This window comes from Acanthopagrus latus, chromosome 19 (assembly GCF_904848185.1).
Source record: "Acanthopagrus latus isolate v.2019 chromosome 19, fAcaLat1.1, whole genome shotgun sequence".
NCBI lineage: Eukaryota > Metazoa > Chordata > Actinopteri > Spariformes > Sparidae > Acanthopagrus > Acanthopagrus latus.
In genome coordinates, this window is record NC_051057.1 from 9,106,282 (window position 1) to 9,177,967 (window position 71,686).

The 71,686-nt window shown below is 42.3% G+C and overlaps 3 protein-coding genes, 1 long non-coding RNA gene and 1 other non-coding gene across 10 annotated transcripts; 2 read left to right on the forward strand and 3 right to left on the reverse strand.

Annotated features, from left to right (window-relative positions):
• Window positions 1-10,759: 10,759 nt before the first annotated feature.
• LOC119009006 (proteasome maturation protein) lies at window positions 10,760-13,211 on the reverse strand. The gene is made up of 6 exons (XM_037079850.1): window positions 13,064-13,211; window positions 12,652-12,749; window positions 11,699-11,759; window positions 11,432-11,533; window positions 11,204-11,297; window positions 10,760-11,103 (listed from the first exon to the last, which is right to left on the reverse strand). Exons 1-6 carry the CDS (start codon window positions 13,139-13,141, stop codon window positions 11,036-11,038), a joined length of 501 nt encoding a protein of 166 aa, XP_036935745.1. The 5' UTR covers window positions 13,142-13,211; the 3' UTR covers window positions 10,760-11,035.
• Window positions 12,757-14,337, forward strand: LOC119009008. The gene is made up of 2 exons (XR_005071603.1): window positions 12,757-12,958; window positions 14,170-14,337. It is a non-coding gene; the product is annotated as an uncharacterized LOC119009008 (long non-coding RNA).
• trnac-gca lies at window positions 13,339-13,410 on the forward strand. The gene has a single exon. It is a non-coding gene; the product is annotated as a tRNA-Cys (tRNA).
• On the reverse strand, window positions 14,006-15,729 carry LOC119009007 (cytidine deaminase-like). The gene is made up of 5 exons (XM_037079851.1): window positions 15,245-15,729; window positions 14,952-15,120; window positions 14,622-14,733; window positions 14,385-14,442; window positions 14,006-14,265 (listed from the first exon to the last, which is right to left on the reverse strand). Exons 2-5 carry the CDS (start codon window positions 15,097-15,099, stop codon window positions 14,131-14,133), a joined length of 453 nt encoding a protein of 150 aa, XP_036935746.1. The 5' UTR covers window positions 15,100-15,120; window positions 15,245-15,729; the 3' UTR covers window positions 14,006-14,130.
• Window positions 15,730-15,849: 120 nt separating this feature from the next.
• c19h11orf65 (chromosome 19 C11orf65 homolog) lies at window positions 15,850-19,830 on the reverse strand. Of its 6 annotated transcripts, none has more exons than XM_037079844.1 (9): window positions 19,769-19,830; window positions 18,643-18,703; window positions 18,462-18,554; window positions 18,310-18,363; window positions 17,998-18,207; window positions 17,689-17,819; window positions 16,570-16,743; window positions 16,401-16,456; window positions 15,850-16,199 (listed from the first exon to the last, which is right to left on the reverse strand). In XM_037079844.1, exons 1-9 carry the CDS (start codon window positions 19,813-19,815, stop codon window positions 16,075-16,077), a joined length of 951 nt encoding a protein of 316 aa, XP_036935739.1. In that variant the 5' UTR covers window positions 19,816-19,830; the 3' UTR covers window positions 15,850-16,074. The 6 variants fall into 6 exon arrangements, with proteins under 6 accessions (XP_036935739.1, XP_036935741.1, XP_036935740.1 ...); XM_037079846.1 differs by lacking the exon at window positions 19,769-19,830 and adding an exon at window positions 19,548-19,629; XM_037079845.1 differs by lacking the exon at window positions 19,769-19,830 and adding an exon at window positions 19,377-19,534.
• Window positions 19,831-71,686: the final 51,856 nt, after the last annotated feature.

The window sequence follows — 71,686 nt, forward strand, 5'->3', positions numbered from 1 at the left end:
ATTGAAACGCAGCATCTCGGGTGATGCATACGAGACTAGCGGCTAAAACACTGACAGTTCTGAAAGGGAAATCACATCATAATACCAGCTTTGTTCAGTGCAGACGCAGCAGGTTTCTCTCCGTTTTGATGCACAACAGAAAACTGCATTCTGCGGTATACACCCTACATTTTACACCAAGTAATTATCTGTAATAAGGACAAATTATCCTCCATGTTTGAGCTCTGTAATAATGCTGCTTCAGCTCTCAAACTGGATCAGACCTGTACCTGTAAAGCCATTTAATCCAAGTTGGAAAATGGAACTAGCATTGATGAATTTTACACAGCGGAGGCGAGTTACCCGACCTGAACCTGTTGGGACCCGACAGCTGAAACTTAAGAAACGATGTTGGAATGGGTCACGTCATAGATATAAAATATATGTACGTATTTTTTAAATGTTACATCTATGTGCATAGAACAATGCATTTTCATGGTAATCTGCTCACTTCATGTCTGTAATCAAGGTAAACAGGCAAGCTGTATCCATGACAACAGCTGAGTGCTTGAGCTTAAATTAACCACGTCAGAGTCAGACGAGAAAAACACTGCCTGTCGAGTTCAGGATGGGCTCATTACCAGTCTCGCCCCAACTGGACTCTAAAGCCAGAGGCAATTACTTGGAACTTAAAAACTTCATTACCCGGAAAACAAATGTTGATAAACCAGACAGCGTTTCTTTTAGGAAAGTGGGGTGTCACCTCCTATCTTGACATAAATAAAGATGTTTTCATACTGTACGAATGCATTCATATATTTTAAGTGTCATCATATGTGTCGAGGCATGATCTTGAAATGTGACTGTGATAAAAGTTCTTCCTTGTGAGCCGCCGCCATGTGGACTCCAGCTCTATCTGAAGGACAGAAAGCAGGGTGGGGGTCCAGGACGGCCCACCGCCATCTAAAACTGTAGATCCTGTTCAAGTCACAAGCTCTTCTTTCAGGAACCCCCGATTTCAGAAACATAGTCTGATTGCTTAAGGTAAGTCACTGGGAAAACCTACAACAAACCAGAGATTAACCTCTGTTTTAGCCTGAGCTAGACTTGTACTACAGCCTGTATATGTTGGAATAACCAAAGCAGCAGTGTAGGTCTTGACTTTGAGATGAGGTCTAACTAATATGTAGTTTTGTGATGTCCTGTTTTTTATTCTAGTGTTACAAAAGTCAAATCTGCATTAACGACTTGTGAGCAATGCCAGAGAGGCTTTACCACTGAGACGACACGTTCGAAGACTTTACCAGCCTTCGAAAATCCATAGACACCAGAGTAACGCTGCCTTGAATTTTAAAACGTAAAGACATTAGAGCCGACAAACGCTCCCCAGTGAGCCTTTTAACTCCCTCAGAATCGAATACACCTCCGACACAGCGCCATACATCAAGGACCCGTGTCTTTCCTACATATTTTTTCTCCGCCTCTCTGTTTGAGTTATCGCGTCGCCTCATTGTGATTCGCTGAGCCACGCGTCTACGGCGAGGTGGGTAGTATAGAGAATCGAGTCGAAAAGTTTTCTCCGAACAAGTGCTGTGCCTCGGGGGGAATTCTCCTTGTGTCCTTGAGAGGCATCATGGAGTGTGACTTAAAGACTTTTTGTTCCTCCTCCGCTCCCTCGTTTCACCCCTCCGCCTCCCCTCCGCGCTTCTGCTCCCTCTCCCTTTCTCTCCTCCTGTCTTCTCTCGTCCTCCCACCATCCCCCGGTCGCCGGAGGGGGGTCTCTCTCCACGCTCTGATTGGCTTTATTGGCAGCAGTTCAGTTGTGGAGGACGCCGCCGTGGCTCTCGATGTCGTGCTTGATAAAGACGGATCAGCACATAACATTAGGCAAAGCAGTTCTCTTTTCCATCTCATTAAAAAGACAACATTCGACGGGAATAGGAACATCCTCCGGTGTCAGGCAGATTCATGTCGGGTTATTCATCTCCTGACTGTGTCTCCGATGGGCTCGCAGCCGGGCGACTTGTTTTTTTTTAAAAAAAAGACGCTGGAGTCGCTTCTGCCCCGAAGGAATTTCTGTGTGTGTGTGTGTGTGTGTGTGTGTGTGTCTTGTTAAAAGGACACCTCTGCATGTGGCCCACATCCACATGTCTCCATTTTCTGGTGTTGAGAGAGTAAACACAGCAGAGCAACAACCGTCATGATGAATAAACAAGCACTTACAGCGCGACTGACGATGGTTTGTATGCCGTCTGACACAAAAAAAACATTACTCTTAAAAAAATAATTAATTAATTTAAAAAAAAAGAGCCGAACTTCATGTGAAAAGATGAGGGATGGCAGACTGCGCTGGTTGAGTCTGGTCTTAGAGGATCACAGACGAACAAGCCAGGCTTTAAGTGTACATTTTGAAATAAAGAGCTATTTGCTGTTGCCTCGCAAAATGCATAGACACACCACAGAGGCAGTAAAGACTTGTATTTTACCACGTGGAACCTAAATAATGCAGATACTACACTGCCTTTTCAAGAGCTTCAAGGAATTCAAGCATGAAACACAGTATAATGCTCTTTAGTTTGTACCAATTAGCCTGCTTGAGTTTCCACGTCCCTGCTGTCGTTATTGTTGCCTCTCTTATGCATTGTCCGCTATTAATAGGACAGCAAGGCCGCCCAGAACATCACGGGTACCCGTCTCCAGAGCATCAGTGACATCCCTGAGGTGAGATGTTTGCACAGATCCCAGAAGGTACCAAAATGTGACACCCAGCCCAGCCACAGTCTGTCCACCCTGCTGCCGTCTAACATAACATACGGCAGTACCTGCTGCTGTACCACCAGACTACAGAGCACCATCATGCCTCCTCCTGAACTCACAACACCCCAGGAAGAGACCACCCCATTATAATTCTATGATTCTAATGATGATATATAATGATATAATAATGGTTATTTATAAATCTTGGTATAAATCAGGGAGAAGCCTAATTTAACTTTAGCTTTAGCTCAGGCTAGCTGTGGGTATCCTGCCCAGGGATGCTACATTAAAAGCTTAACACAGACTTGGAGACGGGGCCCACTTCATCAGCGCTGCAGGAAGCCAGAATGGCTCGACGCTCCTGGCGATAAAAATACCCGGATCCTCCTTGTTGTGGGGCCCACAGAGCGTAAAGCACTCGGGACTTCCGTCAGATATGGCAGCTGACTTCTGCTTATGTGCCTGTCTAACTTCAATGGGGATGAAATCATTTTTTTGTGGGCTCTTCTCAACTTTCACTGGGGTTGTGATGCTCCAAGCTATGTATTTATCCTCCATTTCAGAGGTCCTGCGTGGCACAGTGTAGCAGCTTGTTCTACTTCTCTTGGAGGTGTTAACAGCTGATCAGTCGTGTGAGTTAGATTTGTAAAACCAGTTCTGTTTTCAGCATGAGTTCACTTTTTTTTTGTTTTTAAATGTCGCTGTCATCATCATCTTTTCCAATGTGATACTTCAAAAAGCACGTAAAGATCTGTTGATGGATCCCAGCCATTGTGGCGGCTGCTCATTTATTCCAGATGCCAGAAAGTCAGTGATGTAAAATGTAGTTTCGTTGTAGAACAGCATGGTCAATAATGCTTTGATCCGATCCTGACCCACTGATGGCCACGTCCAGGCCGGGCCTGTCTGAGTTGAACTTCCATGGATTCAACGAGGTAAGGGAACAAAGTAAAAAAAAAAAAAGAAGCAGGTGAGAGACAGATAGCATGACATTTTCTCCGTCTCTCAGATGTGGCTAAAGTGTTTTCCAGCGGCAGATGGAAGCAGCGTGGAAGCCAAGGCGAGGCTGCGAAGGTGTCTGGCATTTGATGATGGAGTGGGCGGGGGGCCTGTCCTTTACAAGGTGTGGGACGCGGGTTCAAATTGTGTTACCGCGCCGTGATTGATGGAGACACGTCCACCACCTACTAAGGGGGAGAGATGAAGAGAGAGAAGGAGTGAGAGTTTACCGCCCACCAACAAATTGATGTGAGGCCGCGCACCGTCAGTCAAAACCCGGAGAGAAGACGACAGGCAGTTGTCTGTTTTGTCTGTGTGCATCGCTCGCGACTGGACGCGGCATTCTCATTACCAGGCACTGCACTATGACTCGTGCTTCTCTGCTTATCGACGCCTCGATTTTGAGAGTTTCAGAAGAGTAGAAAGACTCGAGCAGCTTTTATATCATCAAATTGCCCTGAAGGGGGAGGAAAGAAAAGCCTCCAGTTTTCCTGTCAGTGGGTGCTGCTGAGGCGCAGGCCGTCAATAAAGAGGCTGACAGAGCCAGCGAGGAGAATAGCATCTACCACCCACTGAGGCTCCGCGGGAACGCAGCTATTTGAGTGCAACAGCTCCAATCAGCATCTATTTAAAGACTGCGGCACGCAGCAAGTGTGGGTTCAAGTCCACAAGAAATCCTCTGCACGGGAACCTGTGAAACCAGACGGCGCTCGATCGTCGGACTGAGCGCTCGCGTCGCGGCGAATAAAGGGGAGGGTGACGCGCGGTCGCAAGGGAGGGCGTCCGCGTGCGCCGCGAGGGAGAGCGCGCGTTCGTCTGGCTGCGATCGTTAGCATTAATTAAGACTCAATCTCATCCTGGGCAGGTTGAAGTGGATCCGTGGCCATGGCAACCCACTCCCCAATGGTGAGCGGCGGCGAAGGCCTGCTGTCTCTCCACTTCCCCCCGGCAGTCATTGTGATTTGTGGAGCAATTACCACACAGCTAGAGGAGGAAGGAGCACTTCAGCGAGACAAGTCGGTGTCCCGTCTAATGCGTGACATCCTGGCGGTGTCTGCCAGCGCGCACACACTCACTCACGGTGGCAAGGACCCGAGTCTGGAGTGGAAATTAAACCACATGTTATGTCAGTCAGCGCGAGACAGGAGGTGGAGGGAGCTTGCTTGGGTCACGGGGCATTGTTTCGCAGGTTTTCGTCGAGAGACACCTGTGAAACAGCGTGCTGAGAAAATTAAATGAGGGTGAAGCCGGGAAATGTGTTGGTTTACTAACTGAGGATTTAAAAATAGCAGTGCGGCTCAGCTAACGGTGCCCCTGGAACAATAGCTAAATCAGAGTGGCAGCGTGTGGGAAATCTCTCAACAAGAGACAACAAAGCGAGGTTTGTTTTTTTTTCCGCCTCTGAGACAAACTCGCTTGGATCTAAATCACTCCTAATGGACGCGTCTCTCTAACGTCGTCGAAGCCGTGTCTTATCTGTGTCAGCGGCAGCCCTGTTGTGGGATGAGATGAGATGGATTAGCGGTTCTTATACCACCAGTAACACACTCACAGTGGGTTTTGGATCCCGCGCTCATGATCCATCCTGAGATTGACGAGTTGGTGGGTGAAAACTTACCAGCACTGTCTGCAAGTCACAGTCGTAGGCAGATATCATGTAAACTGCTGGTGTTGTGTTTTCGGTCCCGTCTGCCTTTTTCCTCTGGGCTGGTGACTATTTACTTCAAATGCATAATCTGAGGTCCAATATTATGCTCATGTTCAAGTTCATACTTTTATTTTGGGTGTCTACCAGACCGTGTTTACAGGGTTTGAATCTTTAAAAACGTGTAACCTTTCTCGCGCTGTCCATTGCTGCAGCTCCTCTGTTCACCCTGCGTCTGAACGCTGCCTTTTAATGCCTGTCTCTTTGAGGCCATCCTCCTGAAAAGCCCAGTCTGCTCTAATTGGTCAGCTCTCACAGGCCCGAGCAGACACCGCTCCCATGGTGTATCCGCAGCAGCTCTGTTGGTGTTTTTGTGACAACAACGGCAAAGAATGGTGACGAAGGTTCTTCTCAATGAAAAGGATGTTTTTGTCCCTCAAATTGCTTCAGAGAGAGTTTAATTTTATTCCACCTGGTTACGCTGGTGATAGTCCTCTCCTTCTGCTGAGGTGGTGGGTTGAAGTTAACCTTTACTTCCCTAAACATGACCAAATTGACAGAAAGCTGTAAAAATTTGGAAAATAGTAAGTGAATTCATTTATTTGATGATGTTCTAGGAACAACACCAATATAGCGCTGCTGGAGCAAGGATTTCTAATTAGTAGTAAGCTGAAATCAAAGTGAAGCCTAATAAGAATGCCATTAGTTTGGCAGATATTTGGTCAAACCATTGGAACAAACAGAATCTCTGACCTGATGATGGCGCTACATGCAACAGTCATCAAGACATTTTTTTAGCCACAGAAAAAGTGGCGAGCAGAATTTGAATCACGTTCATCCGCAGTTTCAGTGCATGGCAGTCTTACAGTAAATAATTCCAGGATCTGTTGGGCTCGCTCCAAATGCTGCTGAATAACAAAGTGTGGCACGGCTGTACTCTGCTGACTACGCTAGTACACCACAGCACATTAAAAGGGTAAAGTTAACTCCGCAGAGATACAAAGGAGCCCTGTACACAATCAGTCTGTGACTTATGAATTCCTTGATGAATTCCTTCTTCGACCCGCAGTTAGGAACAGATGCCCTCGTGAGGTGAGGTCGGACGGGGGGAGGGAGTTATGTACACTCCTGCGATACGGATATCACCATCTCAGCAAATAAAGTGTGATTTAAAAGAAAAAGTCATTTTCAGGATTTATATAATGCCAACACTAATGAAGGTTAAATTGCTCTTTGATGGTCCCCGTGAGGATATTTACTGTGAAAGCTCTATGTACATATCCTGTAGGTGTGGAGAAAAACACACGGGTGGTAAAGATCGTTGCACAAACAACAATCGATCAAATCCACATTCTTTACTTTAATGTCTTCGTGCATTTAGCAGAGAAACAACAACATATGAATCATTCAGAGGAACTGCCTCAGCTGACATCCTCCCCCACATGCTCTCAACTACTTCTAATTACTCAGTGGAAGTCTGCAAACTGTTTTCATTAACACGCCGGCGCTAGTTTGTAAAACATCCCGGTGTTAACGGCTTCAAAGTTTTCTGTTTTGTATAAGATGTTAAACATTATTTTCTCATTTGGATTTCTTGAAGACTGAAGTCAGAAGCAGATCTGAGGTGTAACAGTACACGTGGTGTCAACCAGCTGCCCTAAGCTGACCCACAGGGAGTGTTATCTGTTGTCAAAGACAGCATCGCGATGCTGTAACAGCCTCGGGCCAAGCTGCTCTCCAGCTACATATGAACTGTGACATCAGCCGAGTCCCCTCAGGCACCGGAACAAACTAGCCAGAGCGGAGCCGGTACCAACACAGGACCTGGTTAAGCAGTGCGCTGGATCAGAAACAGGATGAGCAATGAACAGGAGGAGCGTAGTGTGGATTAATACTGCCATCTTGTGGTTGGAGGGGAGGCAAGAGAAGAATGGAATGAAACTTGTTGGTCTGGTCATTAACTAAACAACTAGTAATAGGAGAGTTTTATCCACCAAGGAGACCTCTCACCTATTTTAACAATACCCCGATCTTAAGGGATGCTTGGAGGACGTTAGAATGATAACAACATTTTTTCCTGGATATGAATGTTAACATTTATCTGAAGTGATTCATCAGAGGAATAAGTATTGTAAGTAATTAATAAAGGGAGCTATCTGTGGATGGCAAAAAAAGAAAAAGAAATCCCACACATAAAACAAAGGCAACAAAAGGTGAGCATTATGGAAAAGGTCACGGCTAAAATACAGCTTAAAACCGAGGTTTCTATAGATATATGGTCACCATGGATATAAGCAAAGTCAAAAACAAAGCAGCTTTGACTAATGTGTCATTGGTAAAATATGTTATATATATCAGATATTTTATGATATGGGTTTTTTTTTTTCAGGTTAAATTAAGCTTTGCTGTTCTTGTTGTTTATTTGGTCTTTTTTTCTTTTCCATACGTCTCCATTCAAATAGATTCATATGTGCTGCTGTATAAAAGAATGCCAAGATGTTTATTAAGTAAATGATGAAATATATGAGTTGAATGTACAAAATATGATAATATACATGGAGTTTAGTTTACTCTTTATAACCAGTTTTGTGAAAACGGTTGAATTTCTTCTGTGTCTGTAGAGAAAATGTAAGACATTCCAAAAAAATAACCCAGATGATGTCATAGTGATGTCACCGGGGTTGTCTCGGCTTAGGCTCAGACAGAACGAAAATGTCAAAAGAATTCCCTTGCCACCAGCAGGAGGGATGAAGTTTTGACACACAGAAAGAAGACGATTTAATGAAATATGTGAATGGGTTGCATTGTGGGAAATTTACGATGCAGCATTTTTTGGTGTCTGACTCAAATTAAAAGCTAAGTCTGGATATCACAGCCTCTGCTGCTTTGATTTGGACTATTATTTCATGGTTTCTGTAAGTAGACAACTAAACTGATAGAGTTTTTTGCAATGGTCAGCTCAGTTTACCACAAAGGAGGCTAGCCCAACACATCTAACAAGTTGGGAACTCAAAAATCTACTTACAAATTTGACTTTTAAAAGACTCATCAATGTCAAAAACATGTTCAGAATGTGCATGTGATTAAATACCTCATGTTGAGTTATACAAGCCTGCATCGAGAGTCCTTATTCAAAAACAACAATGTTATTTTTGCCACAATAGACCAGGCTTACCTGTAATTGCTGAAGTCACATCATGGCGCAACACAACAGAGCCTGTTAAGAAAATACAATCTCAGGAACCCCTGACACTTTACACCCGTCACATAGTGTATGTATCTCCTCCAGGCTGTCGACTGACGTGATCAAAGTAGCTTTCAAGTGTAAGTTGTTTATGTTGATACACACTGATTCAACGTTTCCCAGAGTGTATTGTATGAATTTTGAATCACTGGGGGAAGCTTCACACATACTCCCCCGAAATCAAAAGCAAAACAAATCTTATCGCAGGGGCTGAAGCTCCCTTATAGACGTGCTATTTCATCAGATGTGGCAGAGCTGCATCAGAGTACACTCTGTCCTGAAATACATCCGCTACTGCTTCATCATTAAAACCAACCACTGGAGCCAAACTGTATCCGCTCTCTGTTGTTGTATTTCCGTCTTACATTTTCTCTCTTCATTTTGGCATTTCTTTAACTTTGAGTTGCCTCCCTCTCTGAAATATGATATATCCAAACTACTGACCCATAGCAGCAGGATAGTAGGCTACATAATCATGATCTGTGGGGTTGCCAGCTGTATTAAATGAATACAAATAAGACACAATCGTCTCAATGAAGATAGTTATTGTGATATTTTGTGTGAGAGAAAAAAATCATAATTCATAAAAACAACATTTGATTTTATGTCTCATTAAATGCTTCATGTAACATCTAAAAATGCAGAGAATTATAGAGTTGCCATTTATACATGTAGCCTTAGAGTTCTTGCTTTATGTGTTTGTAGTAGCAGTAAATTATTTGAGACAAAACAAGTTCCGGTATAAACTCAGTCCGTCGCGCATGCGTAAAATAGCTCGCCATGGTTTATAACCGACGTGTGTTAGACGGATTTCTCTCTCGACACTTCAATCCTCTTTGGTCGCCACGGTCAGCCGCCAGAGTCGGAATTGTTTTGTTTTCGTCAAGCAGAGGCTGCTCCTCGTATTTTTTACATTTTGACTACAGTTTCGATATGAGTGTGTTCGTTTAATTGTGTTCTAAATACCAATACTTGCTGCAAATAAGTAGATAAGCTTTGTTTAAACGTAACTACTTCCGCGTAACGTGTTTCCCATCATGCTCTGCAGCGGAGGATATGTTTTAAATGTGACGAATTCAGGCTTATATCTAGCACCAGATCTGTTTTGTTGCTAAACACATTACTTATAAATGTTTGCATAATTCACATTTGTTAGTAAGAAGATATGAATTAAAATGCCACCATGTGCTAGAGAGAGTTAAGGGTGCACTGGTATAAATATGAGAAGAAAGGCCTTGCTCCTTCGGTTGGTCCGATGGCGGTGAGATTTCAATTGATTGCTACAGTGAGTTACAGAACCTCTACGTTTCTTCTCTCCCCTCCCTCACCGCCGACCTTGACCAGCCTTTTGGCTATTTTTATCTTCGGCATTTAATGCTTTTACCCGAAATTATGGTGAAAATAACGCATGAAAACTATTATTTTAGCTTTGAATCCAAATGGCATTACAGCCAGTGTAAATCTTGGAAACCATCAGATTTCCACTGATGCTGTTGTATCTGTTGAGATCAATGTAACATACTAACCAGCTCTTTGTAGCCAATGTGTGATGCAGTGTAGATTTATTCTCTGTGCAACTAAAATTTGATCACAGTAGCATGATTTTAGATACACTTATCAAACAATGTAGGTGTTGATTTACCAAGTTTATCACTCATAACAAATGATTGATTGACTTAATGATCGTAGGCAGAAAACTCCATTCTTGCCATTTTCTTTGCTTTCTAGCAGCTCCTTATTGCAGTTGTGCAAAAACTTAGTCACTTTTACTTCATCGCTTTCATGGAAGTAACTTGTTAAAGCATGATAATCTATTACTGTGTGGTATAGATCTTAGTGGTATAACACATTCCTATTATGTTAGTCTTGGAATGTTGCAGTGAGGCATTAGTGGCATCAAATAGCAGAAGAGCTAAATAACAAAAAAACACCAAACAGTGAAATGTATCAAGACATTACACCGAATTCTGTGACCTTATGAATTATTGCACTTTAATGCCACATAATTACTTATTATTCAACTCAGCTACATAAAGACAGCTATTCTTGATGCCATTTAACATGTTTTCTAATGCTGAACACATGAGGATAGAAGCAGCAGTACAATTAAATAATGCACCAAATGAACACACATCACGAGGAAGGTTATGAAGTTTATTAGAAATACCGACCAGACTGGAATCATACCAAAGCAGCACTGATGCTTGTCTGAATGTCCATTTACCTCTCCAGATCTACATCATTTACAGGGTAACCCCACCCCACACGACCCTATCACTCCTGTCTTTCCCAAAACAAGTCTGACTTCCAATTTGATTTGATGATTTATGTTTAGCCAATAAACAAATGTAATTCAGACAAATAACAATTCTAAATCTGTGAGTAGATGTGCATGTGTGTCCCATCTTCTTTCACAACAGTCCCAGTTTGTACTCCACCATCATGTGTGGCTCGCCCATCATTTCACTCTGGGCTGGATCTGCAAGGTAACAGGACACAGACAGTGTGTGGCGGTTAGGTATTACATTCAGACAGTCGTGTCTGTGACTGTGTAAAATTTGAGGGGATTAAAGTCTCACCGTTGAGGATGTCGTCAAAGCCGATAGCCTCGTCGTTGCCTCGCAGAGTGTCCAGAGCCAGGTTTGAACTCTGTAGGAACGGCAGACGCTGGATCTGGAAGGAGGAGGGACAGACATCAGGAGTTACAACAGAGAAAACGACTTCAAAATGAAGATGTTGAACACAAGTGAAAAGGGTGAGAATGGTTCTTAGGTGTGGGGATTTGGCTTAGAAAGACATGCAGTTACCTGTCTAGCTGCCCTGTACTCCATCTGCAGTTTGAGGGGAGCATGAAGACCCTGAATGTTTCTGAGAGTAGAGAAATTCATCTTGTCCTTGTTCAGCTGGAACTGCAAACCACAGAAACAGTAACAGGGACAAAAAAGGGATTATTTCCACGTATCCACATGCTGTCCACTCTGATTTAGGTGGGGTTAAGCGGAGTCTCGGCTAATGATCTGCTTCAACCAAATATGTTTGAACTTAGCTCATCTCTTACAATTCAGATTACTCACATTTTTTTCTGACAGCTCCAGCGAGTGGCTCGGTAGGAGCTCATTCTTTACACTGGAAAAGCTGGTTGGGGAGAGAAGAAATGCAACAAGCAGGTGAAAAGGAGCATCATTTACATCTGTAAAAATCTATGACAGGGGTTGTCCAAAGTTTTCATGACTGAGGGCCAATTTAGAGAGCAAGTAGGCGCTAAATATGATGCATGCCTGTCTGAGGTCAACAATTAGACAAACTCGGACTTAAAAACACCCAACTGTTACGGCAGCTGTCACACACCAACTACACCAAGTCATTACAAGTAAATGTTCAGGCTAATTGGTTGTGTCTGTAAAAATACTTTCTACATGTTGCTCTCTCTTATGCAGATAGTCACTCTCAAACCAAATATCTAGCAGTTTTATTAATTTGTAACATTGCACAGTATATACTGTATGTAGTGTATATGTTTATAACATTGCCTGAACAATTAATTTTCAGGCAAATAATGATGATTTGTGAATTACCTTAAACATATTTATTTTTCTTTTTGTCCTGGAATTTCTTTGGAAGCAGTGGTATATATTTTCTACATGGATTGATTAGTCTATGTTTGTTAAGAAGGAGCACTATATAGTTTGGGAGAAAGAATGAACAAACTATTTTAGTGACTAAATAAACCAACTGGCCTTGAAAGACAACAGAGTTTCATACTGTTTGACTGTGTTTATAAGTGGCGGACCCTGCCACCTTTCTAGCTCCAAGGAGTGTTCTGGTGACCTTATTTTCCTTTGAGACGAGATTGTTGTAAATAATTAATACCTCTTTAATAATGTAAATATTAAAAGTCTCAGTTTGAATTTCTACTGAGAAACTCCATAGTTCCCCCTTAAAAGTAAGACAATTAACACTGAAACAGACATTGAGAAATCTCATTGGTTACATATATAGTAAATTCAGATTATTGATTGTGTCTTACCCGCTACGCAGAGAGTCCTGCACTCCGTAAGCCCCGTGTGGACATAAGCCTGCCACAGGGACACTGTCTTTGAGCTGAGAGCGGAGTCCTCGAGTGTCCTGTGACAAACACAAACCACACACGTCCACCGTTTACAATTGCTGACATTTCGTTTACAGACGCAGAGAGCTCAAACCACCTCTTCAACCCTCTGCGAGCAAGTTAAGGAGCATCATGGCTAAGCGCTAACTAGCATTAGCTCGAGTGACTAATCAAATTCGCGACTAATGGATTTCCGAGGACACAAAGGCAAAAGACAAATGTACAGGTACGTGAAATGAATATGCGTTTAAATGCAGGCAACGATGTCGCACTAACTACTGTGGTTTGGGCACGATAAATTATAATAAATGGGAAAAGACCGCTTCCATACCATATTGATTCCGTTTTTTCCACTTTCCTTTCGATACACTGCAACATCCGGTTGAGACGCGTTTTCATGACGACACATCCGGCGTAAGCCGGTAACGTTTATAATTTGGTTTTTAAAAACAGGACACAGTGGCACAGATCCTATCACTGTGTGTGTGGTTGGGTTGATTTTAACCACTTCGGACGTCACGACACCGACTGGCTTTTCACACTTCTCAACATTAACACAGGTCATAGTTAGCTTTGTAGATTGGACCTGCTGACTGACTGTTGTACGGGGGTATAGCTCAGTGGTAGAGCATTTGACTGCAGATCAAGAGGTCCCCGGTTCAAATCCGGGTGCCCCCTCTTTTTAAGAATGATACGTAGAAGGTAGTTTATTTGATATTTACAAAAATGCAAATGCTTTAACGTCCAAATTTCCACGAATTTGGTATATTGTCTCATACAGATTGCACCCTTGACAGGAGTTCTACATAGTTTTAAAACACAGAATTATGACCATCAATCATGCTGTGAACATTTGTTTAAATGGTGAAATTTTAATGTATAGAAATAAAAATGACTCTCTCTCTCTCTCTCTCTCTCTCTATATATATATATATATATATATATATATATATATGTATATATATATATATATATATATATATATATATATATATATATATATATATACATATATATATATATATGTATGTATGTATGTATGTATGTATGTATGTATGTATGTATGTATATACACATACATATGTGTAAAACCTCTTTTTTGAAAGAATGGTTTCTTACTGGTTTAAATGATCTGGCAATTCAGTTGTACTAGAGTCTAGTCTATGATCCCCCCACATTATTTGTCAGCATGCAAATGTTATTTCTTTTCTTTCTTGATAAGAAATGAGAAAGGTTACACTATCATCAGGTTTAGAATATATTTATTTTATGAGTATAATAATCCAACATAGTGTCTGATACAACTTTTGAAGACACAATGCTTAAAAAACAGGATTGAGAGAAAACACAACGCTGAAGTTATGAGTGAAATCAATCAATCAGATCCTTGAATCCTGTTCAGTTTCTCTTCAGGGAGTCTGTCTCCTGTTTCTTCAGGTACTCAGCGCCCCATGAGAGAGGAAGCAGCTCCTCCAGTGTCATCATGGTGTAGGATCCATCCACCTTGGTCATGAAGACGGGGATGTCTCCAAACTATGAGGAGAGCGATGAGATTTTAAAGATTGAAAAATAAATTGCTCTGCTATAAAACAAAAATAAGACCGGTTTTATGATTGCTTTTAAATGCTGGATAATGTGCGGAACTGCAATACCTCCCTGATGACCTGTCGGCAGGCTCCACAAGGAGGGATCACCCGGTCCTCAAGATCACTGCAGGGAGAAATCAGATGAATTAAAGTCTGGTCTCTCTCTCAGCAGCAAATGTCACACGCATGCCGCTTTATTAAAGACATCTCTGTGAAAGTAGAATTCAAATCCGAAGTGTGAATCTTCACAATCACCAAACACATTAAGCCCAAATTAAAAACACGTATATATACATATGGTACCTGGAAACAGCAATAGCCTTAAATTTCCTGTGACCCTCAGAAACAGCCTTGTTTATAGCAGTCCTCTCTGCACACAGGCCGAGGTAGAAGCACGCATTCTCAACATTGCAACCTGTCAAGAAACAAAGAAACGAGGTGTTTCACCTTTGACAGATTTCGACAGTCAACAGTTTGTTTTGCTGGAATGCACAGAAAAAGACAATCTGTCCACAAAAGCGACAACCTACACACATAAGTGACATTTCTTACTTCTAAACATAACAGATACCTGCTGTGAATGTCGCTATCACTCATGCGACCTTTTCAAAATGGCCAAAGGTGATGTTGTACCTGAGAAGATCTGCCCATCTTCTGTTAGCAGGGCTGATCCCACCCTGAGCTCACTGTAAGGGCAGTAAGAGAACTCTTTGGCCTTGTGGGACTCCTGAATGAGAGATCTGATCCAGTCGTCTGCGGCTCCGGTCTTCAGGTTTGCCATTTCAGCTGCTTAGATTCAGTCCTGTAAAAACCCACAACTCACTGCATAGTATGCTCAGGCAAAAAACATTGACTTCAAATCAAGTTCCTGTAGAAAATGTTATCTAGAGACAAAGACAGGTGTAATTTAGTAATCTTACTCTGACCTGTGCGGCTGTGAGAGGAGGGATGTAAGCTGTCGTGTCTCTGTGCTTTATGTTGAGATCCCTCTTCTTTAAGTAGCTCCTTTCCTCAGAATTTCAACCCATTTGCATGAGGGATTTGGCTAACAGTCGTGCAAAAGATTCAAATTTCCCCTGAAGCAAATTCATCTTTTTCTTTATTTTGCTTTTCGAGTACAATGACCCCGCCCCCCCGAAGCAGGTCAAACTAACGCATAAACACACTTTAAACTGAACAAATTGAAATTGAAGTGTCGTCTGAGAGATGGGTGAACTGTTCCAGATGATGACATGGCCATTAAGTGTAATTTAGTCTGTAGACATTCGGCACACACTGTGACGGACGTCTGAGGCATTTACATCTAGTTTACCTACCACATTTAAGGACACAGGCCCTTTTTGAAAATCCATTTTGAATGCACACACTGTTGCCTCTGCTCCAGTCTATGTATTTGGCTGGCAAATGGGCAGAACATTCAAATGACACCCTCTGATATTCACAGGAACTGTTTGAAATGTAAATCAGTTCAGTGGGTGCAGCCTGTTGTCTCCAGATATAACCAGCGCGATCTGGTTCAATGCCACATTGATTCATTAGTTAGATTATAGATTTTATTTGACTTTGGGTCACAGAAATTATCTCACACAAAGAAGAGATAAGACATATACACACACACACACACACGCACACACACACACACATGCACACACACACACACATATATAAACATCAGAGAGTAAGTGAACAATGTTTCCACTTGTTTGGAAGCGCACACAGCACATTTGATTTTGACATAAATTGTTTTATTCTGCTCTTAATAACTGTCTCCATCAGCAGCAGCATCATCACAGTCATCATCGTCATCATCATCGTCATCATCAGCAACAGCAGCAGCAGCAGGCTCATGTGGATCTAACACGGATGGATGTGGATGAACATCTGGAAGAGGAAGAGAAAGACAAGAGAAAGTGAGGAAGAGAGGGACAAAGGGACAGAGACAAAAACAGAGCTGTCATCAACATTTGGTATCACACCAGATGAGAAATAAGCCGATGGGAACAGAGCACTGTTAGTCCCAAAGCTGAACAGCAGATGGCAACACAGCACACACTATGAAGCAATGAAGAGGAGTATTCACACCTATGCTCCTCTCAGAGGAGTGGCTGCACGCCAGACATCTCCACTCCTCCATGTAACTGCACGGGCAAAGGAGCAAAGAACAAACAAAACCCAAATTACACACATTCAATTATTTTCTCCCACGTTACAGCTTTGAAGCAACAGAATGTCTTGACTTTATGGATCTTACTCCTCAAAGTTGAGAGTGTTGGTCCAGGCCAGCAGCTCTTCCAGCTCCCAGTCCTTCGGTGTCTCATCGTCTCCCTTCTCCTCAGTGACGCCCATCCCTTTCTGGGCTGAGTTCTCCTCCATCGTCGCCATGCATCCGTGCTCTGGGTCAGTCTGCAGACGTCCCCGGTTATACCTGAATGTAAGGGATGGAGGGTGTTTGGCCATGTCACAGAAGAGTATTTTCCACATTTTTTGATAGAAAAGGGCAGAAAGGGACTTTAATGTCCATGTGACGGTTGGCAGACCTGCAGTGTGTTAACAATTAAGCCTCTGTTTTTTCTGACAGTCTGCAGCGTCCACACTATTCCATTCAAAGACGTGGCACCACACTAGGCATGACTCATATAATCAGCTGCTGTCAGGCTGTTTCAGTGGCGTGTTCCTGAAAACCTGCGGCCACACAACCCTTAATGGGATAGTTTAGACAAGCCTGGGAGGCAAACTGGTGCTCTGAGTTACACCCTATGTTAGTGCTAACACGCTAATGGTGTTGGCAGGGAAGTCAGGGGATTGCCAAAGTCCGTGGCAGCCGTCCTTGTGATGTTCCATCCAGTAGCTGCTGATATGACGGCCTGTCCAACATCCCTACAATCTAAAAACAACATTCACTGCATGATAAATGTGTTTTCAACCCGTTCCCCAAGCTGTGAGTTCTATTTCAAAAGATTGAGTTCAAAAGATTAGAATCCTAAATGAAACATGCCCTTGGTCATTTATGTGTATTAATCATAGACCATTATTAGATATCTCCGTACAAAAGACACAAGTTTCTGAATTTCAGAGCTACGTCCCCTCGGGCCACAGGGACTAAAGACCTTTAATACACAATCAAAAGAGTAGCATTTTTGTCAATCAACCTGCCATTTTCTAAAGGTCAACAGGACGCTTCCTTTAAGGGAGGCTGGCGTTTTTTCGCTCTGTGAACGGAGTTAAATAACAATACACACTTGATTAGACACAAACCAAGGCTACAATTTGCTGTTGCCCTCCAATGCCAATTTTAGGCCACAAGTCGTCCAGCAGGAGACTAGTTTACAGGGTCGGCGACAAACACATGGTGCTCAATCTGGGGCCTCACATCTGCATCAGCCATTTTATTTTCCTCCTCTTCCTCCACTCGTCTACATCCCGTCGCCGCTGCAACTTGGAATAGTGGAAGTCTTTCTTCTTGTTGGCGCCGACCTCCGCGGGGTCAGCTGTGGGCACCACCTGTCAGAGAGGAGAAGAAGAAGAAGAAGCATATGAGCAAAGACTTCGTAACATCTGTGTGTCATCTGAAATGAATAAAGTGTCAGAGAGCATTACGTTTCAAAACAATGTGTTTAACATGGCTGTTCTATCTGTTTAACACAGGGGCATCAGACTCTTTGGTAACAGGCTTCTTCACCTTGCAGCAGAAGAGCCTCCAGCTGTTGTTCTCCATCCGCTGGTACCATCCTGATCGATCCTCCTGCCCAACAGGCAGGCCCCTCTTAGACTGCGGGGCCGCAGGCTGCTTCAGGCCTTGTCGGGCGTAATTCCTTGGGCTGCTGGCACACACGTCTGTGATGGGCCGATGGGTGAAGATCTTGTAGTAAATGCTGGGTGGAAAAGTCATCTGAAGGGAAGGTTAAAGTTAAGATGTTCAGCGTTACGTCTGCACTATCATACTCGCACAGCTGCTGGGTAAATTAGTGACGTTCCTCAGTTTGGCTCTCACCCCTCCAAGTCGAAATCTGATGAAAACTCCTGCAGCAGCATCCAGCAACTCTGCCTGCGGTGGGAAAATCAAATTCGACCATTTATTCACCATTCTACGGCATATGTACATATATATATTTCCTTTTTCAGTGAGAGCATGGTTTCTGTCACCTCTCGGGGATTGACAGTTTTGAGCATCCTCCGTGGATCCTGCTGGTTCCAGTGGCTGATGCGATATTTGAAATACTTGAAGACCTCTCTGTACTGCAGTTTGGGTAGAAAAATGAGTTTGTAGTCGATGCCTGTTTACTTTTTGAGTTGTGTGTGTTTGTACAAGGGCTGCAGCGCTCACCACATATCTTATCCAGGCCCTCTGAATCCTTCTGGCTGCTATCTGCTGGTCGTCCTGCAGACTGGAGGTGTGTGAGGAAACCAGAGGAGGTGAGAAGGCAACACTTTACTTGAGATAATAACACACATTAATAATGCACCAATAGAACAATATGTCATTGCTTATCTATAGAGGTGCAATATGTAAGAATTTTAGTAAGAACACTCAAAAATGACCTGACACTGTCAACAGAATGTGTCAAAGTTTTGAAGTTACGTCAAAGGCCGTGAATTTTGTTGAGGAGATACCTGCTGAAGTTAGCATGCTAACCAGCTCGAGCACCTCTTTCCCCGCAGTAATGGCTGCTGCCACATTCTCAAATGATGCACGTTTCGGTGTGTGCACTCTGGCTGACTTCAGTTCAGTGTATTGGTCTTACCGCAGTGGGACATCATTTAACAGGTCAGTGCAAACTGGTCGTTCAGCTGGCTAACGCAGCGCACCAGGGTCCACTAGGGGCCCGTGTGTGTGTGGGTGCACTCTCAAACTGATTCAGGTTCAGTGTCTTCATCTTCATCGCAGGGCAGCATCACCTGACATATCACACCGCCCTCGGGGCTACAGCTCGCTGCACGCTGATGTAGAATTGTAAAGGTGTATTTAACGGGCCGCCATCTATACCTCGTCTCGCTCAAGGTGCCAAACGGCGGTGCTGAATTTGGCAAATGCTGCCCTCCCAACCCACACTCACTCACCAGGCGGGCTCCACATTGGAAATCATTCGCTCTGCTTTTCAAGTTACTGGCCTCCATTTCTCCGACATAGCCTTCTCATAATATATCCATAGAAAATGCATTTGTAAATTCAAACTTTCATCTGGCTCTGCCTTCAGCTCTGAGTCTGTGTGTCCATAACCTACACCTTACCTCATAACGTCCTCTGTCTGTTAATGTAAGTGTAATCTAACGCTAGCTGTCAGATTTTTATTTTTTCCTCGGTAACCTGGCAACAGAGCACACCTTACTGTTACTTTCAAAACAAAGCTGATCACCGACAACGGTGGTCAAGTTCATAAAGTGCTTGTACATTTCAGTGTGAAAAGTGAACTAAATAAACAAGAAAGAAACAAAGACAATTATTTACTCACCTTGTGATATTCATGCCAATATCTGCATGTCTCAGCAGGCTGTACATAATGGTAGGTCCAAAAGTGTGCTTTTATTTTGAAGACAAAACTAGTAGTAGATTCAGACGTTAGACACTCAAATCTGCTGGTACAAATGCAATGCAAATCAATAAAATTAATCATATTATGCAGTTGTTAAATAAGACAAAGAGAAGCATGCCTGCTTTATAGTCAGTGCAGGTCCGGATGAATGTGAAGACATTTTACCTGTCGGCCTTCAGGTGGCGCTCTTTCACAAGTAAACACAGCTTTTGTTTTGGCTTGCCACCACTCACACTTACACTACTCCTGAGCATGCTCATGCATGCACCACACACCCCAAATCTCTAAGGATCTTTGTAAATCTGTAATGGATAATGTTCTTCCCTTTTAACATCCTGAGTTGAGCAGCAGGAGTAAAAAAAAAAAAACTTAAAGGTGCATGATAACATATGTACACAGGTACAGGTGACCTGAAGCCTGTCATTACAAACATGAGCAACAGTCATGGTTTGGTATTAAATTTCAGCATTCACAATTACTTTTTTTTTTAATGTAGTGAAAATGAACTAATTGCACAGTCATTTAAGCATACAATGGCTCATATAGTAGATGAAATAAAGACCAGCCTATGCCACACCTGCAGTGTTTCTTGGCATTGTTAAGCCTACACTTTTTTTTTTTAAGGCCAGTCATGAACTTGTCACCATTTAAGAATGAGCCCCAAACCCAACAGAGTCAATCCGGCTCCAGCTGAATCCAGTCACGCTAAAAAACAAAACATTCCCTTCCAATTTCTGCCCTCTGAGCTGTGACAGTTTCAGACTGAACATTTAATTCAAAGGCAGACTGAACTTAAGAGTTAAGCAAACTCTCTGTATTTCTTAAGCCGCTAAATACAAAAACATACATCGATGTGGCCCACAGGTAGCCAGGCCCATCATCCTGTTTGCTCTCCAGGCAAGCCGTGCTCGTAATCGTGGACGGAAACAGTTGCTGATATGACTTGCTAACAAGACAGATGTCCATTATGCAAATATCCGCAGAATGCATTTCCTCTCTAAAGCCTACGGGCATCTAACAGAAATCAATTCCCATTTATTCAAAGCTGAAATCTCCTCCTCTTCCAGTCTGTTTATTTTTCTCCGAGGGGAGTGCTCTGTCGTCTTGACTCCTAACAAGGACAGCCTGGTTTCCACACTTCTAACACAAAGAGAAAAATATCTATTGGTTTGCACTCCTGATACACAGCTTTTGGACATTACTGTAAATGTGTGTAGATTTCTGAATATTTTGCAGATTATTTGGCTACACCATCTGATTTAAGGTGCATTATGTAGGAATTTCAATTAATTTAATCTTTTATCCAATATCATAACAATTCGACAATAACTTATTATTGTCATTATATTAAAGATGTTGTTAAAGATGTTGTTGCATTGTGTTTGTAAAACTATCATATTAGATAGATAGATATTTACTGACCCAGTCCCAGGTCTGTTAACCTCTTTCTCCCAGCAGCGATCCAAAGCTCCTGTGCTAGCAGTGTGTACACAACCAACACTCATCTGGTTTTCTGGTTAGTGGCATAGCTAACTGAGCCAACAAGCTAAAAGCAGCTTAAATCATGTATGTATAAATAGAATATGGTTTGCAGCAGTTAGCAGTTACTCTGGTGAACTGTGCCCAGGTTTGTTGGGAGCATGAATTCAACAGGTGACCAATTCTCATCTATTGTATCCTTTTAAAACAGGGTTTGACTGATGATTTCTGAAGTGAAGAGCCCACAAAATAGTCCTTTTTCCAAATGTGTGATTTGAGTCAGTTTCATTAAATGGGTCTGGGAGCCTGGTTTGGCATCACAGCTTTCCTGTTGATACAGCTGACATTTCTGTGCGAATTGCCTGAGCGATTATCACAAAACTAATTTGCTGATGGCTTTGTATTTTCATCAGTTTGGAGTTTGGCTTCTGAAAAAGGCGACAGCGAGCCAGACGACAAACATCCAGCACTGAAAGAGCACATGGGTGCGAGTCACAGATCCCCGTCGCAAGGAAAAAGATTATATCCGAGCGTAATGGGAGAGGAAGTGTCTTATGGTCTGCACACACTGAATCCAAAGGGCTGCTTGATCCATCTCAGTGCCTCATTGTTGGTTCGCGGGATGAGAATGTATGCGAGGAATGAAAAAAATCAAAGATTCGTATGGATTTGCAGCTGAGACTGACCTGTCACACTTGCTAATGAGAAGACAGGAAAATGTGTGGCGTCCTTGTGCAACAAGACACGAGGGCGTGTTATATATTCACACCATTAGTATGGATGTTCCCATTGTCACATCGACCCAGCATTTTAACTAGGTGTGTCCAACTTAGACCTGCCTGCGTGTCAGCGAATGAATTCTCTCCTTCTCGCTCCTCATCAGCCACATACCAGAGCTGTGTTATTTCCTCCATTAGTTTCTGATTGTCATGAGCAATTATGTGCAGGTGTAAATGGCTTCTACCGCAGGGGCCGGGGGGGGGAGAAGGCAGCCGTGTTGATGTTCTCCTTCAAACGGAAATGATTTGTCTTTCCAGACACTCATCAGTATGGGAGCAACAAAAAGGAAACACACCAATCAACATCTCTCTCGGTACACAGCGCGCACAGTCAACAGAGAGCTGAATTCTTTCACAGACATCGCAGAGCGTGCTTCAGCAGGATACCTCTTCCAGGGGCAGTCCTCAGGGCAGACTGTTCCTCCTGCAGGGCAACATGGGAATGTTCCATTCACAAAGAGGGGGTGAACCACCTTGAACTGTAGGAGGCAGTAAAAGACTGATGCAACGCAAAGCCAGAGTCTGAAAACATCTGGGGAAAGGCAACTGTATTACAGTGTGATTTCAAATCATATAAACTGAAAGCACTGGTTAATGAGGGTACAGTGTGTGGATAATAATGCCACGATGCACCCATTTAATCCGGCAGCACCCATTTTCTTTCATTTTTATGTTACCGGTGATCTACATGGACAGCAACACCAAAAGGCAAAGGCAGAGAGACAGTGATAGTGAAATGAATGAGGCGGTCGTATCAAAGGAAATGCAGCTTTTATTGTAACATGAAATGGATCAGTCCCTCCCAACCAGCAGTATGTGCAGCCTACCCAGGAGGTTGTGGTTGTCAGGGGTTGTGTGGAAATCTCATGGAAATCAAACATCAAAATTGTGATTTGGGTAAAACTGTACAACATCCATAATCATAATCAGTTGTGTGAGGCTGATATTTAGCGTACTTATCATTTAAAAAAAAAAGAACCATTAAATTGGGAGGGTGGCGTGCAGATCATGAAGCTACTTGAGGAGATAGTGCGAGTGCAGGCTTGGGCAAACCATCATCGAAACAATAAAAGAAAAACAGAGACTAACCCTGAAGGCCCAGACACACCAAACATTTGCCAAAGAACTGGTGGCGACATCGACAATTCCAGGATGACTACGGCCTTGGTCGAACTTCCTGCCCGACTCCGTTTCTTTGGCATGCCCGGCAGCGATGGGAATTCCAGCTCTTTCGAGGGAGCCAGATCATTTGGCTCGAGCTCAGCAATATATAACCAGCTCTCTCAGCTCCCCAACGGCCCTTCATTTGATTTCCTTTCATAATTCAGCCAAATGCTTTGACCTGTGATTGTGAATGTGTGCACATATTGTGGTACCACCACAATATGTGCACACATTCACAATCCCAAGCTACATACAAATATAAACATGTAGATCTAGAGGGGACGCCCAGTGTCAGCTGCTTGGACAATAAATAAATGCCTCTTCAGAGAAAATCACAAAAATGCCTCTGCAGGGGATACTCAAACTGAAATGTGCCTCTGCAAGCTCTCAGGTCCCCAGTGAAATAAAATCAAAATGACTTAAGTTATTCAGTTAAATCAGACTGAACCTTCTCATTTTCATGGCGCAAATAATGATGTAAAAACAGCAACACATATGTGCTGGAAGTGTTATTTATATTGAACATGTTCTATATGTTTGTGATAGGAGCAAATAATAAATGAAAATAAGAAGCAATTTAGCAAAGACATTTCCAAAGTTAGACATTTTCTGGATCATATTTGATGAATAAGTTATGGGATGTTACGATCTCGTATCCTGACTTCCTGGAAAAAATGGAAGGATCCGGCTCATATTGATATTGATTTGATTGACATGTCACTAATATCCAGATTGATTTCACATTGTCTGGACAGCAACAAAACAAATGAAATGTGAACACAAGTCACATTTTGTAGGTGGCTTGAAATGTGATTGATTTCCACAGCTCCTTCTCAGTCCAGACTATGTGGTGCTCAAATCTGAAAAGTGTCTTTAAAGTGTCCTTTAGAGTTGCTCGCAATGCAACATGAAAAAGGAAAGCCGCGTCATCAGCGTAAGTAGCTACTGATGCATACTGATACCACAGCAAACCGTGTGGATAGGCTGGTGATATCTGGTCACACAAGTCCAACTCCATCACTTGAAGGTAACAGTGAGGACAGTCTGTCTTACAGATCTGATTTGAGACACAAACCTGTTCTGCCTGCAGTCTTCACAAAGCCTATAACTTCTATGAAAAAGTCTTGAAACAATATCCAGTTTATATCCAATAACATCAAGCTTGAAACCCATTCAAAATGCGTATATTTGGGACTTGACAGTGGTGTGTGAGCTCATCTGATAGGATCGGGTTACATCAGGCATAAAAGTTTGGAGTGGACCCTCGAAGTAAATCAATAAAGACACTGAAATATCACCCTTCTTACATCTTGTTATTCACTCTGTGTCATATGTTATCGATTATTCTAGAGTGGCCACAGGACTGATCTGATCATCCAGATCTGCTTACTTTCTTCATTCGTGCAGACAAATACGCAAAGGACGCTCAGAAATGGAAGACATGAGGGCCTTGAACGTTCAACTGAGCATCTCGAGTTCCACAGGCGGGATCCAAAGTCAAGATCGTGAGCAGCGCACTCACTGTGGGTACAAGCACTGTGTCAATACAGCCGAGCGCTCTGACTCAGTGCCCCGCACAGCTGGTGATGGAGCTGTTGACGTACAGTGTGAGTAATTCTGCTGCTGTTTCATCAGCCCCGAAGTGTAAGAGAAATCCACAATGGCTGCGCTGGTATCGAACCTTGACGCTTCACGGGGCTCATACATGGGAATATATCTGCGAGGCATACCCCATACAAACACACCTCACACAAACAGACACGAGATACCGTTGGTCCACTGCTCCCAACACCACTAACAAGTCTGAACAAGATCATGGAGGCTGGCAGGTTCATTTATTATTGAAGTGTTCTGCGTGAAGCCTGCAGTCAGCTCTGAATTACATACCGGCCAGAGAGAGCAGTTCCTCTCCAGTTTAATGCTTCAGAACGCAGAATCAAAAATCAGCCCCATGGACAAAAATTCATACTTCCTGCAGGTCTGTCGTACAAGTCGGGTACAGACAGTCTGCCTTCTTCACAGGGGAAAAAGCATTAATATGTCTCAAAATCGTAACGTCTTAATCTGATAATCTGATTATCTTAATCTGATTTATTTCAGCACGGCAACAGCATTTTGAAAAAGTTATCCATCAACTGCCTCGGGGTTTGTTTATCAGTATCATCTCTGCACTTTTTCTTCTTTTTCTGGAAAGCCCCCAAAACCCCCATATGTATCAATCATTAACAATGCCAGAGGGATTACAGAGAAACACTGTTGGCAGTGTACCTGAGAACAAGAAGATCACTACTGATGCATTAAGGATAAATACTGCAGCAACACATGTGACTGGGATGAAGTGTGCACAGGTATGTTCAGATGGCAAGTTCATGAATTTACAGTGGCCATTTTGAATATGTATTATGAATATGTGTGTGTGTGTGTGTGTGTGTGTGTGGCTGTACAGTGCATGTATGCTCATACTGTACATAAGCATAACACAGCCAGCTTGTTCCAAACGTACTGTATCCCCCTGTTTGTAAAGCTGATTATGTCTGCTTTTGCACGTATATGCAGTAAATAGATGTTTAAAGGGTAACCTGCATTACACTGGCACAACAGACATGCTTTGGGCTGAGCAGCCATTTTATTCAGTCTAATGCGTTAATGTTAATGTGTAATGTCATGCTGTAACCAACAGTCTTATAGTGCTTTTCATAATGGTCAAAACGAAGACACTTGGCTCAGGGGTAGAGCCAGCGTCATGTTATCAGAAGGTCGCTGGTTCAGTTCCCCTTGTCTGCATGTTGAAGTGTCCTTGGGCAAGATACTGAACCCCAACTTGCCTCTGATGTGCTGGTCGGCACCTCGCATGGCAGCCATCAGTATATGAATGTACATATGAATTACTGTAAGTGGTTTTGGAAAAAAAGCGTCCGCTAAATGCCCTAAAAAATATTGAAATAAAAATAAATTGTGCTCATTGGCTCCAGGGAAGTGCAAGAGAGTTTGGTTTAAATGTGGTATATCCAGCCAAAAAAAAAAGGAAAAAAAAAAGGAAAGTGCAGTCAATGATCCGCGGCCTGTCAAGGACCGCTCATCTTGTGCCAGTCCAAACCCTGAAGCCCGGTCCGGCTTTACGCTCTGTATTACACTTTGCTGCATGCCATCCCCTCTCTCTCTTCGGCTGCACTTTCAAATGGAGACTAAATGTGTTTTTGAAAACAAATCTCAAACTTGTCTCGTTAATATGTCTGTCTATATTTTATTCATTTATCCAATCATCATCTGATCTCCAAGTCCCTGCTGCGCTGCAACAACAACAGACTCTATGTCGGATGCCTAATCAGAAAACAAAGACTGCACTTCAAATCAAAAAGTACTGCTGGAGAAATGGAGAGATTTTTGAATGAGACACTTGGCACAAATCTTCAAATGCTTATGACATGAATTTATTTGATGACCAGCATAGATCAGATGATCTTTGCTGAGGACATTATTGCACCGGTGCAGAACGATTAATGGAATGAATTACAGGACGTGACTACGGTCTGAAATCACTGACGTAATCACTCCGCTATCGCTCAGCCGTCTTCCAAAAGGTGAGATCTTAGATAATTACCACACATCCCACAGGAGAACACACAAATGAGGTTCATTCATTACTTTCACAAATTCGCAATTTGGTATTCCAAACACGCGATCTCTCATACTAAACTGACTCCAAAAAGAGCGTATGCCAATCACATTCTGGACTAGGTGACCAAGATCCCACTTAATGATCTGGTTCAGAGTTTAAAATCACATTCTAGAAAGTGTATTTACAGTCACAGGTAAGATTGAATTACAATAATACAATCAAAATGATTTACCCTTCCAATTAATACTTAATTAAATACTAATTACATACTATAATTGGCTGAATAATTCCAAAGACATGCACATGAATCACTAATGACCCCAAGTTTGATACCCATTGTAATATATTCCAGAGGTTGGGTGGAAGTCCCCAGTCCTTCCTGATGAAGCATCCATATTACTATCCATACCAAGTAGGTCATTTAAATCACCAATATTTCTGAGAAATAAATGTTTTTCCCTTGTGTCTTTCAGATTGTCTGCATGGACTGCAGAGACACATACAGGGATTTCTGAAGGTCCGAGTCACAGGTCATCAGAGGCTATTGGGTGCACCTGTGCTGTTCTCCCTCAGCTGGCTGCAGTCAGTCAGCTGGGAGGCTATATAAGGGGGCTGCAGTCCCCCTGCTCAGACGGTGCTGTGTTTTCAGAGAGTCAACACCATCAGTTGGCTTGCTGTGTGTTCTTTTTGGATGAAGATCTGGGTTGAGTGTATTTGACATTTCTTTCTTTTGGCCAGTTTCTATACATTTAGTTTCCCCCCTGATCAGTGACTCCCACTTCACCTTTGGGTTTTGGGTCCAATGTTTTTTGGGTCCAATGTTTTTTGTTCATCCACCATTTTGATAGAATCAGCGGGAGGCTGTGGGTTTTATTCCCACCGCCACCTTTTATATACCAAAGGGACCAGTTTGCCGCATGAAGTGCCACTCCAATGCATGAGGCTGACTTGGACTTTTACAGAGTATTTTAAGACACAAAAGGACAACGCTTATGCCGTTGCTGACAGCTGTAACAAAAACCGACATGGAAAACAGGAAGACAGCGATGGCACAGACAACGATCCATCAGATACCTCAGAATAAGAGGAACAAAGATAGTGAGTAGGCTTCGGATAAGAGTTGAAAGAAGAGCACAGGAGGCAGGAAGAAACTTGCCCTTCAGAAAGTGCTGAGGGGCATTCCAAGGAAAAAGAAAGTCCGAGGTAATTGAAGAAGTCCGATAAAGATGAGAATGTACAGTCACGAGGAGGATAAAAACAGTCCTTTTAACAGGGGTTCCTCAGAGGATGACACGCAATAGCAAAAAGCGACACGGGAAAAGAGACAAAGAGAGCGACGGAAAGGCGGAAATGTCAAGATGAAGGCAAAAGTGATGCAAGATAGTAAGATGAGGAGACAGAAGGGCGACAAAAAAAAATGGGAAAGAAGAGAAGGCAGAAAGAAAGTAGGAAGAAGTCCAAAGTCAGGACAGTTTTCTTTTTGGTTGGTTAGTAAGTTAGTTGGTCCTGGGAAAGTAATGGAGAGTGAAGAAGAGATGGGAGACATTCAATATGACCTGTGCATTACATGCTAAATTTGTTGGCATGCAGTCGCCTGTTTAGCATCCAGTCGACAGTTAGAGTCATGTCTGTGTCCACCAGGCATCATTTTCTTTTAGCACTTTCTCTGGTCGCAACCAAATCCTGGGGGAAATCCACTGAAACTGTCCTCACTGATAAATGCTCAGCTATGTTCATCAGCTGGTTGCTAACTTTTGAATATTGATTCTGAGCAGCTGCGAGCCGCTGCTGAAAAACAACGCTGATCAGACTGCTGGGAGCAAACAGAAGCAGTGAAGTTGCAGGCCCGGAAACCAAAACAACAGGATGAGAGACGCTCTAAAGCTCTGTAGAGCTGCAGACTCAGGCAGTAATTCTGTGTTTGTCACTATGAACAACATCTTTCACATGCAAGTAAAGAGACATCATGGGCCCCTATTTCAAGCGATCTATGGCTTATGGAATAAAGTGCAAGGTGCTAATGTGTTTAGGGGGTGTCAAACTCACTTTTACTAGTTATACAGCAAATCTGGGTGCAAAGTTGTATTTAGACCTTTCATTAGTCGTGGGTCATGGCATGTTTTGGGCATTACACAATTCCATGTGATCTGTTATTTAGTTAGTTTTTTCATACAAGTAATACTTTACTGGGAAAACTTTGCTGTCTTGCTGCCACAAAAATTAGAATAAAATCCCTGAAGCATTTCAACTGTTTCTGTTTATCTCCTGCTGCTCAGCAGGTGGCTGCACGCCAAAAGAATTAAGATCAACAGTCGTGTTAGTGCGCATGTGTAGTTAGCCTACTCAGTGTAACGAGATAGCAGACAGGACAGCGCTAACCACGTGGAAATATTCCCATTATTTTGTGTGCCTGGTGGAAATTAGTATCTGTCAGTGAGCGCTCTAAGAGCCTGTGTTCTGTTTTCATTGAAACAGCTGTATGCCTGACATTAACTGCTTCGATCCTCTGGCAGCAGAAACAATACCTTCATAATATTGTCACAACACACTCTGATTTCAAGATTATATGATCAGAGTGTGTGCGTGTTGTCCACCTTATTTGTTGGTCTACGGTGCAGTCGCTTTCTGCTGCCCTCAAAATAGCAGTGCACCATCAATGTGCCTGACCACCCCTTATTTTGAGACCGCCAGGCCCAGGGGGGCACAGGTTTCCTGCTAAAACCATTTTGTATGCCTTCATAAATGTGTGGATAGGCTCTTTTGATGAGTAATACTGCTGTATTACAGGAGCTTTAAGGAAATCCATTTACATTCCAGGCGCAGTACATATACTCAACATTTTCATATTTATGTGCTTTCCTGTTCCAGTGGCACATGTCCAGTGAATCCTGCCAGGAGCAGCTGGTACAAGGTGTTTGTGGGATAAGCGCAGTTATTTTTTTTGCATGGAGAAGTAATGCATGCATTAAATATAGGACTGTGACAATTTCAGCGAAGCAATAGGCTGACATTTTCTTTAAGAAGAGAGGTTTACATGTTTAATGACATGGCATTTCCAAAGAGCAACACTAGTTTTGCGCCTCCTTCTGATCTTTACAGGAAAAATGTACCAAAGACCGTATATAGTGTGTTGACGGCACGCACGTTTGTTTTGCATTACCATTCTTCATGCTTTCAAAGGTTTCGTGACTCTCAACTTGAACACTGTACGTCATCCTACACACATAAAAAGACACACACAGACACTCTGTAAGAAGTCATTGAGGAGATGCTGACTAAATTGACTTTTATCGATTCGGTGACCCACCTTGACGCTCGGCTCCAGATGCTACGGGCCATAGAGAAATTGCTTTTTTTTTTTTTTTTTTTGAGTGCTTCATCATTACACACCAGCAGTGAATGAGTTCAGCTCATGTTGGACCTGGTAAGTCTTGATCTTGTACTTATAATCGCCCTAGATTTTTTTTGATTTTACACTTTGAAACGTGTGAAAAATAACAATGCTTATAGCTGATGTCATCATCCAATTAACCCGAGAGGCCCAGGGTTTGGGATTGCTGGGGACTCCCTCAGCGGCAGGCTGTACATCACAGTGACAAGAACGTGATGAGTAGCTGCTGCGGTACTGACCTTTAAGACGTAGCAGGGATACAGAGAATGGATGCTATGAGAGCAACTAAATCAATAAGTGGGACAATAGATGAAGCTCCTTGCAATAAAGCTAATAATAGACGCAGGGGGGCGGAGGACATGGTACAGTGTCGGTGAGCTCATATTTTGTCCCCACAGAGTTTGTTTGCTCTTTTTTTTTTAATCTTGTGTTTGCTCTACATCTTTATCCTCTCCGCTGCTCCTCTGATCTCTCTCATAACTTTGCTCATCTCTCCACTTCCCAGTTTGTCTTCATCCTCCCGACATACTCATCGCCTGAAAGAAGCCTCGCCAGGTGGCTCAGTGGGTGTGAGGCGGTATGCAGCTCTTTCTTTGTCTCCCTTTCAATTACCTTTCCTTTTCTCTTCATCGTTTTCAAAGGATATGATTCCACAGGTCCTCTAAGTGTCTGTCAATTTGTATCCACTGTACCTATGCTTCCCCCATCTGCCCCTTAGCTCCCTGCATGGTTGTTATCTCTCTCCTTTGCCTGTTATCCAGCTCAGGGTCTGCCTATTTCCTGTCTCTCTCTGACCCGCCCGGTGACCCAATCTTCCTGGTTTTCATCGCAGATGGGTTTCCATTTGCTGAAAAGGAGAATGTGCCGTTCTGCAGTGACGTGCGCTCTCCTCGAGAATGATGCCGATTATCCTCCGAGACCTGCAAGGAAAAACACTGGATGCAGGACGGATGGTGGTTTAAAGCCACTGAGAAATTCTTCACAAAAGACAAAATATTGTACTAAATGTGATTTTCAATCATTTTACAAGCCTAATCTGATGTATTTATTCACATTGATTTTAGTTTACAGCAACAGATCGATTTTAATCTTCGAGACTGAGGTATAAGTATGAGAATAATTGATCTCTGATACCCAATAACAAGCCTACCTACAAACACTCCTACCAGGTTTATATAAACTCTTCTGACGTACAGTAACAGCTGCACAACAATTGAGCTTGGGATGAATAAAGTCCTATCTTATCTCATCCTATCTGCTGGGTCCTCATTTAACATGTGTATATAGAGTTTGCAAAAATTGGTAGATAAAACACCTGTGTGTGTGTGTGTGTGTGTGTGTGTGTGTGTGTGTGTGTGTGTGTGTGTGTGTGTGTGTGTGTGAGAGAGAACATTCTCATCAGGTAGAGGCGCGTATGCACTCAGGAAGAACGAAGTTTTAAATCCCCAACGTGAACGCTCGCACTTGTACGCACACAGGCGAACATCATCGCCAAGAGAGACGGAGACTGCCGCCTTTTCTGTCTCGTTATTTTAATTCATTTAAGCTGAAGCCCAACAGGATTTGAAAGGCTTCATTAGGCAGAAACCTTCCTGTTTTCCAGCAGAATTTAATTGAATGTAAACAAAATATCCGGCAGTAAACGAAGCAGTCGCCAGGGGTCTTTGTTACCACTTCCCTTAATAGTTACAGCAATTCATTATGTTATTAGAATGACTCACTGATTGTATGAAGGGAGATATATGAGGTTGATTCGTTGATTCAGTTTTTTTTTGTGAAATGGGACGCTTTAATTTCCCTTTATTTGAGTGGTTTCAACCCTATGAAGAAGCAGGAGCATTTTTAAGACAGTCACTTTATTGTCATTGCCAGTGTCTGTTTTAATGAGCCGGTATGTACATTATTAGCTCTGTGCGTACAGTGTCAGTCACAGCAGCAAACAGGTAATAAACAAACTCAACATTGGCCCTGGAATAACAGGTCTCAGATGCTTTGAATGGATGTCAACAGGGCGAGTGTTTGTTTGCTGAGCCTGGGCGTCTCATTTGTGCTTATTCTTTAAGATGGGTGGAAATTGTTTCCTTCAGGGCCAGTGCAGAGGAAGCCAATCCCAAGCTTGAGGATGAATAATAACGGTGTGTTTTATTGCGGCCCCCCGAAAAAGGAAACAGAGATCACAGCATCATTAGCTGCAGAACAGCATTTCCCAGGCCAGAGGAGATTTACTTATTTGCTGTCGAGCATCGGAGCTTTGACAAATATTTGACCGAAAAACCTTCAAGTGGCTGAAAGACAGCGAGTTGATTTCCCCAGGTCACCCGAATACCACCGAGAGGCTGCTGTCGCAACAGCTTCACGGTTTCCTCTAATGAACACATTTCTCCCCAAAAAATCTGAAAGCTTCCTAAACAGAACTGTGCTCGGCGGACCGAAACAGAACAGAATTTACAGGAAGCGCTGAAAACAAGACAGAACACAGTGAACTGGAGCAGGAGCTACATTACTGACTGTCCCCTCTCTCTGTGTGTGTGTGTGTGTGTGTGTGTGTGTGCTCCTCACCCCGACACCACGCCAGGCTGATTGTTATGATAATAAAGATAATAATAACATATCATATGTATTTTCAGTCTTATATTTCATTATGACAAACTACGACTTTACTGACATGGAAAATCTTCTTTTAAATTGATTCACACCATGAATGCACCTCGTTCCGTGACTTCGGCACTCTGTCGTCTGTGTACCCAGAGTGGGCGGGTCTTAAACCAACAGTGGGTGGGGCTTACCAGCATTTGGGTTGACTGGGAGTTGCCAAGTTTTTTTTTATTCATTAGAAAGCCATGTACAGTAACAGCCTCAGAATTTTCTTGATCATAACAGAAAGATAACTTTTAAAACTTAGTAACAAAGTACAGATACTGTCACATTATACTTCAACTTGAAACAAGGAAATAATTTGTACCGGATTCTTGTTTCAGCTAATTGCTCAATCCCATTTAGCATGCTTACTCATAAAACAAAGATGGTGAACACGGCACCTTTTGGCACTAATTGTGAGCATGTTAGCATGCTGTTGTTAGCATTCTGCTCAAAGTACAGCTGCGCCTTAGTACAGCCTCACAGAGCAACGAACATGGCTGTAGACTTGTAAACCTCACAACATGGTACCCTGTGTGTGTGTGTGTGTGTGTGTGTGTGTGTGTGTGTGTGTGTGTGTGTGTGTGTGTGTGTGTGTGTGTGTGTGTGTGTGTGTGTGTGTGTGTTTGGGTTTGTATGAGCCATGAGAGAGAAAACAGGTGCTTCCTCCTTTTGCAGATTTTCTCCACTGACCTTTCCCCCTTAAGAAAATGACTTCACATGTACGTGATATCAATAGCACAGACTTTTTTTCTTCTTATCATTAATTTTAGAAGCTCATGGCTTCCCCCATTGTTCGTGTTTGACACACTTGTTCACAGCTGGTCATGAGAGGTTTGATAACGCCTGAAAAAGCAGAGGCAGCCTCAGTCTGTGTTATTCTTGGGCCGTTTTGTGCTATTTTAACATGGCCTTAACTGGGACAATAAGCAATCTTTTGTTTCCCTCTGTGGTCGTTATGAAGGTTTGAATAGAGACGCTGATTGTATCACAGTTTTCCCACTGTGATAATTGTTGAATCGGTGCAAGTAGCAACATAAGCGGCATCTTACGGCGTTCAGGACAAACAGGAATGATTTTTCGTCACGTGCAATCAGCAGAAACACCTGTACACCCTTCACTTGAGACAAACAACACAGATCAAACACGAAGATCAATAACACCTCCGTCACATCTTCGAGATTAGCTTTGGACTGATCTATCCCATTAGAATAGCTCTATTGTCTTAAGTAATTGTTAGAAAGCAAGAAATGTAGACATTAATGTTTCAGAAAATGAAGGATCTGGAGCTGGACTGCGGCGTGGGACATCATGGACATTCAGCTCTCCTCCCCGCAGCCATCACTCTTGACACAGATACAGCAGGAGTTTCCACAGGATGGGTGACTCAGTGCCGGCACGTGCAGGACTGCCGTATTTGGAAACCCCGTTAATGGCTTTCCAGTCTGCCCAGAACTTCCCAAAGAGTTAAAGCCAGCACAGAGTGGTTTGCTCAGGCTTTAGAGGAAGGCAGGAAGACGGGTCTGAGCTGCAGAAGCCTGTATTAAAGGAAACAGGAACAAATCTGTGTACAGCTCCAGGTGCCGCTGCCACGATAATATGTTACGGTCGGTAGTCTGACTAACTTTTCTCCTAACAAAGTTCACAGACTGAGCCACATCCGCTATATGAAGGAAGAGGAAACTTTTTAAGTGGTAGTAAGCAATTTATGACCTCTATAGGATCCAGAGGGATGACAAATAACTTTAATGGATTTATAAACAATGCAGATAAATGATAAATGCTGTGTTGTTGCCATGAGTCAGAGGCCTATGCAGTACTATTCGATTAAATGGGATCATAGATTTTTAGTTCAAATCCATCTAGATATATCACAAGTTTTTAACCAAATTCTGAGAAAATCTACAAAAGAAAATGCAAATAATGGCTTATTTCCATTCACTCTGAGGGGATGTGTGACTGTGAGTGGCACATTTCACAACATTTGATCTATTGTTAATCTAGTATCATCAGCCCCAGCTGAGAGCAGTTTGAAGTACTGAAAAGTCAGTGGTCCCCTACCATAGAGCCCACTTTATCATCACAGGGGTCATGGTCCCCTGATGATGATGTCACTCTATGGTCACACTTATCCCCCCCCTACTCGCTAATGCCTAAATGCCCCGCCCCCTTGGTGAGTGTCAGCCCTCCCTTCATGACTCGCATAAAATGCCTGTGAGTAAAGAGTACTGTGTGCATAATATGCTTGAATCTGAAATTTTACATGAACACAATTTTTATTTACTGTAAATCAACAATGAACATAAGATGTAAAATAAGAAATGCAAAGCCAGCCAGCCCCCACGACCATCCCCACCTTTCGGTGGCCACCCCAAAATCTTCTGTTCCCCCTGTGAAAAAAGAAATAAATAAAAGAGAAAGTATAGAAAGCTTTAAGGAAGATTTTTAAGAAAGGGTTCAAGAAATGTGAATTCTCACATTGATGTAGCCTCATTAAACTGGGGCAGGACTAATAAATGATTTCTCTCAGAGCTTCAAAGAGAAGTCTTCATTAAGCTACCTGTAAGTGAGGCGGGCCTCTTCATCCTGCAGAAACACTCACAGAACTCAGAATACACAAAGTTAACTTTAGCAGTTAATCAACAGGGAGCCAAAGGATTAATTCTTCATGCATCCCTCTGAGGTAGATTTGTAATACTTGAATCGAGTGCTTGAATTGCTGATTTCATTTAAGAGTGGAGCTCAGAGTGGTGAGTACAATCAGGCTGGGATGGTGCTTTCATTAGTCGTGTTATTTTGACAGAGAGAATCCATTAGCAAGACGTTTGTTTGATGGTTAGCAGACAGTGAAAAATGGACTTCACAGGAAAATATTCACAGCTTGATTCATTTTATGAAAAAAATTTTCTGATTCCTTTCATCAGTGGATTCTTCTGGAGCATAAATTATCGAAGAATGGACAGTGAGGAAGTCATCAAGTTTTTCTGTCTCTTTTGATTATGATGTGGGCAAATTGGACTGAATTACTCTTTGGCCCTTCTGCTCTCTTGACCACACATCCTATTAGAAATTGATTATTTACTTTGTTGCTGCTTTAAACAGTGTATTACTGCAGTGTGTTACCCCCAACACTGCTAAGCAGCACTAAAAAAAAAGTACAAAAAGGCAAGTTGAAAAGTTCAGAGATCACCAAAGTTATTAAAATTCATCCTGAGAACATGAATGTTCTAATCTAAAACAAACAAATAAATCTAACCCATGGTTGACACTGACAAGGGGAATTCATCCTCTGGTAACCATGAATGTTTGTACCAAATGTTGTGCCAATCCATTTAGTAGATGTGGTGGTATTTCATAGGATGAATGAGAACCTGACCGGCAGGTGGCACCACTGACATCATTAAGACGAATCCTCTGGGTCGCATGAGTATCTGTACCAGATTTAACTGCAATCCATTCAAGTTGTTCAGATACTGACGATGCTATCCCCGGAGTTTAAAATGCCAGTAGCCACTGAGAAAGTAAAGACATAAAAAAAAAAAAAAAAAAAGGTTCAAAGTGAATTGTACTGTCGCAATTCTGTCGGGAATAAAAGGGAAGAAGGAGGACACTCAAATGAGGTTATAACTGCTAATTAGTTCCTAATAAATATATGTGTCCATGTGTGTTTGCCCTGTGATTGCACATCTATCTGCTCCTTTGTTCATATCAGCTAATATAATGAGAGTAACCGGAGATGAAATAGACAATCGATGTGTGGAGACACAGTCCAGTCTGTCTGCACATCCCCTTTTAGTTGAAAACCATAAGGGCAGCCTTGAAGGATGTGTATCATTTTTCACAGTGTAGTTTGTCGTCTCTATAGACCGAGGACTTAACCTTTTGTTAAAGTGTGGAGGCAGAAGTGCTGCAGAGTTAGAAACAGACAACTCTGCCAATAAACTTGTTAGCATAAATATTCTTCTTTCTCTCAAGTCCTCATACTGGATTTCACCTTCTGATCTCCATCCAAGAATGCATCAGTGCATAGCCATGGATGGAAACACTTGGTTTGTCTGCACACTTTGTGATCCATAATTACAAACAGTTGTATAAGATGTTAAAGGTCACATTGATAACATTTTTCTGTAGACAAATCGCAAACAAAAATTTAAACATCAACAGACCTTGTAGAAAGGTGCTGAATAAAAGTATGTATTTTCCTTTATGATACCATTATTATAGCATTCACACCAGCATTTGCTGTGTTAATGTTAGCTAGCTTTAGCAACATTAGCTAGTGCAACAAACTGGCTGTTGCTTGAGGGGGCAGATGATTCGAACAACAGTGGCGTTCTTACCTGAATGCAATTGCGGGGGAGATGAAATGCCATATTAAATGGCTGCTATCAACAACTCCTCTAAAGATAAGGATCAGAGGGTAAAGAAAATGGGTGGAAAGATGGACGGAGTACAAAAAGTCATATATATTACCATATCTGTGATTATTCATCACTAAAAAAAAACTTGTTGCTGTTGAAAATGACAAATAGTAAAAACCAGCCTACCATCTCTCGAGCCGACCTATCCTCTGCCTGATACTTTGGAAACAACACAAAAACAAATAGTATGCTGCCGAGGCTTTAGTCAGTGGTAAATTTGTTTGTTCTGCTCTGCTTGACAGTGGGATTATAGATGTCTGTCCTGCTGAAGATGCTCCTGCAGACCTCAGGATGAACATACGGACTGCAGTCGAATCAGAAGAGGAAGAAGGTGCAGGCAGCAGTGCTGCTGTTAATACACCTGATACTTGTGAGACCTGTGAGCCTGACTCAGTTGACTGAAAACAGACATTCACAAACACAGCTATCAGTTACAGTAGAGTATACTGTACATACTGACTGCGATGTCATAAAACAATGTGATTTTGAGAAGAATTTATCGTTACTAAATTTTATGTGTTTGGAAAGATTGTTGCCTGAGATGTAACTGATCATGCACAGAAATAATAAGTTTAGTATTTACATGGTTGATATTTTCAAATATTAAATTTTGATACATTTAGAGCGAACATTGCTCTGTCCATTAGTGGCACAATCCCTCTTTCGTGATCTCGTGGGGGGGGCAGACATAAACAAAATGGAGAGTGAAATGGAGAACAACTTTCTTTAGTAACGCTTTGTGGTGAGAAAAAACAAAACAAAAGCAGAGCGTTAAATGAGTCAGGATGAGTGGGGACATGTGGTCAACACAGCGAGAACTGCCGATGAGATTTTTAGTTTCTGTCAGCAGTAGTGGCCTCTTGGGCTACAGTGTTTACCTTTGCTTGAGCAGCACAGTCAGCTGCTCCGGGGCGCTTCCCTCAATAGTTGTTGTGCAGTTCAGGAGGCTTAAGACTGGATCTGTAGAACCCTCACGACACCAAATGATTTTTGCCGAACAGCATGTTTGGAAAAGGCGATGCACTAGTCGGGCTACTGAGAAACACCCATGTGTCTCTGCGAGCAGTATAGTTCATCCTTTTCCCTCCAGTATAGGGAAAATCATTGGAATTAGGCTGGTTGGAATTATCACAAGGTAGACTGACCTTTCAGAAATATAAAGTTTAAATCATAATAGCCTGAATCTTACAATAAAGTCCATTCGGTTCAATACCAAAATTGATCCCTTTGACAATCGGTGCAAACCATGGTGCTGCAATTTCTTACCTATCCACAACTAAACATTGTGTTAGTGTATATGGTCTGCAATCTTGGCTTAAGTTACCATTAAAACTTGATCGATACATGCTAATGTGGATAGTATACATATACCGGATGCTGTCTTCAATGAATCTGTCTCGCCGTTGTGTTGCCATACCCGAGTCAATGTATTTCTGAACAGCTGGGGAAATGCATTAGCTTGCTCTCTCACATACTTCCTCGACATCAAACACAGCTCTCCTGTCCTCCTCCCTTGTATTGACTTCAAAGTTACATTGTCTGCTGCTTTGATGGTAGCTGGGACATGTTCCACTGATGTACACAGTTCGATGCAGGCTTCCCAAGTGTGCTCCTCAATTACCTTCAGCAGCTGCTTTATGAATCCTTTATGAGAATCCCTCATCACTGACGCACAACAGAGATACCTGTTTTCTGCAATCCACATCAGGAGGTAGGTTGGGGAGAATTACCTAACACACTTGACCAGAGCAACTTTGTATAAAACGATAAGACCTCATCAAATCCCCAATAAATCCTAGCCCTCTAGTGCGACAGATCATTTGTGCAGAGAGGTCTGCCATCTTAGACGGGTTTTCAATCCACTAGATTCATGCCAATATAATCCTGTATAGACCTAAAAAAAAAAAATAAAAAAAACTCTCTGCAGATATTTGTTAGCCAAGAGTCACAGCACAATCTACAATCTGTATGACATATCAGTTCTTCCATGGCATATCAGATGAATGTGTAGCAGGTGGTCTAATGTGTCCCTTGTGCACCACCTTTACGTTGTTGCTGAAATCAGTGACAAGCTGGACGTGACCTGTGTGGAGTATGAAGATTTAAAAATTACACAGGTGGGCTTATCATGCTTAACACATGCAGAATAAATGTATTTCTGACAGCCAGAGGACAGTGCATTGAGCTACTAATACACAAAATAACTCTAAACTGCTGCGCAGATGTAACACCTTCATGGGAATGAGGATCTGACACATTCTCACACCCAAACATCTGAATACGTCGATTCTAGGTGACTCCCAAATGGCATGACTGTTGCTGCATAGTTTGGTGAGGTTTAGGAAAACATCTTGAGTGGGGTTATAGAATAGCTATGATCCTTATGCAATTTTAGTTAGGTTAGAAATGTCACACACCTTAAATTTAATTGAAATAACTTACTGTTTCACTTTTGCGCTGGACATGAACACTAGCCTCCTGGGTGAAAGCCCTGTTCTTGACCGCCACCCTATGTGAATTTCATCACTTAACTACCCTAATACTTCACCTGAGATCCTCTTTTGCTGCTGTAGTAATATGTACGGCCACCAGAGGTCACTGCTTACAGTTGAACTATATTGTCCTTTTTTGTTTTTCTGTCTGTGTAAACATTGACAGCCAACACTGAATTGCCACGTAAAAGAAAATATATATTTGTGTGGTATAAGTTAACTATATTGTATAACAATATTGTATATCTCATGAATAATAACCAGAGCTTTGAGAGCGACTGTGCATGCTAGCACTAGCATGTTCCTGGCTTGGTAGCATGATTAACCACTGGTATAGTAGAAAGGTATAGCAGTGTAGCAGGTATAACAGCAGCAAAGATGTGTGGATGAATGTGTTGTTACAACACTCTGGTGTGACAGAGCCTTTACTGTTATACCTGCCTGTCAATAACTCTTCTATTATAACAGACTCTGCCCTCCCCTTTAGACTTCGCATATTTGCTTCTTTACTTCTACTCCTGCATCTGACAAAATAAACAGTGCTCGCTCTGCTGGTGAGTTCTGGCCGGCGCCAATTTGTCACACACATTACAGAGCCCCCACCTTTCTCCATCCCTCTCTCCAAAGATCTGGCGAGTCTCAAAAAACACCCACCAAAAATATGAGCTCGTGTGTGCATCTGGGATATGAGAATGACTGCCAAAGAATTAGAATGAGAAAGACTAAGAAATAAGCATCACATCTTTTGATGTTTCGTTCTAATTATCAGTTCTTTTGATTCTAGCTTATGAATGCGAGGAAGCCAACTTGAGGACACAGAGATAAATGGGCTGAAAACACAACTGCCACATTTTTCACAAAGACTGTCTAACTTTTCTAAAAAAAAAAAAAAAAAAACCTAAACGTATGCCATCAGGATAACTTGAAAGATGCTCTGAATATTTAGCTTAAATCACGGTATTTTTTCAGTTGACATGAAGCAGTCTCCCGTTCGGACAAGGGAAGGATCGTTGTCAGTGTGTATGCATTGAGCTATAAATTGTCCTCTCTGCAGCATGTCAGCTCAGTAGACATATAAATCATTGATTATTAGTCTCAGAGGATAAAAAAAATGTCTATCTATCCTGAGAGCTAATCAATAATAACTGTTGTAATTAAATTCAAAGCCATTTGAGTGGACAAATTTCCTGGGGGGCAAACATGGAATCTGCTCAACACCAGGAGCTTGTTATACAGAAAAAAACAAACATTTGTACATTTAATGGAGGAGTGGAGTTATAAAGGCATATTGGTGGACATCCTCCATCCAGTTGACATCTTGTAACCACTCGGACTTGGATTTGGATGCCACGTGCCCTGGTTTGTTTGTCTAAAATCTCAAGCTTTGAAAATTGGAAATGACAAGGGAGCGGTCTTGTACGACTGCAGTCCAGACAGCAGGGAAATGGCTGTCATCACTCATAACCAGAAGGAGAGGAAGCTATTGATTGAATGTGTCAATAGAGAATAACTGCAGCTGGAGAGATGGGATGAAAAACAAGGAGTGACAGTACTTTCCTGTTCCCTGTGTATAGAAACTAGCTACTATTACAGAAAATTAATGCATGTGCCACAAGACAAAGTGCATAAAAAAAAAAAAAAAAATCTCCTCCATTCTCCTCTGACATCCAGTCAAGGTGGGACGGTTGAATTCTGGGATGATGTTGTATTCCAGGTTGGAAATCATCATCATCGGGAAATCTGACATATCGTTATCATTTCACCACTTCACAAGTTATCAGCAACCGAAAAGATTAAAGATAGTGAAAATCTAAATGAACAACAGGCCACATGTCAAGGTGGGACACAACATATTTGATAATCCTTCAGCTAGCATTAGCATTCAACCACGTCCAGGCTAACTTAGCATTTAATTAGATCCTGGTGTTGCATATCCAGACTTGAATGAATGTGTCAAAGCAGTGTGGTGATATCTTATGATTGATTTAGCCCTTGCTTATTGTATCGTGTTGCTCTATCACACAGTAACGTTAGCTAGTGGTTAGCAGTGGTTGACTGCTAACATTAGCTGGTGTCTTACAGGGGCTAATGGGTTACCAAATATGTTGCCAGTAAACCAGGAAGCGGTGAAATGCTAACGATTTGTCAGATTCCCTGTGTTCATACTACATAAACAAAGCAGTACAACATTTGAGCTTCCCACCCTGAGTGTGAGGTCAAAGAAAAATGGCCGCCATGTGACCATGGTCTATGTTTATCCACAGACAGCTCAAGAAAGTTTTTCCCCATGAACAGACACTCTACATGCTGTTCTGCCATCAGCCTTGAAGCTTGACTCAAGACAGCATCTTGGCGAGTTGTAATTTTACTGTCGACCATGCAGTGCTGAGCTGTTGTACAGCTGTAACTGTTTGGGTTTGAAATTATTCTGTGTTGCAACATGTTGGCTTTTCACACGTTGACACTGGTGCATGCATGTGCTCTGCGTCACACAGCAAGGCATTGTATACAATCTGCTGATGTAGCCAATGTATACTTTTGTGATGCGTTTCACCACGTTATTTCATGCCAGAGAAGTTTCATCAATAATGTATGGCTGCGTCTGGGCAGTGTGATATGATTATGTGAAACTGCCATGGTGATTAAGTTCCATAGGCTACTTGTCAACCTAAACATTAATGCATTCTAGATAATGATGATTCAGGATGATTAATGTGAGCAAAACAGACAGCTGAGCATTCAAAACTCCATTTTATTTTCCCCAAACTGCTGATCCAGCTCTTTCATAGGAGACAAACATGGCTGTGATGGATAATGCATGCTGGGAGCTACTGTGTTATCTTGGGCATCTGAAATAACCTGCTTTCCCATCAACCTGCCCTCTGCGCGTGAGGGCTGGAGACCTCTGGCTTGTTGGTTGATTGGTTGCTCGATACACTAAATTCTCTAAATTGTTGTTACTTATTTAAGGAGAAAAGGGACTCCTATCTGCCAGCCCTGCTTGCTCAGCTCAAGTCTGTGTATGTGTTCCTCTTTGCCAGTCTATGACACAGTGGCCTCAAGTGTTACTTTTGACAGGTCACCAATCAAACAGTGCTGTGGGCAAGACAATGATCAGGACTGTAAAGTGGAGATTATAGAAAGGAGGCATTTTCTAATATGTATTCATCAAGATATTGTTCATCGAGCTACTGATTACCTGACAAAGATTGTCTCTGGTCAGCCCTACCGCAGATTGAATTGAGTAATTGACAGTGGCAACAAAGGAGCAAACTAAAATGAATAGCAACACAAAAGTATCCTAGTATCCTGATACATTACTGTTCTGTCACACCATGGGAAATTAAAGACCTTAGGTGAAGCTGAAGACAAAGATAACAGGAAGTCCTATTGTGCAGAGTCTAGACGTTCTTAATTGTTCACAGTATTGTGGAATGTTATGTTAATTGGTGCAGTTCCCCTTTAAATGGGCGGCATCTCCATGTGGGATTGGGCGGGCCAACACTTTTATGGTTCAAGGTTGACCTTAAGTTTGAACATTGTTCTCGCACTGACCAGCTGCTGCAGACCAAATGATCACAGCTGACAAAGATGTTGAAAGACTCATGTGAGCCGCCTTCAGTTATAACTATGCACATGAAAGCAACGACCTGAAAGCTGCTGTGAGATTTTTTCATTTTTTATTATTAGAATAAATGATAAATAGCTCTGTCGAGTGTTTGGTCAGTAACCCATGTCTCTCCTCCCCTCTCTAATACAGTAGAAGATAAAATAAATGTTCTGGTATCCCTTCCTTCTTTATCCAACCAGGACAGAGAACTCCATAAAGAGGCGGTCCTGTCTGCTTGTCAACCCGCAGGGTAGGATCGTCCTGTTACGTCTGGCATTCGTATGACGTAGAGAGTAAGAGCAAGGTTCACGGCTTCACTTAACATTTAAATGTTTGCCATTGTTGAAGACGGCCCCATAACCAACATTATGTCTCTTTTTTGAACACTGGAGACCTTCCGAATGGATAGCACGCGCTGATTCCATTTTCTTTCATGGCGATGCAAAATGAAAACAAAATGAAAACACTTTTCTCTTTACTGTAGTCGTCAGCAGTACTCATCACATTCACGTTTAAGTCAGCCAAGAGGCAAAATGTTATCAGTGCATAACGCTGCACCGCGTCGTCATCTGCTCGAGCCACTTTGCATCGCTGAGAGCTCATTTTGAATGATGCACAGCGATCATGTGGAGTGAGCCCATCCACTGTCTGCACCCTCTCACTCTCTCTCTCTCTCTCTCTCTCTCATGTCTGTCCTTTCCCCCCACAGTCCCCCCTCTCATTCCAGTAATTACCTTTCCACCCACTCTTCTATTCCTCTCTCGGTCCTCCCCTTTGTCTTCTTGTCTTTCATGGATTTGTGGCACATCAGTCCCCTGATCTCCCCCTGCTGCTTCCACCACCTTACCTCTTGTTTCCTCCTGTACATCCATGTCTCCTCTCGGCCTCCCATGTCCCTGATCCTTACCCCTCCGAGGCTTTGTGTTATTGACTGAGCAAGATCCAGCAAGAATCCCTTTAATCCAATCACTTCCCCACACAATATCCTCTAAGAGCAACATCATAAGATCTATGGGTGGGAAATAACGCAAATGCAGATGGGCAGCAGTGCAGGCCGTTTTGAGAGAACCTGACATGAACTGTTACAGTGGTTGCCAGAGGGAATAGTATGTGTACGCTAGTTTCCCTGCAGACAAATGGTGCTGTAGTTACACAACGCACGGGAGGTGAAATAAAAAATGATTCCCATCGCGATAAGCATCAGTGTTGACGCCTCTGGGCAGCCCGTGTGCATTAATCACCAGACATTTGCATTGTGTTCCAGAGTCGCGGTAGTTCGAGGCTGCCTGCTGCATAATAGTTTAGATTGCCAGGCATCTGTCATAATAATGTGGAACTTCGGTGAATGTCACACTCCCACAGGTGATTGCTCTCTGGAGGCTGGTGTGTGTTGACGTGCTTCAGTCACACAAAGGAGGTGATTATAATAAAACTAGGATTTTCTCACTGCCTTACTGTTAAATGCTGCTGCCTGGTCAGTGGCCATTAGCTTTAAGCTACGACGCTCGTGGTTTAGTTAGGTTCAGGCTCCAACATGACTTATTGTGTTTGGGCACAAAAACCTACTTGGTTAGGTTTACAAAATGCTAGCATGGCCACGAACTCCCGCACTGTTACAAATTAAAGTTAATTCCAACATCCACATTTTTATAATCTAAATGACTTCTGGCTCCCGCTTTGAGGAAAAAGCAATGCAAATTATTTTTCATGTGTGCAAATGCTGAGTTGTCAGGCTGTGTCACTGTTTATAAATGCAATACGCTCATTATTATTCCACAACAACATTGCATTCCTGCTGAGGCACATTGCTGTGCAAGCACAAGATGAAAGCGGTGGCGAATTTTAAAGCTGTGGTAAATGAGAGACGTAACACATCCGGAGCAGCAGACAACACAGAACGGGCTCACTGCAAAAGGTTTCTGTAAGAGAGCTAATTAGCATGAACCTCTAAACTTAACTTGACGGACAGGGTAGAAAATAAGCAGAGATGCATGAATAGGGACAACACATTTAGCTGGTTAGTTTTGTCTTTATAATTTTTAAATGTTGATTGCCATGCAGCATCATGTTTGCAAGTGCTACGTGCAATGCATACCTCTGTCATTGTTTTTCAGGCCCTATATTCTTGTTATGGTCAGTGTAACTACAGCATCATTAACAGGTGTTATGATAAAAAAGGCTAATCAGGTAGCGGAAGCTCCGTGTGAGGGCAGCACCCTGACCGAGGGACATGTTGTGGAACATGTGCTGCTCATAAACATGCGTGACCTCCCGTGTCTGCCACAGCTCCACACACCTCTGCTCATTATCACGTCCAGCTGAACATAATTGCATTAAGGTTTTTCTCGAGCGGGGTGATGCAAGGCGGGCGGCTTCGACTGACCTATTTCAATCTCCCCTGACATGTTGAACCCACCTGCACCTGCGGCCAGCTTGTTATCTACCTGAGCAGTGCGAAGATGATGGATTTCGAGCTTTGCCTAATCCTGAGCGATGGGCACGGCCGTAAAAGAGAGAACATTAGGAGACGAAAATAACATCCGAGGAAGACGGGTTTCTGAGGACTGGGCCTTAGATTTTCGTGGCAGCCCAACAAAATAAATTAAACAGATCGATGGAGAGCAAGGTGAACGAGAACACGGACTTGGCTGCAGGTCCCACAGATCTCCCACCCTCTCGTTGTCTGTCAACTGACATGTTATTATTTCCCAACTGTATGATCAGTGTTTGTCTGTTGATAAATGAGATGACATTGTGACTGTAGTTTCCCCCGCCAGTAAACACACCAACACCTGAGTATCACAGTGCAGTGTCTCTTGGCGCGATAGGTGACGCAGACCTGCCAGATAGTGGAGCATGGGGAGCCGGCCTGTTCGCTCCACCTAACGAGCCTAGAGACACTCCTGTAGTGAAGAGCAACAGGAGACTGGGATAGAGTGTGTTGGTAGGTGTGTTAGGTGTCAAACATAGTCAAAAATCACATTAGTGCTGTATCATGTCTGGATATACAGTAATTATATATTTATTGATTTATTTTTTCTTTACAGCCAGAGTGAAGAGGAAAGGCCTCTGAAACAGCAGAAACAGCTCCCCATGGGAGCTTTAAAAATCCTTTGGTAGTCACACTAATGAAATTAATTAAGGTCAGCGAGGAGCTCCCTGAGGCAGGGTGAGGCATCACAGGTTCAACAGATTGTTGATTAATATATTACCACACCACACTGGATTTTTTTTTTTTTTTTTTTTGGGCCAGTTTCTAGTTAATTACACGGTTGTGAGCAACAACTGGACAATCTTATAAAATCTATGTGCATTATACAACATATCACTACAACAGCGCTTCAGAGTCCAACATTGAAAGCTTTATAAGATTCAGTTCTTGTCCAACCCCATTTATGATAAGATCACTTATGCAAATAGAGAGCATAAATGTCTTGGTTTAAGGTCAGTTAAACATCATCATGTGTAAATTCTCTTGTCTTAATGGCTGTTATTATGTTTTTCAGCAAAACAGGGAATACATGTAACTGACATGCCCTGTTATATGAAAACACAATTACTGTAATTGGTCTCACACAGAGCACAGGGTCAGTGTGTGCCGGTTCAGTGAAGTATAGATTGTGAACACGTGTTTCTCCCTGTTGCATAGTCTGAGCTGCTTCCTCGTGTAGTCAGGGTTTTTTAATAGGCTCTTTCTGACAGTTTCCACAAAGCCCAGGTTGCAGTTTGTTTCAAATTTATTATTCCTTCAAAGCCTTTGGGAGTTTTTTTTTAGCTGGTTTCCAGATTTAACTTTATCAAGGCTGTAATAGTTGTACTCTGAATGTTCCCTCGGGCAAGACAAGGCTACTACCTGCGCCGAGTCTGCTTCACATTAAAGGTGCAACTTGTAAGAAAGTTGATTTTTGAGTCTCATTACCAACTTGTCAAACACTGGCACTAGGTTGTGGATTGTACATCAGGTCGGCTGCCATCCCAGAGTGCCAGTTTTTGACAAGCTGGGAATTCCTCTTACAAATTGGACCTTTAACAACATCTCTCCAATGTGACACTGTCATCAAAATATTCCCTTTGGGAATTTTCAGTGATTGTCAAAACACAGCAGTGACTTCCAGTGGTCTGGTTTTGCCGTCAACATGACACAGTTTGTTTCCATTCATACGCTTCTCTCAGCTTACCAGTGTGCCAGATGGGGTCAGGCGTGTGAGGAGACACAGTGGGGAGAGGCAGGACTGATAACAACTCACCTGTCTGTTCACACTACACTAACTGAATTTAGTATGACCTCTGCAATCCAAATGCTCAATTTCTAATTGGTGACAGAATGGGTAGCCCAAAAAAGGCAGATCAGCTTACTAACAGCCGCTACAAAGCAGCAGTTTATTCACGTGACAAACACAAAATTACAACAATTGTTAATTTATCATTTTTCAACACAGTTATGTATAATGTAATGATTGTTGTTGTCCCTAAATGCTACAAAAAAAATGTAAATGGATAAATAAAAAAATGAACATTTGTATCTTTTAGAAATCCTGTAAGTTTGCACAGGGTGTTTGAAAGCAGACTGGGTGCACTGTGCCATTCTGCTGTCTGACTTCTTGCAAAGCTTGCGAAGCGTAACAGCTTTTCACATCGCTAACAAACCATTCAGGCTAACACAGCCTGTTATGACACCCAACCTAATGATGTCTCACAATACAGCTGATCTGTTTGTCTTGTACAAAGACGGAGGGGAAAATAACAGAACCTTTTAGGACAGGACAGTGTTTGAGCCTTTGCATTATCACTCCAACAAAAGGAGCAATTATTCTACAGTGAATGGTTCACAAAAATAGTGCAAAAGAAACTCAAAAAACAGCACAGAGAATTAAAGCGTTATCTAACAATCCTGACTGAAGGCTGTGAAAGGAAGTGACATCAGTTGTTACGGTAAGATAAACACTGGCTGCCTCCAATTATGTTTCAAAGGCCTTTCTGACGAGGATGACATAAAAAGGCACCATGACAAATTAGCTCCATCGTTTCCTCTGCATTTTAGTAATGGGGCTAAAATAGAACTGGAGATGAGTGGACGTGAGAGCAAAACAAGGACTAGCAAACATTCTGCTGCTGTAGGAGATCATTTTGAGCAGAATATGCATTCTCTATCCCTTGGAAAATTAAATCTACAGCGGCGGTCCTAGCTTGCACGACGCCCTGGGCAAAGCTCATCATCAGTATCACTGGAGTAACTGCTAACTGCTGCTGATTGGAGCTGCCCGTCACTCGTTCGGTTAGCTGTGCTGCTAGAGGCGCTGGGGCTAGCTTGTTAGCATACCAACCTCCGTGAATGTGTCTGTGGCATGATTTGTAGACGACTCAACAATAAAAACTCTTATTTCTTCACATTCTGTTTCGTTGTAAAATCCTACGCATTGCACGTTTATGATGTTCAATGAAACACGTAAATGTCCTCCAAGACTCTTAGTATGCTGTATTTTTTTTTTTAAATGGCAATGAATATGGCTGTTTTTTTGTTGTTGTTGTTTGTTTTTTAAACTATAAACTCATGCAGTGTTTTCTTATGTGTCTTATGTGTCAGTCTCCATTCATAATCATTTATAAGAGCTTCAGGCAGTTTATAAGATTTGTAGATGTTAAGAAAAGGACAAAGAGTCAGCGGAGAGGAATTAAGGATGACAGAGGGGCCTCGCACAGCTAGCAGCATTGTCGGCTTGTCAAAACTGAGCACATCACACTTCTCTGTGCACAACAGAGACTGCTGCACTCCCACTAATAGGAGACTGCAATAGTCTGAGAGCGTGTGGACGATCTGACTTCATTTTGATCCTTGTCAAAGAGAGAGATAAAAGCTGAAGATAATCACAGTCCAATTAAAGAATACAAACTTACGCCGAGATAGAAATGATGAGAAGGAGAACTAACACTGCCTTTAAAATGATATTGACCCAAAACTGAACATGTTTGTCAGAGAGCTGCTATTTTAATCAATTCTCAATCAGTGTAACAGCATTATTCAAAAGGTACTTTATGTTCGGCTGAATGCGTACAATCAAAATCGACTTCTCTCAGTCTGACACTGCGTACCTTAATGTACCTCAATGTACTTACCTAACCGACGCCATCGTAGGATCTCAGAACCCATCTGGCTGAACACCCTTAGGTACATCTTGGATCATTTGTCACAGCAGGATCCATAAATCCTACTCTGCTGGGGGATGATAGCTGAATAATGCAAGCTTTGTTGAGAAAAATGTTATAGGCGGTGTACAGGAGGATGAATGGTTATTGGAAAACTGATGGAGAAAGGTCGGTTGGGTGGCAACCTTTATGTAATCGCACCACTGCTCCTCCTGCTGCTCACACTTTCTCTGCTCCTTCTAGCTCTCATCTTTCCTTCCACACTTTACACCTGCAACATATTTTACTCACTTTATTTCTTGTTGCCTGCCACACATTTTTTCTCTTTTTTTCATGAACAACTTTACAGGAGAGGGATGTGTGCTGTTACTCGCCATTGTTCGCTCACAGCTAGTTTACACTAAAGTAAGCTGGCTGTTTGGAACAGACAAACACTGCATCAGTAACGTGAATAAATGCTAATGCTCCTGCCTGATGAGGCTTAGGCACAGATGCTCAGTGATGAGGTTAGATTTTAAAGTTTTATTCACCTTACATTTAGTCTTGACTTCCCTTTGCAGCAAGTAGCGACTGGCGACTGCATGACATGCATCATTACCTCAAGCAAACGTGGATTTCTCTGGGTTTGAACATTTTTGGAAACATTTGGGAGAATGAAAGTACACAACTCAACAAGATATACGACAAAAGTGCCTACATATTATATCTATAACAAATCAAATACTGCATCCAAGACACAAACTGCTCCCTGTGTTGCAGAAGTTAGTAAATTAGCTTGTGGAATAAACTACTCTGGAAATGGCAGAACACAGCGACAGAACATCGATACACTACATTTTGTCAAAATGAGCTCTTTATTGTCTGTGAAACTACACCTGCATTGGAAACAAATAGATGCATTTAATTTCCATCATCCATTGCAAACGTGCACAAACAGGTTTCATGAACGTAGGCTGAAAACTTTGGTGGCAATCAACCTAAACAGTGTCTAAGTCCCTCTATGCAGGCAACATTCTCCTCAAACCCCACTCACTGCTGTTCTCTTTGCATCCAGATGCCCTCAGACTTTTCTCATCAGCCCCTCGCCGCACACACAGGCTCAGATCCATTATTCCTCTCCTTGATTGTTAAAGTTGGCTTGTCACCCATGCCTTTGCTTTCTCGACCCTGCATCCCGATTCCTGTTTCACCTCACCTGCCAGCTTTAAACCTCATCCTGATCTTTTGGGACTTTTAATTTTCTGCCTGCTCTGCTGGATTTGTTCGCCTGTTTGGGCAGCCTTTGTAGCTCTGACCCTCTCTGACAATTGATTAAACCTTTGGACCACTATCAATAAATCCCTAAACTGTATCAGTCTGCCCAGTTGGGTCTTTTTCTCCGTTTCCCTGCCCACACCAGCCCTCACAAATTGCTTCAGTGCCCTTAAAATGACTTCATCTTTGAGGGCAACAGATTTTTCAGGCCAAGAGCAAAACACAATACAAAAAGTTCAAAAGACACGGGTCAAGCAGAGCACTACACAGTGCAAGAGGACAATACAAAAAAAATGGGAAAAGACAGTCACTAGACTGTGCAGAGGACAATGCAAGGTTGAACAGACATCGTCAAACACATTTCAAAGTCCATTGTAGTCTAGCGCCGTGATTTTTTGCAAGGCCCGCCTTTTGCAGATTTTCAGCATAACAGCATTCACTGCTTTTAATGGGTTTTTGTAAAATGCCTCTCTGCACAAAAACTGCAATTTTACCAGCTCCCCGGGAAAACAGAAAAGAAAAGCAAAGCTGATCTTGCAAGACACGCAAGATCACAGCTTATGCCCGACTTTTTCTTTGCCAGAGAAATCTAGCTGTTAATGTGGCATGTTTTCAATAGCCACAGTCTATATTTAAAGGGCAATAAAACACAACACCCAGCTGTGATCAGCCATGATTTGTCCTTCCTGCCCTCTTACATTTGGTGCAGGAAATCATATCTATTTCTCCCACCGTTTGGTGCTCCTAATGTGTGTGTGTGTGTGGTGCGTCTGTGGAGCCGAGCTGTGTGCCTGGGGCCAAGTGTGACACTGACGAGTGGTGTGACACACACTCAACGTTTGGGAACATTTGAACTTTAATGTGCATCCAAAACTGCAAGAAAACACACCAAGAGATTGATCCAAGAGACGGGTGCATGCGCACAGTGACGTGTCTCAGTGTTTTTCCGGGTCTTTATTAAAAATGTTAATATGTAAATGATTTCTTAGGTGATTTAAAATGCACAGATTCACACTGCAGTCGGGAAGTGTTTTGCCGGAGGGGCATGCTCTCACCATATGTTGCAAGGATGGCTGTTTTTCACTTTTTTTTCTTTTGAGGAGGAGGAGATTGATGCTATTTTTTTGTGTGGTCCTGCTGGCCTCAGCTGCAGGACGTGTTGCACCATCACTATTTTCTATTAACCTGGCGCAGGGATGTCTGCTTCGTCTTTGACATCTTGGACTTCCATTAACTGCTGTCGAGCCGAAGTGGGGGGCTGTTACTCGAGTATGGTGCTTTTAAATCCCTGGCCACATTTATTCTCTTATTTCTTGCAGAAATGTCTCTTTGGAGTCCTGTCAGTCCATGCCGAATCATGCCTCAGTCATTTAGCTTTGGATGACAGCGTTACAATGATGGTTAGTTTAAGATACAACTACTTACTGAGTTTTGTTTGTAGTTAGCAACTATGTTACATGCAACACATCACCGAAAGCTGGGATTTGTATTTACGACTGGCATTGCACTAAAACGTATAAAATGCATAAAAATCGCACAAAATGCCAATATCTACATAAAGTGGCTTTGATGATTTTAATATAAATGGGGCTCCTTGTATCAATTTGTTGCACTTTACATGCATTCTTCACTTTTATTGGCCACGTGTGTGCAGATTGTAACGGGACGTGATAAATGAGACCTTCACCGTCTCTCTGGGTCGCCTACAAGCCTGTGGATGATTTGTTGAATTCATTTTATTTTTTATTATTTATTGATGCAAGACATAACACTCGAGACAAGACAGGACACAACAGGGCCGATTAACAGGTGTGACAAGCACATTATGTGAGGACATACAAACACTGAGGACAGAGAGGGGTGAAACAGTATAAAGGTGTGTGTGTGTGTGTGTGTGTGTGTGTGTGTGTGTGTGTGTGTGTGTGTGTGTGTGTGTGTTGGGGAGAATTCAGAGGCAGCTGGGAAGTGGATATAAAAAATTCTCATTCTCATTCCCCCTTTCTGTTCTCCTTTCTTTATTCCTGTCCCTCCCCTTTTTTTTAATCTTTGGTCCAGTTTGTGACTTTATTCATGTTCTTGAAGGCCTCATCTCGATGTATCTCTCCGCTATGATAACAGAGCTAACAGTAGCTAACAATCGTGTAGATATGGAGTCCGCTAACATTATGACGGGCTTCAGACACAACACAGATGCTCCACAGAGCCTGGTCCAACAGTAATATTTCATGCTCCCTGAAGACAAGTCAACATTTCTGCCCTAACTGAAAACATGTTTCCCTAAAATTAAATTAGCTGCAGAGTAATGAGGGGTAATATTAGTGGAGCGTGACGTAACGGTAGGGGAGTATAAATGACTGTAATGAATGAATGAAGACATACACATGCTCCTCTCCTCTTCACATTCAGCCATGCATATCACTTCCATGACGTGTGTGAGTTCGGTCACGCGCGTCCCGGGGTTAATCCAAAAGCCGGCAGGTGCGTGAGCAGAGGTAAACTTTGACTCATTAATTTACCTACCTCCACACACACACACACACACACACGCATGCACGCACACATTCTATGCCTTTAAGAACGGAAGCTGGGGGTTGCTGTCGCTGCCAGTATAAACTAAGACTCATTACTGTACCTTCCCATCAGCACACGTCTGACCGGAGATGAATGAGAGAGGTCAGTCCGCTGCGAGGAAGCCATTTACAGTTACACACAGGTCAGCGGGTTTCTGACCCCGTCCGTCTGCGCCACCACACCAGAGCTGTGACGCGACAAGACGCTGCAGTGATGGAGCCGTCAAAGCGGGTCGGGGTTCCCTGTTTGTTACTCTCCAAGTCCACAAGAAAGTGTCACGCAAAGCCAGAGAAGAAGCAGAAAGCTATCAGCAGTGGAGAAGACTGAAAGAGAGGCACTGGTCCGCTGTTTTCAAAATCATCAAAATCTATCTAGGAAATGATTTGTTCAAGAGTTTCCCATGTTCAGCTCATAGCATCTAGTTGTATGTGAAGTAAAATAGGTTTGAAGATTTTTCTATTTCATTTTGGTACCTAATTAGACTAAGACATCTCCACAACACAGCTGTTTCTTCACACTGCTGATAATGTGATGTATTCCCGCCATATCTTACAGATTGCCCCTTTAAATTATTCCTTTAGAGGTGACGAGGAGGAAGCTGGTCAGGTCAGAGACTACATGGCTTCTTTACCTCCTTTAAGGACAAGAAAAGGCTGTTTGACAGGATGGCACTGACCTGCTCTGAGGGCTCACTGGGCTCTGATGGCATTTGATCCTCCCCCAGACGCACACACACACATACACGCACACACACGCACACACACACACACACACACACACACACACACACACACACACACACACACACACACACACACACTGTGTAGGCTGATGCCACAGGTGTTAGCTGCTCATAAAACCCAATGTGTAATGTCACTGAGCTGGTGGATACGTAATTGCACGATGAAAAATGGAGGCCCACACAGACGCAGGCTCGCTGCCATTTGAGGCGAGGCGTTCAGACGGAGCAGTCGGGGAGACAAGGTGATGAGTCAGACAAAGAGACCACACTCGCAGGAGGTCAGAAATGTCTTTGACTTGCTATCTACACCTGTCTGCCATCTACATTCTTCAGAGTTCTGCCTCTCTCCACACTCTGTGCATCCAGCACATCTTGCCAGGAAGCAAGAAAAGCACAGAGAGGAAAAACACCGTCAACAAACTCAGCCTGTCACATCGGCCGTGTTGTGATGGAGAACAGCAATTTGAGTCGCCGCGTAAATGCGAGAATTAGCATCTCAAACTCAAAGGCTTTTCTGTCTCCTCAAAGCCTCCATTACTCTCCTCTGTATTTTACACTGTAGAGATGGATGTCTCTCATAACGCACGGCGCAGACACAACGATGACAAATATCACAGCGCCGCCGCAATCCGCCCGTCTGCAGCGGCGTCCATTAGGCGGCATCTGCAATCTATCTCGTCCACTAAAGCTACAGTGTGTTTCAATAATCAGGGGATGTGTCGGGCTGTCAGGGAGCAGCGAAGCGTCACGTCACTTGTCACGAGAAAATTCTCCTTATGTTTTTTTTAAGCCGCACAAAACGCAAACACAGACACAAACTCCGTGTCTGGTCCTTCAGCGAGAGGCAGCGAAGAGTAGACTGCTGTCGTTTTGTTCTGTTGTCTCCCCGCAGAGCGCCGCGAGCAGCGAGGTTGTCCGGAGGGAGAACATTTAATTACAGAACAAGAGTTTTTCACATGAGATCAAAGCAGTAGACAGCTGTTTGGATTTATCCTTTTTTTAGATTTAGATTAGACCATGATGTTTAGATTAAAATAAGTTTGTCGCCGTGTTGCTCCTGTGTGGTGACTTGACTTCTTTGAATATAGTCAATATTTCCATTATATTTCATATTTGGTATTAAGTACTACCTTTATAATACGTACTGGTACCAAAAGGAGTTAAACTACGGTAGCTACAGCGATCTCAGTGACGTGTATTGCTACCGCTAGATCAACATGTTGATCGATCTACCTGCAGTTGGAACGATACACAGGCATTTGATTCAGTTTCTCTTGTCTTCACTGGACACGGACATTTGTATTTCATCAGCGAGTAGTGCTGTCTAACCACGTTCCACTGTCATGAACCATGTGTGGGCTCTCTCCTTGCCTCTCCACAGCTGTTTTCCTGTTCTTGTCTGTTGTGCACCCCGACCACTGGTGTAATCCGACGTACGGTGGTGATGGCTGAATGAAAGAGGAGCATCATTTGCAGCACATACTTGTTTAACCATGCAAAAATTAAAAAAAAATTAAAAAAAACAAGAAAAGGAGAGCTCTACTGTACCATAAAAGGGAGGAGGAAGAGGAGGAGGAGGAAGAGGAGGAGGAGGAGGAGGGAAATGCCTCATCAGTGCTCAGAGCCCCCAGGCAGACTTTTCAGTGGCGAGGAATACCCAGGCACATACAGTGAAATGAATATCTTAGTCAAACTCATTAAATACGGCACACTGTATTCAGACAGCCACCTAATAATATATTCATCCCATTGGAACTTGTTTTCTAAATGAATTACAGTATGTTAATCAAACTGAAAAAACAAATAATATACCTTGAAATGTGCCTATATGATTTCTTTATGCTACATGTACACTATCATAGGCTAGAGACCTAATTAGATTGCTCAGTCGCCCAGGTGATTCCCCAACAGGCTTTACTTTTGTCATTTGCCTTTAATTAATTTCTCCTTCACTTTCAAAGCATCGCCATCGCTCAAGTCATTTGTGAGTGGCTGCTCTCAGGCCACACTTATGGTTATTACTCATGTTTTTAAAGAATTTCTCAGTCATACTTTGGACCCCCAAAGTGCATCAGTCCTCCCCAGTGTTTTAATCATCATTTTTAAACATACACATAACTACTCACGCATTAATAGCTACATTTATAAAGGAACAGCTTTCTGGTCAAAGCTTCGGCTACTGCTTTGTTTCCCTGCAGTAACAATAATGGACACCATTAATCATAATGAGCACTCCATTTTATAGTAATACACGTTTGAACATTATCATTTCCTGAGGGTTATTATGAAATTTCACTAAATGGCAAATGTCACGGCAATGTTGGCACTGATACGCCACTGAACCCACTTTACTCTCCTGTTACACCCAAACTAACACTCCTTTACCTTTATGTTAATCAAAAACAAAAATAAAAACATATCCCCCACATTTGTTACTTGATTTATTTTACTACCTACTGTTTCTGACAACACACACCTATACGTCACACACACACGTGCAGCCACGCATACACATACAACACAACTCCTGGGAACCTCAACCAGTGGCTTCCAGGCAACTTCCTGTTTCCCAAGAGATGGCGCAGGCAAACAAACTGCCTGTGTATGTTGTGCTGATGTGTATATTTGGTTCTGTTTCTGTGTGTGTGTGTGTTTGTGTGTGTTTTCGTCATGCAGGCCAATGCTCTTTTGTCAGAGACCGAGCTAGTTTCAGGGTAGGTTTGGGGAAAACAGAGCAGATGACTGCAATGCTGAGTGAAGGGAGATATAGAAAAGGAAAGCGGGAAGTTAATTAGAATGTTTTTGTAAATTTCATCTCGACACGCCTAATAAAGCTGAGAATGGAGGCCAGCTGGTCCTATCTGCCCAAAGAAGATAACCCATAATGAGCCTGCGGAATTGTTATTTGTTGCAAAGAATGAGGCGACAGATCGTCCTCTCCTCTCCTCGCTCTTCAAGAAGCTCACTGCAGAGTGCTTTGAAATAAACAGCAGAAGTGCCTTTTGGTGGGTTTACACAAAAATGACACTGATATAAAGCTGCATGGTTGCAGAAACCATGAAGCAGGGGTTGCAGAACAAAAAAGTGTACCATCCTCCCTGAGACCCTGTAAATCCACCGCTGACACTGGCATGCATCGTTCTCCAAACACAGGAAGTGTGACACTGAAGAATGTAAACACGTAACTTTGAAAGCATCGCTTCAGTAGAGAAAACGTCACATTGAATGTAAATTACACTCAGAGATGAAATGATAAACCTGACATGGAAAAAACATGACATATGTGAAGCCACATGTGAAACCGTGAAACATTGTGCTTATTGTCTGGTTACCTTGAACAGTCGCCACAAACACGGCTGGAAAATAAGTCATTTCATCAGATCCAGTGGTTTGGTGCTTACAGATGTTGAGATGCAAACTTGGACAGTTGTCTCTCCTGGCTCTCTCCTAACAAACCTGCTGCCTCTGATCCTTCTGCTCCAGACTGCTAATGCTAGCAGCAGTTAGAGGCTAATTTTGTGATACGTTGCCCCCAGTATGAATTTGACACGTGGCAAATACTGTATCTTTTAAAGTAAGCAACACGTAAACGATGTCACATTTGAAAGTAAAAAGTGCATGTAACTTAAAATTGCACCTAATTACTTTCTACCACTGGCTATATTATTTGCCCATGTTGTGGGAAATTGCTTTGGCTACTGTCCTGTAAGACGCTTGATTTGATTATACATTTCTTGACTGACATTCTATCATATTCTTTTCAAACTTCTGAAATATTCAGACCAAAGTTTCATATGAACTCCAGTATTTAAATTCCTCACCACGGGGTGTTCTCGGTGGCTCCGCAGGCGACGGCGCATACCAGCTACTGACCGTGAATTTAAAAAAACTTTCTAAAAAAACTGATCTACTTTTGTTAAAACTCGCCCTTCTCTTAACATTATCCCAGAAGTCTCTCCATTTTCTCGGTGAGTGGTGTCTCATTAAATGAGAATGCGGTGAATAATCCGAGTGGAGGATTTGTTTAATGTGAAACACGTTTGACGCTCGTCCTTGTCATAACACTCGAGTCCCTTGAGTCAGTTAATCTCGAGTAGCAACGCGCAGTACATTGGGTCTGAGAGAGTTCAGTGATCTGGAGGAATTCGGTGATAGAGTGTGTGGGGTAGTGTGTGTGTGGGTGTGTGAGAGACCTTTGGGGTTTCACTGTCTTCAGTATAATGACATGCAAGACTGTGGAGCCTCTGTGCGTGTGTGCTTCTTGCCTCAGCATTAACAACAGATCTCAGTTCACATTCCTGCAGCATCAGTATTATTTATCACCCTTTTATTAATACAGTCAGACCTGCCACTGTTCTGTATGTTTAAAACATTTATCAGCAACATGTACTCGCTGAAGGAAAGTACATTAGGTTCAGAATGACAAATCAGTCAGCGTGACTCAGCTGAACCTCAAGCTCCAGCCTCCCCTCTCATTAATCTGTGTTTTACTGTTGGAGCCCCTGAATATGAAACGTACAGAGGTGTGATGGGGATGGCGGCTTTGCGTAAGTCGAAGATTGCAACCAGACAGGCTGAACTTCCAGAAACAGATAACAACATTTGGGTGGTAGAGTTTATCAGCAAATGAATGAAAATGAACAAAAGAACAGTCCATGAAATCAGAATGACCTTCCCACACTCGCAAAACAAAGGAGATGCTGTGTCTGGCAGTGACAAGCACATTTATCACTTCAGAGCAAAAACTTTCTTCTTACAATTTTTTTTTTCTTTATCCATCATGCAAAACATTACATAAACGATTTTGCCAGTGAAGGTCATAGATGAGTATCAACAAAAGTACCAAAGCATCTCTAACAGTGTGTTCTTCGACTTAGAAGTTAATCTCACATCTGCCCTTCTCACACTGAGAATGTCAGGACCAGCTAGCGCTGGAATAAAAGAACGCTGCCACGTCTTTATCTTCACGTCGTCTACACGTGGATCTACCGACGCTGTGAACGGCCACGGTTGCAAATATCTTTCAGTGCAGTTGAGTGTAGTTCAAGTGTTGAATGGTTTTGTCGATCTTGAGACGAGGAGATAATCAAGCCTTGATCAGGAAACAACAGGTCATGTCCCCTCATCAGATGTGATGTTTATCAGAGATAAGTAGTGTCATGCCAGCAGACACAGCGGGCGTCTTGACTACTGGAATGAGTAGTAACAATTAAGGATAAACAAATGTGACTGTACTTAAATCTCCTTCAATTCTTTTTTTTTGGCCTTTTCTCGAATTTTCATGACTCGCAGCGAAGGGGCCACAGGTCACATGTGAACCCCGGGCTGCCACAGCGAGGACACAGCCTCTGTACATGGAGCACATGCTCTACAAACTGAGTCGCCTGGCCGACAGCGTTACTTATTTACATGAATACTTCATAAAGCTGTTCAAACAACATCAAACTTGTGTGGAATCTAGTTCCTCTGTTCCATCGAGAATTATTTTTTTGTCGCCTGCTCGTCAGACACACATCTGCTTTGAGCTGCATGTAAGCCTGTCCCTGACAACGATCCATTGTGTTGTGAATATCCTCATATCAGATCACTCGAGGTAACAATGGGCAGCTTTAGCCTCAATGTTCATGTATGTAGCTATCAAATGCAATCTTGAAACCTCTTTGCATACTTCTCGTACTGGAGCGTTTTCAACCAGATGGTGAAGCTAGCGTTAGCGTCTCCCTCTTCATTCCTGAGTCTTTTCAGTATGTGGAAAAAACATCCAATCCTTTTGAAAACAGCGCTAGACAGAGTCCTCATTGTTACGAGTGACAATGTGCACTTTTCTTTCATTCTCCACATGTCAACATTGTTGTGACCTTTCATGCTTTTGCAAACGCGTCTACTGGATGATAAATGTCACCCGCTAGTAGTGAAGATTTACAGACACGTCGTCGGTTCTGGTGCTGCTCGCAGATCCGCTTCACCGTCGAGCTTGCTTGTTATTAAACTTTCTACCATAAATTCACTCAAGATTAATTGGAAAATGATTTGCATATCAGGGAGAGAGACTTCACAGGACTGAAAGAGAAGCACAGCTATAAGATGATAATGGTGACGGTGTCGGATGTGGCAGCTACTATCTCCTCCCTGTGGCTCTGCTTATATTATATTTTATTACAGTGAGTTCATTATGATAATAATGAGTTAATATAGATTCCAGCTCCCCGTGTCTCTGAACAGAGTATATATATACATAAAACTGATGGATGGGCTAATGACTTATGCAATTTCTTACATCATCGGCAGTCAAATTGATTAATGTTAATAAATTATGGCTCCAGATCATTTCTCCATTAGTGCTGTAGGTGAATTATTATATGAAAAGTTTATGTTAAAGCCGTACGCTTTCCTTGTACACTAGTGGCTTGAACGCCATCGACACCCTCGATTTTCACTAAAGCGTGAGCTCAATAGCACAAGTCATGTTTCATGTATTTCCAGTCCATCACACAGCTAAGACCACATTTTTCTAGGTAAGTCTGCCTTTAACATGTCTGGGGACCTCTACTGAGAGAAGAGAATCCTGAAAAACAGTGCAATCAGATAAATGTGTTCAGTCGCCATGGCTGGCTGAACTTTTTAAAGTGAGGAACCTGTAGAAGATCCCCCTCACTATCCTGTGCTGACAGCACATTTGAGAGCAGCATAGTAAAGAGAGGTGCCAAGACGAGCCGCTTATGCAAATAGTCACATCCTCGTGGCTGTAACCGCATAATCCCTCACAAAGAAATACAGTCCAGCAGCATTAAACAACTTTCGACAAACCGTATAAGCAACAGAGAGATGGGGGAGCTCTCATTTTCGCTCACATATGGCCAATAAGAAAGCAATGAATACGCTGCTACAAATTGCTACACAAAGCATCTTTAAATGCGAACAAATAGGCTTCAGTGTGCTTCACCACTGAAATGACGGGTATTATGACCAAATTTTAAAATCCTGTCCTTGAACAGAACATCACTTTTCTCATCTCTATCACTCAACACACAATGTGGATATGCAGAGACAGAAAGAATCACATTGACACACTCCTTCTAAATCATATTATTTGAATGACTAGCTAAGCTATTTCCCAGTGTGAATCTGTGTAAAACAGTTGCGTTATATCATCAATGAGTGAATGAAAAAAAACATGGTTTCATTTGATTAATGTGCAATAAGGCTGGTAATGTACGACCTACTACCTACTGCAATGTGTACGTGCTAGTCAATTTAGCGTCTTCAAAATTGGCAAACGTCTTTTTAAAACCACAAGGACTGACAGTACAAGCTACTCATAAATATGTATGAGCCGTGAGTGTGATGGCAGCACGTAGTATTTCCTGAGAGTCCACATGGCCCGCATTTGACCCGTTCATTAATTGCAGCCACAGTGACGGCAGATGTTTTCAGATGCTCGTTCATTGACGGCCACACGACTGAGGGTCAGCCGAGGATGTCAGCAGTTCAAACATGAGGCACACACTAACGAATCAGCCTGACGAGACTGTCATTGTGTGACCGTTTCATGTACATTCCACAGTGCTTCGGTGTAGTTTCCCACTCACCGGAACAAAAGTGTTGTTTTTGTGCGGGCTGCTATAATTAAGGGTGTTGGTCTGAGGGTTGTGAGTGCTGATCCTCACTCCCTTTGTCTTCTCGGGGTTAAACTACGGTCAGTGCGGTTAATAGCATAGCAGCTATTATGTAGTCGCACTCTTCAAGTGTTAAGTTGCTACAGTGGAGGAGAGCTCCTGAAAGCACCATTGACTGGCACAGTTTAGTACTTTCACAATAGAGTTAGAGGAGCACAATAGGCCCGTCTCAGACTGGCAACTGTCTTTAATTAAGGTCATTTGCAGTATCACGCAGTCAGTTGTCCAATTGTGATTAACATGATTTAGCTTGATGATGTATGATATTATAGGAGAGACTTTAATCAGAGGGGAAAAATCTTCATTGGTTGATTTCATAGTTATTTTGAATGTATTAAAGGATAAATAGAGTAAGAATTTGTAATGTATTTGTTTCTCCAAAACTACATACTGCCCCTTTAAAGTCTTAGAGGAGAATTTTGATAATGAACTTCACATTTCTGTATGTTGTAACTTTACATTTCTTCAGGCTCTATTTTCAATGTAATCTTGTGCTTATTGATTCATCCAATAAATTGAAGACTCATTAAGAAAATAATTTCCTTCCTTGTTGGATAATTGTTCTGGTTATTGGAGTGCCATGATAAGCTGGCTGGCTTGGAGAGTTTTTCCACTTCTTTATAACTCTTTATTGAGTATTATTGTTCAAAATTCTGAGATAAAAATGTACTTACAGAGACAATGCAATAAAGAGATCTTGTGATCGGCTAGTCTAGCATGTTCATGGCTCGTGTCATTAGCTCATACGCTAGTATTTTACCTGCGAGTAGGTGCAATGCCAAGTCTCAGAACCCAATATGTAAACTTTTAGTCTTGCCCCACAGTGTTTTATTTTATCCACTATAATAAAACATGCTGATACATTTTCCGCTCTCTTTTTCTAAAATTGGTTTGAAAAAAAAAAGATAGAATAAGATCAATCCAACAGACCGTCACACTGCAGCAGTGTCCGGACAGCCATAAACCAAAGTGGGTTCAGCTCTGACTCAGTAGGGAAACTACAGAAACTGGTGTGACGGTAAAGGCATCAAAGACAGACTCTCACAGTCAGTCAACAGGGATTTAACAGGATGTCATAGTCATCTTTTACAAACAAGTTCCATGTAGACATCAGCATGGTAGCTCAGTGACTACTGACAGCCATTTTTAAGGACAGATTTATGACAAGTTTGTTGTATAGTTATGATAGCTTGTTGACTAAAACATGCAAAACTTCTTTATGTTGCAATTTCTAACACATCTGGTCAAAAAACATTAGTCTCTATGGTCCGCCGTCTGTGAGACTCCGTACCTTCAGAAACAGAACCTTTTATTGCTGCTGCCCCAATGCTCTGGAAAGCTCTCCCTGCAGATCTGAAACACCTCAGACACCATCTGTTCACTACAGCATACAACTTCTCCTAACTCTGCATCCTCAGCAGACACTTACCTTGTTTCCTGTCACAGTTTGTTTGGTTTGTTTATCTGTTTGTGTATTGTTGCATTCTACTGTGCAAAGCATCCTTGAACTTTGTATGAAGTACTATATAAATCAAAGATAGGCTATTTCATTATCATAGGCATCGACCATCTATTTCGCTGTGAGTGTGCTGGCCTTGTGTTTCCTCCTTCTGCAATCTACATACTAATTGTGAATCCAGTTTATGTTTGCATCAGCCGGCCACTAGCAGACATCATTCTCTGATATCTAAATCAATAAACAGCTCTAGAACTGACCAACAGAAGTATGCAGTGGGTCAGAGCAGAACCATTTCTCACAAATACAAGTACATGCACACAAAAATACACAGAAATGTGCTTTGTTTTCCATCTTTCCATGAGGGCTGGAGGACCCCGCTGTGTTGTTTGGAGCAGGAACACATCTGCTGGTTTGGTGCTGAAACTATCTTCAGCCACAACAATCTGAACAGACAGTACAAAGGTTCTCCGCACCACAGGCCGAGTGCGTGAGAGAATATGTACTCCCACATGCCCGGTATCTATCCATCTCTCTATCTGTAGCAGACAATATAATCAAGAGGAAGAGAGAGTTCAAATGGTAAACGTGTCGGGTCCTAGATATTAGCAGCTGCTGAGCCCTTTAAAGGTCAGATTTTCCTTTAAGCCTTTAAGGACAAAGAAAATTGAGCACTTGCAATTTCTACCGTATTACTCGTTACACTGTGTAGGCATAATCAATCTATAATGTGAGTTTTTGAACCTAGTGTGTGTGCAGCAGAGAGGACACTACTTGTGCCCTGCTTTGCTTTTGAGATAAACCATCCATTTTTTGCTTTTGTCTTTAATACACCACAGCCAGTGAAATGCCTTATCATTCTCCTTTCGGTGACCTTCAGTCCCTCCCAGTTATTTCCCTCTGAGTGCAAGTAAAATCCTAACAAAGAATCAAACCCGGTGGGACACAAAGTCTATCCAACAATACACCTGGCTCGCATCCCAACATTAGGAAGCAGACGCTATACCCTTCCAAGAAAAAGTCAATGTGTTATTGATGTTCGGTGAATATCAACCAAAATGCAACAACATCCTGAGTAATATGAGTGAAAGTCTTTTGTTTTCCAAAGTGAGAGCTCGGCAGGTCAGAGTGTAGAACAATGTGCCGTTCGTTTGAAAAGCAATCAGCAACAAATAATTAATATCTAGCCCAAGGGACGGATACAAATATATACCAGGACCAAGAGGCAGCCTGAACAAGGATCATATTAGAATACAGCTGGCATGGTTAGGTTGTCGTTTTTTCTTTTATGTGACAACAAGAGAAAACAAGACTTGCGAAAGTGTCTGAAAGCTCATGTAATTAGCTCCCCAGTTGTCTGGCCTAATTAAATCAACCTGGGCTGACACACACACACACGCATGGATACGCTATGGTAGTTTATTGATATTGACCAACTGGTGCATCTGGTCATTATCTCTCACACACTGTGGCTGTGGCAGCTGACAGCAATTCAGTGAGTAAACAGCATCTTAATGCAGCAGCACTAAAAGCAAGTCCAGTCACCTTGTGGACATAGTATTTGGTGAAGGTTGTCTTTGACGTGTTTGTCAGAGAACAGCCAGCTCTTGGACAATCATCTCATGAAAAGACTTTGCAGTCAGTCAACAAGAAAGTTTGTTGATGCATCAGCTTAGGCCAGATATCGGGTACATGGTTCTGGTTTTCGGTTTGGATGTTTCCTGTTTTATTTTGTAGGGTTACTCCTCATGTGTCCCATTGCAATTTACACTTCCTGCCTTAATGTCTTTTCTCACCTCTTTTGTCTACCCTATTAGTTTCACCTGTCCCTTATTAGTCTTCCCTCTTTATTTGCATTTAAATCTGTCTTTTTCCCCTCTACCTTTGTCAGTTCGTCTGTTGTGTGTCTGGGTGTCCCTGTGTTTGCTCCTGATGCTTTTTGCTATTCTGCCTGTGTCCGCCTGAGCTTCGCGCTGGTTTATACTTCATTAAGTTTGGTGCATTGTCCCAGCTTGTTTTTGTCAGTTTTGTTACTGGCCCTTGATTTTTTTTCAGACTGGGGTTATCAAAGCTTGTCTCTTGCTTCTGTCTTGCTGCCTTGCATTTGGGTCCTTTTTGCAGAAACACATGAGAAAAACAAATCAATGGTATTGGATCCATTCTCAGTATTGGTATCAAGACAAATTAGGAGGGAAAAGATTGCAATCTGACTGTGTCTACTCGGGACCAAATGTATAATGCACATAAGCAATACCATGGAAAATGAAGAACCTGTGACTTGACATTGCTGCAGTCAAACTGTGATCAGAAAGGTACGTGAGTATGGGGACATGAAATTGTCATGAAAAACACATTCAATCCAGCAGGTGCCTCAGTAACACCTCAGTATAAGTCAGTGAAAACAAACAAAGTTTCTTAAAATGAACTTAGAAAACTAGTTTGTATGTGCTTACTGTTTATCTGCTAAGACACAGCTGTAATCCAGGGTGAGCATTCTCACAGATACCAATACTGTCAAACTAAATGACGAACGACTCTCAGGCAGCAGTGGAGGACATCTGCTGTCACAGAGCTACGGCAGCATTAGACTGATAGTGCTGCTCCCATCTAATCTAAATGCTACTCAGCTGACAGCACGAGAGTGTTTCTGGGGTTATCGAGTGGTTTCCTCCCATCGCTACTGGTCACTTGACACGTCAGGAACACTCGACTTGAGTGATATCTCGTCGAACAAAATAACTGCGGCTCTCGAGGCCGAATATGGCTGGCGTCGCCTGCACTCCCCTGAACCTGGACCTTTCCCCTAGTTTGTCACGTTCTCAGTGACTCTCACAACAGATTAAAGCTGAACCGATGGCTTTTACCACACAGTGGTTCAGAGCTCAAAAGGACCATCGACCAGTAAGCTTCCTCTTCACTTTACGATCATAACAGCTCTCCAAATTCTTTTCTCTTTTGTCTTTTTTTTTTAACCAGTGCGTCCTCTTTTTTTAGTGAGAGGCAGACAAAAGCAGCAATTTAGAGTCACTGTGATTTCTTTTTTTTTTTTTTTTTTTTTTTGATGAAATAACAACAATGGTAGAGTTTACTATGTTAGAGCAGACTAACATTGTAGTTTTGGTTTTGGAAAGGCAAAAAAAAAAAAAAAAAAAGACACAACCCTCCAACCTCTGTCATCCTGAGCAAGAATACATGAATTTCCGCAGAACAAATCAGTTTTATTGCAGGTGAAAAATGAGATTATTAATCATACAATGTGTCTGTGTGTTGGGAAATTTTCAGCAAACCTCTTAAGGATTATTTATTTATCATATCACTTGAGCTGACTTTCTCTTTAATTATCTTGAGAAATGTGCAATAAAAAAAAGTCTCATTCTGTCATGGTTGGAGTGATGAAAAAATTGTAAAGTCTAATAAATTTGACAGGAAATTATGAATGGCATAATTTTAACTGCCGTTTATTTTTCAGTCAAATTCAGACATATTTGGCTATGTCACATTCTACCAGGATTTCAAAGAATCATGATGTGTTATGTAACAATTGTAATATCTTACACTATTGCTACAATCCACGTCTTTGATCAGTGAGACACTGTGCAAAAACTCTGACCTTGAGCAGCAAACTTCCATCAGCCACAAACTTCAAGTCAAATTGGACCAAAAAGAAGTCAGAGAGCGAGGATCTGATGTCACAGCTCCCGAACAGAGACTGAGGCGATGGCATCTGCCCTGAAAAAAAGATCTACTGGAGACTGAGCGCCTCCGCTGGCATCAGGAGAAATCCTTCCTGCCGCAGGAGATTGGAAAAATCCAGAGCTTCCTTTGTGGCTCAGCTGGAGTTGCCAAAACAAGACAATAACACCCTCGTGACCGCTCTGAAACAGGCTGAGCCAACATGCTGAGTGGCAGGAGGTAAAGTCATCCATCCCTCAGGCCACAGAGGGCATCCAGAAGACTCTGGAGGAAAAGAGGCAGGAGTGGGAGGAGAGAGAGCATCATGGAGTCCCAGCTGGAAGATCTTGAGAGCCAGATAAAATTAATAAAAAAGAAAATAAAATGTGGGACAAAAAACTCTTCTAGTCCCAGATCCACCCTCAGGAACAGAGACTCGCTCGAAAACATGCATTTGTTCTCGTAAGCTTGTGAGGATCACTCAGATCAAACAGTCTGGACCCCGCAGCTGTTTGAGGGTCAGGACTACTTTACTCTTGGGAAGTGAAGCCAAAGTGTTTTCACTTTTCTTGTGTAAAAGACTGAGGCTTGTCTTCACCAACATATAAATGCAAATGAACTGAGTTCCGCTCAATAAACAGGCATTTGTTCTTTATATACTTGTGACGATCACTCAGATCGAACAGTCTGCACCAAACCATCTTAGGTCTGGGCACTGGACAATAAAATAGTAAAAGTTTTTTTTTCATTCAGTTGTTGCTGTGAATTTAAAGTTTGTTATAAATCCGTAACCACACACAGAGCCAATGTGTTTGCTTTTGATACTTGAACTACATATATTTTTGTAAGGTTGGGAATGCAGGACTTTTACCTGTAATGAAGTGCTATTTTGTTGTATTAGTATTTAGCCTACGTAAAAAAATGATCTGAGTACTTGTTCTGCCATTGATCTACTGACACATCAATGAATGAAAATCACTTATTATTTTAAAGACGTCACAAATGTGTGAAGAGCAACATGGTTTGTGTGTTTTTCTGAACACTAATTAACATAATTATTTTTGATTTGCATATATTTGTAAAGTGATTCTTCAGATTACATGTTGTACGTACTGGGTACCAAGGAAGAACTCACTCGGTACATATGGGTGCAAGTTAAGAAATATGGGGCTAAGAAACTTGCATCTTGGTGGGACCTAGAACTTGATTACTCTGTAGGTACTTTTTATAATTGCCCAGTAGGCAAATGTGTTGATGAACCCACTGCATTTTTTTTGTTTTGGAAAGGCACTAAAGAATGCACGATGCTCCCGTCTCTACGTGGTATGACACAGCTGCCTTGCAGTTGCGTGCTGAGCTGCGACTGGTCAGTTGCTGCCGCGGTAGAAGGTTTTGGCGGACAACCAGCAGCATTAATCATTATGACTCATCTACAAGATCACATTTCTCATATAATCAAACCTCTGCTTTTTTTTTCTTTTCTTTTTTTTTTTAACCACAGATAAATCACTCATTAACAGTGTTGCACCTCCTGAAACGTTCCCAACACTTTCATGGTTGAACATCACTTCACTGTCATCACCTACAGCATGTAAGACTGCAGGCACTCACAGCTTCAAAAGATCACTCACACACACACATGCACACGCACATTCTGAGACCCCCGTGGTAGACTGGTGACCTGTCCAGGCTGTAAATCCCTCACGCCCAAAGCATGCTGGGATTGACTTCAGCTTCCCGTGACCCTGAGCAGGATAAGCGGATATAGAAAATGGATGGATAGCTGAAGAGAATATAAACATAGCGGACGTTGTTATATACAGCATGCACACACACACACACACACACACACACACACACACACACACACACACACACACACACACACATACACACACACACGAACACAGTGCTCCATCATAAAATAAAAGAAGGCTTCAGGCATTTCTGGACTGAAAATGGAATCAGGTTAAGTGGTGCTTGGCCCAACATGATAACTGAGACTATTCAGGATTTGAGGCTTTGCTATGTGTGTGTGTGTGTGTGTGTGTGTGTGTGTGTGTGTATGTGTGTGTGTGTGTGTGTGTGTGTGTGTATTCAACTGTGTAGCGTACTGTGCAGACATATATGTTGTATTCCAATCCTGCATACAAACACAAATTCGGTTTGGTTTGTTTATCTCCTCTGTCTGCTGAAACGGAAATCTTATTGCATGCAGCTGACCTCCACTCTGAGTATTTCATCAGCCTGGTGTTTGTCGTCAGGTCTCAGGGGTGTCTTCTGTCCTCTGTACTCCCCCACATAAGTGCCTCATTGCTGGCAACATTTCCAAGAAAGCTGCTTTAAAAGGTTTGGGAACCACAAAGACTCACAAACATGGTGTAATGGTTGATCGAGAAGCACATATACAGTGCAGGATCATAATAACACACACAGACACAAGAATGCATCGTGTTTATTCATTATCTTTGTTTGAACTAGACATGGTGTGAACCTGTATATTTAAAACAATTCAAATGAAGTCAGTAATATTTCTTGCACTCAATATTAAAGAAGCCCTCTGATCTTTGTTTTTTTTTATTTTTGGATGGAGGTTGTTGCAAAATTTGAATCTCTTTCATATCCTGGATGGGTCACCTCCTATTTTTGCATTGAAACCATGTCTTGTATTGCACTGAAATGTAGAAGTAATTTGTACTGTGCGACATGCTGGAGTAAGATGAAGGTCCGGTACGTCTGTTGCTTGCATGCTCCAGCAGTCATGTCGTATCGGAGACAATGATATACTGTTTGTTGCTTAGGAAGTCGCTGGCAATCGACCTGTACAGTCATTGAGGTATGAGGATATGTTGACATTTGTTGATTCGGCTGATGATTTTGTCCTAAGGGCTGATAAATGATGAGCTGAGCTGTGATGCTCAGTTCCATGTTCCACCTGGCAAAAATGCAAGAGCGTCGCAAGCACACTAGATGTAAGATGGAAATGAACATTTTTGAAGACAGACAGGGATTTTGAACCACAAAGGAACCACACAGGCAGAGGAAGACTTCTGACACAGATATCCTTGCAGTGAAAAGACTTGTCATAACTCAGTGGTGACCAAGACCAGGGGCTCATCAACCTGAATGAGGGAGCTCATGTCAATGGTTGTGGTGCAAATGGGACCTCTAAAAGGTAATCCTGAGTGACCTTAAACAGTGGAGAGTCCTGAAAAACTGGGCCACATGAGATGTTTTTGGCTGACTGATGACCAGACATGCAGCTGCGTTTTGGCTAGTTTTCATAGTCTTTTAACTGGCAAGGAGTTGAGGCGGGCCAGACTTGATCTTTCTTCATCTTACCGCCATCATTAGGTATAAATCTGTGAACAAAAGGAACCAGACAGTCAGAAGATGTTTACGTTCAAGAATAGCAGTCCCGAGTAATCCCGAGCCATGATCGATGGTCCATGGCACAATGCTGGAGATCACTGTCATTTTATTTTAGGAACTTTGTTTATTTCTAAAGAGTCAGCAGCTCCATGCCTCTTAAAGTCTAAACACCCATCTCAGTCTGTCAGAACCTTGGAGTGACTATGATTCCTGAGAAAGACCACCTACTGTAGATAAAAAGGTTACAGGCAATTTTGTACCATGAAACCATCACAGTAACAGACTCTGACTCCGAGTGATTGAGGACATCGGTCAAGGCTATTTCTTTTCAGAGCTCAAAGGGCAACTAGGGACCTTCATCCTCAGTTCAGGAGGCAAAACAATACCATGCAAGGGGGCTGTTAAACCGCTTATTCCGAAAATACATTTCCAACATGCTGCTGAGAGCTACTCGCTCTGTAGAGTTCTCATTTATGATTGAGTACAAAACCAATCTCCATCTAGCAATCGCCTCTCAAGTTTCAATATGTCCTGAACACACCGCTGCCATTAATCACACACACACACACCTCTGAGCTCTCATTCAAACCTCATTCCAACAGAGTTAAAGGTCTTATAGATCATTATTCGGGTGCTGCGGGGTACAGAAAAAACATTTGGCTATCACAGGAAAAGAGAACTTCAGAGGAAAGAAGGGAAAAGTTGAGAAGAAGACAAAGGAGAAAAAAGTAAGACTGTCTGTGGTAATTTCAACAAGCTGCTGCTGATACAACTGAGCAGGTTGATTATTATGCATGTTTGATTATTATTATGAACTTCGCAGATGAACCTTGAAACCTTGATGATGTGTCAAACTGCTGGCATGACATGGACATGCAAAAGCTCTGATGAGACACATCTGTCTCCAGTCTTTATGTGTAGAAGTAAAAATGTTCAATCTGACATCGCTCTCATTGTCAGCCTTTTCCTAACCCCTCAACCTGAAAAACATTGACAAAGAAACAAAAGAGTTTGGTAACAGACCTGCTTAAAGAATCAGACTAGGCTAAGGTTAATGCTCAAAGGCTAATATATAGCTATGGCAATGGTGGTGCATGAAGATGCAGTGGCAAGTAGCTCCTCCAGATATGATGAATTTTAGTTTTTTTACCTGTCATTTGTGGGTGTTTTGGATAAAGAGTAGCAGACTTTACTCAGTGTGTATTTTATATCAATAATCTAAAGTTGTAGCGAGGTTATATAATCGTTGCTTCAGCCACCCAGAAGTATATACAGTTATTAAAATTAGTTCATCCTTTACCTGCTGCAGCCCTAAAGTTATGAGCACATTAATGCATCAGTAGTTTTAATTTGAGAAT

What these genes read in the sequence shown, in the direction of transcription:
- LOC119009007 (XM_037079851.1), bottom strand. Translation starts at nt 15,099, where the DNA reads ATGGCAAACCTGAAGACCGGAGCCGCAGACGACTGGATCAGATCTCTC. An exon ending in AGATGGGCAGATCTTCTCAG is followed by an intron (nt 14,734 to 14,951) that starts GTACAACATCAC and finishes GTTTCTTGACAG; the next exon opens with GTTGCAATGTTGAGAATGCG. An exon ending in GCCGACAGGTCATCAGGGAG is followed by an intron (nt 14,266 to 14,384) that starts GTATTGCAGTTC and finishes CTCTCCTCATAG; the next exon opens with TTTGGAGACATCCCCGTCTT.
- c19h11orf65 (XM_037079844.1), bottom strand. Translation starts at nt 19,815, where the DNA reads ATGTACAGCCTGCTGAGACATGCAGATATTGGCATGAATATCACAAG. An exon ending in GGAGGCTCTTCTGCTGCAAG is followed by an intron (nt 17,820 to 17,997) that starts GTGAAGAAGCCT and finishes CCTCTCTGACAG; the next exon opens with GTGGTGCCCACAGCTGACCC. An exon ending in ATAAAATGGCTGATGCAGAT is followed by an intron (nt 16,744 to 17,688) that starts GTGAGGCCCCAG and finishes CCTTACATTCAG; the next exon opens with GTATAACCGGGGACGTCTGC.
- LOC119009006 (XM_037079850.1), bottom strand. Translation starts at nt 13,141, where the DNA reads ATGTGTCGTCATGAAAACGCGTCTCAACCGGATGTTGCAGTGTATCGA. An exon ending in GAAAAAACGGAATCAATATG is followed by an intron (nt 12,750 to 13,063) that starts GTATGGAAGCGG and finishes TGTTTGTCACAG; the next exon opens with GACACTCGAGGACTCCGCTC. An exon ending in AGTACAGGGCAGCTAGACAG is followed by an intron (nt 11,298 to 11,431) that starts GTAACTGCATGT and finishes TCCTCCTTCCAG; the next exon opens with ATCCAGCGTCTGCCGTTCCT.